General features: G+C 31.7%; 5 protein-coding genes across 10 annotated transcripts; 2 read left to right on the forward strand and 3 right to left on the reverse strand.

Moving 5' to 3' along the window:
* The first annotated feature begins 1,702 nt into the window (after positions 1-1,702).
* On the forward strand, positions 1,703-8,413 carry LOC112758063 (kinesin-like protein KIN-14I). 5 transcript variants are annotated; one of them, XM_025806639.3, is made up of 22 exons: positions 1,703-1,960; positions 2,232-2,398; positions 2,596-2,739; positions 2,828-3,070; positions 3,160-3,234; positions 3,326-3,394; positions 3,484-3,558; positions 3,650-3,727; positions 3,821-3,898; positions 3,988-4,188; positions 4,305-5,051; positions 5,134-5,215; positions 5,317-5,412; positions 5,503-5,676; positions 5,763-5,869; positions 5,943-6,121; positions 6,218-6,379; positions 6,457-6,710; positions 6,798-7,018; positions 7,108-7,284; positions 7,621-8,015; positions 8,100-8,413. In XM_025806639.3, exons 1-22 carry the CDS (start codon positions 1,846-1,848, stop codon positions 8,215-8,217), a joined length of 3,957 nt encoding a protein of 1,318 aa, XP_025662424.1. In that variant the 5' UTR covers positions 1,703-1,845; the 3' UTR covers positions 8,218-8,413. The 5 variants fall into 5 exon arrangements, with proteins under 5 accessions (XP_025662424.1, XP_072076007.1, XP_072076006.1 ...); XM_072219906.1 differs by having other exon boundaries at positions 3,824-3,898; XM_072219905.1 differs by having other exon boundaries at positions 3,653-3,727.
* A 9,462-nt stretch (positions 8,414-17,875) lies between these two features.
* LOC112758065 (probable protein phosphatase 2C 5) lies at positions 17,876-21,362 on the forward strand. 2 transcript variants are annotated; one of them, XM_025806640.3, is made up of 8 exons: positions 17,876-18,302; positions 18,877-19,123; positions 19,437-19,608; positions 19,678-19,895; positions 19,980-20,087; positions 20,181-20,306; positions 20,396-20,628; positions 20,787-21,362. In XM_025806640.3, exons 2-8 carry the CDS (start codon positions 18,905-18,907, stop codon positions 20,995-20,997), a joined length of 1,287 nt encoding a protein of 428 aa, XP_025662425.1. In that variant the 5' UTR covers positions 17,876-18,302; positions 18,877-18,904; the 3' UTR covers positions 20,998-21,362. The 2 variants fall into 2 exon arrangements, with proteins under 2 accessions (XP_025662425.1, XP_072076010.1); XM_072219909.1 differs by lacking the exon at positions 17,876-18,302 and adding an exon at positions 18,528-18,622.
* A 1,600-nt stretch (positions 21,363-22,962) lies between these two features.
* LOC140180013 (wall-associated receptor kinase-like 20) lies at positions 22,963-23,601 on the reverse strand. The gene has a single exon (XM_072220396.1). The coding sequence runs from the start codon at positions 23,599-23,601 to the stop codon at positions 22,963-22,965; it is 639 nt and encodes a 212-aa protein (XP_072076497.1).
* A 10,733-nt stretch (positions 23,602-34,334) lies between these two features.
* LOC112758067 (topless-related protein 3) lies at positions 34,335-42,633 on the reverse strand. Its single transcript, XM_025806642.3, has 25 exons — positions 42,034-42,633; positions 41,180-41,359; positions 40,971-41,084; positions 40,675-40,833; positions 40,214-40,388; positions 39,978-40,107; positions 39,693-39,811; positions 39,426-39,558; positions 39,208-39,317; positions 38,964-39,033; positions 38,816-38,889; positions 38,626-38,721; positions 38,453-38,545; positions 38,045-38,172; positions 37,673-37,907; positions 37,428-37,595; positions 37,256-37,339; positions 36,748-36,900; positions 36,546-36,656; positions 36,261-36,440; positions 36,054-36,182; positions 35,874-35,969; positions 35,323-35,505; positions 35,057-35,232; positions 34,335-34,900 (listed from the first exon to the last, which is right to left on the reverse strand). The coding sequence occupies exons 1-25, from the start codon at positions 42,111-42,113 to the stop codon at positions 34,684-34,686; spliced, it is 3,393 nt and encodes a 1,130-aa protein (XP_025662427.1). The 5' UTR covers positions 42,114-42,633; the 3' UTR covers positions 34,335-34,683.
* Positions 42,634-63,267: 20,634 nt separating this feature from the next.
* LOC140180014 (uncharacterized) lies at positions 63,268-66,393 on the reverse strand. The gene is made up of 4 exons (XM_072220397.1): positions 66,210-66,393; positions 64,919-65,391; positions 64,356-64,696; positions 63,268-63,364 (listed from the first exon to the last, which is right to left on the reverse strand). The coding sequence occupies exons 1-4, from the start codon at positions 66,391-66,393 to the stop codon at positions 63,268-63,270; spliced, it is 1,095 nt and encodes a 364-aa protein (XP_072076498.1).
* Between the last annotated feature and the right edge of the window lie 5,696 nt (positions 66,394-72,089).

Below are 72,089 nucleotides of genomic sequence, written 5' to 3' on the forward strand. Positions count from 1 at the left end.
TTTTTAAGATTTTTTTATTTTATTACTTATTATTTTGTGTCACCAGAATTGATGATAAACGATAAACAACAAATGCATAACGAATAGCAAACAATGTTACCTTCTCGTCTCGTCTCTTTTCTTCTCATCTCAAATAATGATTAGAGTTTTGGAAAAAAAAAAAAAATTACAATATTATCTAATGAAATATGAATTATAATATTAAATTAGATATGTAATCATTACAACATAATATTATCTAACAAATACTTAAAAATAAGAATCGCAAAATAAGTGTAACTATATATCATATTTTAGGTATTGTTAGTTGATTAAAAAAGCTGTCTTTTATATAATAATGGAAAAGTATAGGTAGATAATGAGAATACTAAACAATGTGAACAATAAATATGTCGCATATTCAATTCAATTCAAAAGTTATTGTCTATTTAGTAAAACCCAATAGTATTAGGGTCAACAAATTTTATAATTTATAGTCATTAATTATTCATTATTAATATTTTTAATAGTATAAAATTTTATTTAATAATATAAAATTATTTACTCTTTTTTTACCGATTAAATACTAATCAAATTTTAATAAAAATGATACCGTTACCCGTTTTCTTATCTATTTCCTCCATGTTTATATTATACTCTGTACTCTAATTCTTTGCATCATGAATAAGCACGGCCTTCCATATAAAGTAGGCTAGAAAAAAATTTCAGGAGAACAGTTTTTAATAATTTTGATAATTATTTAATTAATATAAATATTAAATTATATTATTAAATATTTTTATTAATTTATATATATAAATTTTAATAAATATAAATATATATATTTTTTATGTAATAATTAAATACTAATTTAAAATAATAATATTTATTGGTCATATAGTATTATTAATATAATATAAAATAAACAAATATTCAAATTGTATGATAAAGGCGTATTAACAGTGAATTGAAAATTTTAACCTCTAAGTATAAATATAAAGGAAAACAGACTAAAGCAAATATCAAAACACAAATTCCGTCAGAAGTTTTAAAAAAGGTACGGTATTATCTATTGTTCTATACATAATCTTTTTTTTTTTTTTTTGGTGACTTGTTCTATACATAATCTAGTTTCAATGTAACTTAATAATAAGAAATAAAAATTTAAAAACATCATTTAATTTAAATTAATTTAATTTTGCTTCAATTTAGAAGCATCGTCCTTAAAAGAGAGAAAATAAATACCAAATAATTTATTATTACAGAGAGAAGAGAAACAGGGTGGGACTAAGAAAAATAAGAAAAAAGTAAAATAAAAAAGGAGAGTATAGAGTGTTGCTTTTACTTTTACCCACCCGTTAAATATAAAACATGCATTAAGGGACAAAGCGATAGGCTCGGAACCAGGTTCGGTTTTGGCTTTTCAACGTGAACAATATTATTAGGCAGCAAACTAAAAGGGACAGAGAAGAGAATAGAATAAAATAGAACAAACAAGAAAGCGAGAGAAAGGACCAACAATCAATAATCCAAACCCCATTTTCCTTTTTCTCGCTTTCTTAAATTCTTTCTCATTCCCCTCTCTGCAATACATATTCATTATTCTTTCATTCTTTCATTTATTTATTCATTCATTCATTAATTAATTATTAGTTGTTTCTTTTTGTTTTGTTTTTTCATTCCTAACTCTCTGAATTTTGCTATTTTTCTCCGAAAAGCTCAAGCTTGTTTTCCTCTTACATTGTCTTTTGTCTTTGTTTTGATCCACGTACATTATTTTTGAATTCATTGCTGGCTCTCCCAGCGGTTTTTGGATTCTTTTTTTCATTTTTCCTGTTTGAGTTTATACTCCGAGGCATAGTTATTATGACGACGGAGGAAGCTGTGCCATTCAATACTGTATCCGTTGTGGAAGACATTCTTCAGCAGCGCGGCGGCCACTTCGACGGCAAGTTGGCGTCACGGCGAGACGAAGAAGCATGTATATATCATAATATCCCCTGCCTCTCATTTCCTTTTTCTTTTTAAGATGAAAACACGTGCATGCATGTGAGATTTGTTTATTTGCTGATGTGTATGTATGTTTCTGGATGAAAATTCACGTGTAATTGTCTTTATACGAGATTGATAGTTGAGAATCATATAGATGATAATTTTGTCGAACCTGCTAAATCATCTAATGATTTTCAATTATCAATTTCACATAAAGACAACCGCACGCGAATCTCCATCATAATTCTAATTCTGAACAGCGGTGAGAAGAAATGAAGCTACTGAATGGATGCGTAAAACACTTGGAGTAGTCGCAGGGAGAGACTTGCCAGCAGAGCCTTCTGAGGAAGATTTCAGGGTTGCCTTGCGAACCGGTATTATCCTCTGCAATGTTCTCAACAAAGTTGTACCCGGTTCAATTCCTAAGGTACCCGGTTCAATTTCCAATGGAGATTTATATGTAGTTTTCTTTATGTAAAATTAATAGTTAAGAATCATTAAATATTAAATCATCTAAAAATTTTCAACTAACAACTTTACGGAAAAACAACAGCATGTTCACCCTTTTCCATTCACATCTTATGAGATTAATTCAACTACTCACATCTTGAATTCTAATAACAGATAATTCAAGCCCCCAAGGATTCTGTTCTAGTGACTGATGGAGGAGCACCGATTGTGTTTCAGTATGTTGAAAATGTGAAGAGTTTTATTGAAGCTGTGGGAGAAATGGGGATTCCCACCTTTGAAGCTTCCGATATGGAAAAGGTGCTTGCTTACTAGTTACTATATTCAACTAAATCAAATGGCATAACCACAATGTTGTTATTTAACTTTACTAGTAATTTGTTTGTAGGGTGGAAATTTATCAAGGGTGGTGAGTTGTTTGTTAGAGCTCAAATCCTATGCGGAATGGGTACAGGGAGGGAAAATTGGGTCATGGAAATTGGCTGGCCTTCCAAATTCAAAACCACCCTTGATGAAAACCCTTCTAAGAAGAAACTCTGAACCATCCATGATGAAATCCATGGGGAACACATTAGGGGAGAAAGATTCTTCTGCTACTGACAATGATCCCAAGTCTAACCTCATCCAGATGGTTAGAGGAGATTCTATTCTATTCTATTCATATTTACAATTTTTAAAGATATATCAAATTTAATTAACTCGTTGGATTGATATTTGTAGAATTCAACCTATCCTTCTTTAATTTCATTAGTTCGTGAGCATTTGTCAAATAAGAGGACAGAAGAAATTCCTTTTGTAAGTGTTATTGTTCCTATCAACTTAGGTTTCAACCACCTTGATTTTACGCCTCCTTATCCAAACTCATAGTACCTATTTGCTATAATAGGTAGTTGAATCCCTGCTCAGTCAAGTCATGAATGAGTTTGAACATCGATTGCTTGAACAACATGAAAGGGTATGCATGTTTCTATTTTTAACTATGTTCACCAATGTATAGTTGATTGACTTTGTGAATCAAGCTGAATATGACATTTTAAATGACAGATTAGAACAATTCAACAAGAAAAAGTATCATCATGTAAACCAGATGAAGATCGATTGCCTGAACGACAAGAAACGGTGCGCATTCTCTATTTTCAACTGCATGTTCACCATTGTATGTATATAATAGACTCTGAATCAAACTGAATATGTGATTTTAAATGAATAGCAGGTTAAAACAATCCAACAAGAAAAAGTATCATCATCTAAACCAGATGAAGAAAGATTGCCTGAACGACAAGAAACGGTGTGCATTCTCTATTTTCAACTGCATGTTCACCATTGTATGTATATAATAGACTCTGTGAATCAAACTGAATATGTGATTTTAAATGAATAGCAGGTTAGAGAAATTCAACAAGAAACAGCATCACCATTCAACCCAGATAAACAGCGACTCATTGAACAACAAGAAGCGGTACATGTCTCTATTTTCAACTGCATGCTCACCATTGCATATATAGCATACTTTATGAGTCAAACTAAATATAAGATTTTAATAAACAGAAGCTTAGAGAAATTCAAGAGCAGCTTAGAGCAGCTCAACAAGAGCAGCTTAGAGCAGCTCAACAAGAGCAGCTTAGAGCAGCTCAACAAGAGCAGCTTAAAGCAATTCAACAAGAACAGCTTAGAGCAATTCAACAAGATAAAGTATCATCATCTAAACCAGAACCTTTGGTTTCAAAAGCTGCTCCTATTGACGAAGAGGTAAAATTTCTTATTCTTGAGGTATTTGTCTTACAACAGCAAAAGAAAAATGTTTACATTTGTCATTGTCGTGATCTGGAATGTTTGATTTTTTATTTGTTTCGAGGATTGTAAAGATGGAAGAAAAGGAAGAGAAGATAGATACAAAAGAAGAAACAATGGAAGAAATGATGGAAGAAACACAGGCCGAAGAGGTTGAGATGGAAGAAGAGGAGGAAGAAATAGATGAGATGGAAGAAAAGGGAGAAGAAACAAAAGATCTAGATCTTCCTCGGGACAATGGACCAAGCCTCGAGTTCTTAAGACAACAAGAGAATATCCGAAAAGAAGAGTTACTCCGACAAGAAGAGATAATCCGACAAGAGAGAGCTCGACATGAAGAGATAATCCGAGAAGGGGAGAGACTCCGACAAGAAGAGTTACTCCGACAAGAAGAGATAATCCGACAAGGGGAGAGAGCTCGACAAGAAGAGATAATTCGACAAGGGGAGAAAGTCCGACAAGAAGAGTTAATCCGACACGAAGAGATAATCCGAGAAGGGGAGAGAGTCCGACAAGAACTAATCCGAGAAGGGGAGAGAGTCCGACAAGAAGAGTTAATCCGACAAGAAGAGATAATCCGACAAGCGGAGAGAGCTCGACAAGAAGAGATAATCCGACAAGGGGAGAAACTCCGAGAAGAAGAGAGAGCTCGACACGAAGAGATAATCCGGCAACACGAGAGAACCCTGCAACAAGAGAGAGCTCGGCAAGAAGAGATGATCCGGCAACAAGAGATAGTCCGACAACAAGAAAGATCCCGACAACAAGCGATAGTCCAACGACAACAAGCGATAGTCCAACGACAAAACAAGAGTCTCCAGGTAATTTTGTAACATACACTGATGTGTCACCATTCAAATATTGTTGATGGTAAATAGAGATTTTATTCTTGGCATTCTTTAGGATTTGAAAACTATAGTCCATCAAACAAAATCAGGAGTACAGGCTATGCACCAGAAGTACCAGGAAGATTTCCTCGTACTATGTAAGTATAATGACGATAATACTAATAGCAATTTAAGGAGAAGAAAGATTATGAATAACAGTTATCTATGTAATTACTAACTAGCTTCCTATAATAAATAGGCAAGCATGTGCGTAGCTTAGTTTCTGCTGCTGCAGGATATCAGAAAGTTCTTGAGGAGAACCGTAAGTTATATAATCAAGTGCAGGATCTGAAAGGTAAATTCTAATGGTTAAAGAATTAAGATTGATAACATTGGCCACTGGTTTTTCTATGTTCTAATTGACTTATTTATTGTATGTTGGTAGGGAATATTAGGGTGTACTGCAGAGTTAGACCCTTCTTGGGCGCTCCATCGCCCAATCAGAGTGTCGGTAGTATTGATGACGGAAGTATCTCAATCTTAACACCTTCAAATTATGGGAAAGAGGGGAAGAAGACATTCAATTTTAACAAATGTTTTGGTCCTAGTGCAACACAATGTTGGTCTTTCTTTGTGTTCTTTAACTATATTTTTATTTATTTATATTTGTATGCTTACTCACTGTCATTGTTTGCTTGCTTTCAGCACAAGTTTTCGCCGACACACAACCTCTGATTCGGTCAGTGTTGGATGGATACAATGTCTGCATATTTGCCTATGGCCAAACAGGATCAGGAAAAACATTCACTATGGTAAAAAAAAATGCTTAGATTACAAATGTTGATTCTCTTAGAGCAATGATAACTCTATGAATGTTGAATGCAGTCTGGGCCAGACGATCTTACCGAGGAAACCATGGGTGTCAACTACCGTGCCCTGAATGATCTTTTCCTACTTCAGGATCAGAGGAAGGACACCATTATCTATGAGATTGGTGTTCAGATGCTTGAGATTTACAATGAGCAAGTCAGAGATCTACTATGCACAGATGGAGCTACCAAAAAATATCCTTCATTTGTGATATACAATACTATACTTTATTTATTTGTAGATGAAATGATTTTATTGAACATGTGATATGATCCTTAACCCCTTCTCACATTAGAAATTCGCAACCGTTCCCAGAACGGACTCAATGTGCCTGATGCCAACCTTGTTCCTGTTGCAACAACTGCTGATGTCATAAACTTGATGAACTTGGGAAACAAGAATCGAGCTGTTGGTTCTACTGCCATGAACTCTCGTAGTAGCCGTTCTCACAGGTAAGCAAAACTTGTGTTGTGCTGTGTTAAAAACATTACATTTCTCTATTTGGTACTAAACCTGATTGTTATTGCAGTTGCCTAACAGTTCATGTTCAAGGAAAATACCTGACATCGCCGAAAACCATTCATGCTAGCTTGCATCTGGTTGATCTAGCAGGAAGCGAAAGGGCTGATAAAACTGAAGCTACTGGAGATAGGCTCAAGGAAGCTCAGTATATCAACAAGTCACTTTCTGCCTTGGGAGATGTTATCTCTTCCCTTGCTGCAAAGAGTTCCCATGTTCCCTACAGGAACAGCAAACTCACCCAACTGCTTCAAGATTCTCTTGGTATGCATTTCATTTTCAATTTTTATCCACTCCTTGCTACATTTGTCACCTTTCAATATAAGAAGCTAAGTAAGTTGTATGTATCAGGTGGGCAAGCAAAGACACTAATGTTTGTTCATATTAGTCCTGAGCCTGATGCAGTTGGAGAAACACTTAGTACACTTAAGTTTGCAGAACGTGTTGCCACTGTTGAACTTGGTGCTGCTAAAGCTAACAATGCTGGTGATAATAAAGCTGGTGGTAATAACACTAATACTAGTGGTGGTAGCAGTAAAGATGGTGCTGATGTCAAAGATCTCAAAGACCAGGTTCTTATTAATTATTATGAAAAACATTTTGTTATATCATAGTGTGTACTACTTTGTATGAAGAGTTTTGTAATGTGTTGTTTGTGTAGATTGCTAGCTTGAAGGCAGCCTTAGCAAGGAAGGATGCAGAACTAGAACAATATCAAGGCATGAACCTTGATGGAGCAAAGTTGAATAAATCTCATGGATCCACTCCTTCACTACGTAATTTGGGTTCTACTGGAGGTGCTAGGAAGCTGCCAAGAGATGATTCTGCTAACTCAGAGGTAAGGTAACAATGTTATTAAGTCTAACCATAAATTGAAAAAAAAAAGGTTAACTTATTTGGCTTACAATATTTTGTTTAGTTTGAGTTTTCATTTACAGTGTTTTTTGTTTTTAGAATTTTATCAAAAAAACATGAAGCAAAAACTGAAAACATAATAATCTTATAATTTCTACTGTTTTCTTTTTTTCCTTCACAGAATCTTGAAAACATAATAAAACACAAAAATAAAAACGCGAACAAAACACCTAGTATTCTCTACTCACTGGTCATGTTGATAATAAACCTGTGAGTCCAAAACTGATATTTAATTTGGTGTGTATGTATGGTTTGAAAGGGCCAAAACCAGGACGAATCGAAGCTGAAAAGAAGAAGCTTAGATTACGAGGACATGGAAACTGGGTATGAAAATTCTGGGGACTGGATGAACAACCATAATAATAAGATGGCAATGGCGATGGCAATGAAGAGGAATGATAGCTTAACTAGTAATGATAGCCTAGTGGCACAATGGGAAGCAGATAACAAACCATCATCTCCATCTTCTAGTCCAACTTCATATGATTATGATGATGATATGGCAACCAATGATAATTCATCTGAGGCATCAGACATGAACTGGCAACCAACACCTAAATCAACCTCCTCCACTCCTTCAAACGCCTCATCAAGCCTTAAACCAAAGAAAACAACAACTACTACTCCTCTTAAACCAACAAAGACCGTGGACAGGTATTTTATTTCTTACAACTAAACTACTTCTTTGTTGAATATTTTTGTTTTACTTTTATATAACACTGGATGGAAAATATATAGGAGTCCTGCATCATCAGCTCCCGCACCAGCAGCAAGGAAACCAGCAGCAGCAGTAGGTAGTCAAGTAAAAAAGGTTGCAGCGACTGATGTAAAGAAAAGAATTGGGGGTGCCAAGTGAAAAAGTTGTTACAATTATTAATGCCAATTCATGTTTTCTTGCTCCACTACTGCATGTATTTAAAATTTTTGTGAAGGGAAGAGAGAGTGGTTTTTGTATGTCTATGTATGTATATTATTCTTTGCAGCGTTACAATGCGTAAGTTGGTGCCAAAATTATATGAAAAGATATGGTGTGAAAAAGATTCAAAACAAAAGTGGTTAGTACTTAGTAGTGTGAAAAACTGAAAATGTTAATAAAATGACAAGTACACAACAAATGATGTATATGTGCAGCTATTTAAATAAATTAACAAATAAAAAAAATGAGTAATTATTTCTTTTAATATTTAAATTAATATTAGTTCATTCTCAATTTTTTTTACACTGATTCCTATCTTTTTCAAATAAATAACTAGTTTTTGAAGCGTCCACAATAATAGGAAAATCTTTTTATTAAATTTCAAGGATAATTTACTAAATTAAACTAGTTGAAGATGGATACTACCAGATTGTTCTAAAACTGAAATGATTACAATTTTGCTCTCCCAATATTTATATAAATCATGGATTACCCACAAATTTGTACAAAAATATAAAACCTAGTGAAAAACTACATTTATGCCTGGAAAAATAAAATAAATCGTTAGCCTTTTTTGGTTTTATGCTCTTCATGTACCAGAGGAAAACCCAGCATGCAATCACAATTTAGGGCTAGAATCACATGCAAGTATAGAACCTATGTTGTAACACTTATATATTTCGTAAGTTAAACTAAAATAAATTATTTTCAATAAGTACAAGAAACAAAAATTTTGTTTGATAAAACATTTTTTAAAATTTAAGAGATCTACTTGTACGTATTTGAGAAATAAATGTAGATCTCTTAAATTTTAGAGTTTTTTTTTTAATTAAAATAAGTGCACTCTTAATACACATGAACCAAGAACTAGGGGTGTAAATTTTAATTAACTCTGATCTATTTAACATCTAGCGCTCTAATACTATGACATGATACCACTCATCTCAAAAGCTTCAGCTGATGGGAAAAAGTAACACTAATGATTATATCTCTAATACTCTATAAACCTCCATTGTACACATTGTATAAATATTCCATTGGCTCTCGTATTTTTCTTTTTTTTTTTTGGTGTTGGAAAGAAAAAAAAAAGGAAAGGGATGACAAGAAAGAAAAAACAAAAGATGCCTAAGCTATGTCCTGCTGCAGGAGAGGCAGCCAATCATCCAAAGGTTGGAGAGCCATGTGAACTGATCACTATTACAAAAGATGTCAAATCTAGCCATGCAGTCTGCAGTGAATTAGTGCAGAGCTGAATGAGGCTCGACTACACATCTTTAGATCAATTTTTTTTTTTGAAAAAGATCATATTCTGTATGTTGTACCGGCATATTCTATTGATTTACTAGAAAATAAACCTAAGCAGAATCAGTTTCGCATTGAATAATGGAGAAGCACCATGCTCTAAATTTATCTATAGCCCAATCCAAGTAGTCCGTTGTTCACAACGAAGAACACTAGTACCCAGAATCGTACTGCCGACTAGCCAATTCCCCTCATGATCACGTAAAACACAGTCGTACTCAACTTTATCACAATTCAAAAAACCACTCTCATCACAGTTGAGCTTCGATCGATCTAAATTATTTATTATATACATAGGTTCTGCGCAACGCTATAAAAAGAATTGGAACTGATGAACATAAATCGTGAAAAAATATTTAGTATTATACTTGCATGTGATTCTGACCATAAATCAATCAGTGGTTGCATGCTGGATTTTCCCTACTATCGTACATGAAGAGCATAAAATCAAGAAAAGGCCGACGATTTACTCTTTTTTCTAGGCATGAATTGTGATCTTTCATTAGGTTTTATATTTTTTGTTAAAACTTGTGGGTGACTCGCGATTTATATAAATGTAGGGAGGACAAAATTGTACTCATTTCAGTTTTATAATTCGTAAATTATTCAAATTCTAATTATATAAAGAAGAATGTTAGAAAACTATCCGAATTTATTAATTTTTTATTATTAATTAGTTATTAATATTTAAAAGGATTCATAAATTCATTCCCCTCAAGTATTATTCTTAAGTGAAATCAAGAATAATGTCTCGAGGTAAGATTCTAAAATCTTTCAATCATACCCATATATGTCTTATCCCTAAAATTCCACATGCTACATCTATGAAAAAAATCAGACTGATAAGCTTTAGCAGTATATTTTATAAGATCATTTTAAAAATTCTGGTGCATTGACTACACTATGTTATGAACAAAGTCATCAATAACAATCAGAGTGCTTTTATCAAAGGGCAACTGATTAGTGATAATGTCTTGATAGCATATCAATTTACGCATTTTTTAAGGAATAAGAGTTATGGAGAGTTTGACTTAGTATTAAAACTCGATATGAGTAAAGCGTATGATAGGGTAGAATGGAATTTTATTTGGGATATCATGAAACGACTCGGATTCTGTGATAAATGGATGAACTAGATTAAGAAGTTAGTGACAACATATTCTTACTCTATTACTGTAGATGGACAACCTCATGAATTTACGCACTTTTTAAGGAATAAGATTTATTGAGAGTTTGACTTAGTATTGAAACTCGATATGAGTAAAGCGTATGATAGAGTGGAATGGAGTTTTATTTGGGATATCATGAAACGACTCGGATTCTGTGATAAATGGATGAACTAGATTAAGGAGTTAGTGACAACAATTTCTTGCTCTATTACTGTAGATGGACAACCTCATAGTTTCTTTAAACCATGTAGAAGGTTGCGACAAGGAGACCATTTATTCCCTAATTTTTTTTTATTTTGTGCAGAAGGACTCTCCCACCTGCACCACAAAAAGAACAGAGATAAGATATTTCTGGACTAAAGCTTAATCATTGATGTTCGAAAGTCAATAATTTTTTCTTTGCAGACGACTCAATACTTTTTACTGGAGTTACAGAAGAAGAGTGAGACCACCTAATTGAGATCCTACAAGTCTATGAGGAGATTAGTTGACAAATGGTCAACCTAGATAAATTCTCGGTTTTTTCAGCAAAAACACCCCTATCCAGGTGTGTGATCAGCTAATTAGTACGTTACGGATTCCCCACGTAGGCAATCAAAATAAATACTTGGGATTGTCGGCAGTTGTGCAAAGATCTAAAAAGGATACTTTTAACTATATTAAGGATAAAATCTCTCAAAAATTACAACACTGAAAAAGAAAACTTCTTTCTTCAAGTGATAGGGAGTTGTTAATCAAGGCAGTGGTAGCAGCAGTTTTTATTTATACCCTCAATTTTTTCAAACTTCTAGAGACATTGATTGATGATATTCAGCAAGCAATGATGCAATTTTGGTGAGGGCTGAAAAATACAGAGAGAATGATACAGTGGATTAGCTGAAAAGTTTCATGAAGACCGAGACCTTAAGGGGTTTAAACTTAAAAAATTTGAAGGCATTCAATCTCGCTATGCTAGCTAAACAGGGATGGAGAATTCTGACTAAATCTCATTCCCTAATACATAAAATCTATAAAAGTAAATATTATAGATTTTCTAACTTTTTGAGAGGTGAAGTTGGAAATAATCCATCTTGGAGATGGAAGAGTGTGTTGGAGGGAAGAAATGTGTTGGAGAAAGGTTTACTTTGAAATTTGGCAGAGGCATTTCAGTGAGTATTAAAAAGAATTCATGAGTTCATGAGTTTACTGCTATAATCCCTATTCCTAATGCCAATACAAGACACCACTAGAATGGTTTCAGAGTTAATTCAGCTAAATAGAAAATAGAATCAGACAATGATAACCAGCATTTTTAGTACAGAAGTAGCAACAGCCATACTCAAAACAGTCATCCAAAAAGGAGAAGACACACTGACTTGGATGAAGACGAAAAAGGGAGTTACTCGGTGGCTTCAGAGTACAAGGTTGCTTTCCAATTCTTTCACCCTTCCATCGAAGTTTTACCTGAACAATGTCAATAAAGCTCACTATGGTCCTCAATTTGAAAGCTAAAGTATCCACCGAAAATTAAAAATTCTTTGTGGAAGGTGATGCACGAGGCCTTACTAGTTAAGAAGAAAGTAAACTCAAGAATTGCTGCAATGAACTCAGACTATCCAAGATGTGGATTGGAGGAAGAGTCTGTTTTTCATTGCCTCTGGTCATGTCTCGACTCCATTGAAGCTTGGAGTAACAACCAACTACCCATTCCTCTCTGAGTTGAAAATTCTTGGCGATGGTGGATGCAATTGACCAAATCCCTTCAAAAGAGTGGAGATTATCAACGATTGAAAGCTTTGGCAGCTTATACAACATGGGAGAATTGGAGAGTATGGAATGAAGTGATCTTCATTGGCTCCCGGAAAACCCCCTTTAGTGACAAAAGCCGCACGAAGAGCTGTTGGATAAACTCATTTCTCTTTTACGTTAATGGTTATTGCATATTGTTTTAGTTGCAACTTTTCGTTTTTCCCTTTTGATTGTAATTCAATGTGGACCATTTCTTTTTCTTCTTCTTCTTCTTTCGTTATCGTCATCACCACCACCACCTCCATCTCCTCCTCCTCTTTCTTTTTTTCATTTGAATTTTTTCGATCTCCTCCTTATTCCTTTTTCTCCTCCTCCTCCTCATCAGAATGCATTGAATTTTTTCAATGATGACGACATACAAATAAACCCAGTTTAAAACAAGTTTAGACTAAAAGTGCACCTTATTTAAATTTATAATGCACCGAAATTAAATTTAGAATACACCAAAATTACTCAATGATGACAAACACAAATAAACTCAATTCAAAATAAGTTCAGACGAAAAGTGCATTTATTTAAATCCAGAATGCACTAAAATTACTTAATGATGACGATACACAAACAAACTCAGTTCAAAATAAGCACAGACCAAGTGCAAGTTATTTAAATCCGGAATGTACCAAAATTATTTAATGATAACTCAAAATTCTTCCTCCTCCTTCTTCTTCATTATCATCATCATCTTCTTCTTATTCTTTTCTTATTCATCTTCTCGTTCTTGTTTTATCTTCTCATTATTTTTCTTATCTTACTCTCTTAACAATAATAAAAACAAGAAAAAATCAAATAAAGAAGAAGAAAAAATGCATAATGATACAAAATTAATAGAAAGAGGAGGAATCTACATCATTCAACTAAATAAGATTGCAATACATACATATATGTTCATTCAAGTCTAATATGAGAAGTAATACTACTAAAAGAAGAAATAAGTGCAACAGAAAGAAGAAAAAAAAAAGAAAGAAGAATAAAAAAAATATAACATTAAAGAAGATACTTTTGTGCTTTTATAGCAAAATTTCGATGTCAAAACTAAAAAATTTATGTGTTATTATTATTAAGAAATTTTAGTGTTTTTTTTCTTATAAATTCTCCATAATTCAAAACTCTTCCTCCTCCTCTTCCTCCTCCTCTTCTTCTTCTTTCATTTTCTCATTATTTTTTTTATTTTACTCTTTTAAGAGGAATAAAATAAAAAAAATCAAATAAAGAAGAATAAATAACTGTAATATCACATGAGAAAAAAGAAGAAAAGAAAAAAAATAAACACAACAATAATTGCACCAATAGAAGAAGAAGAAAAAAGAGGATATGCACGAAGAAACACAAAGAAGAAAAATAGCATAAATTTTTTGTGTGAGTAGATTTTGTTTAATTTGGGCCAATTTAATTGAACTTAATTACTAACAAAATTTAGATGCGTAGAGAAACTCTTTCCATTGCTAATGACAACTTCTTATAAAGAGAAAAAAATAAACATTACTTACAATATTAGCAATTATGTTGCAGGTGATAATATAAATATTATCGAAAAGATTATAGAATTGTTAAGTAAAAATTGAGAGGTGTAATTCACTTAGATTAAAAGAGACGCTACTGTTGTTACTGATTATCTGGCTAAAATAAAGACTAAGAGTATTTATTTTTAATCGAGGTGGATTCAACTAAGTGATGATCTCAAATAAATTTTGTTAAAGGATTTTGCTATATAATTTTTCAATGTTGTGTTTCTGTTTGTTTTAGTTTTTGTTACAGCCACCAAAAAACTAATGACAAAAAATAAATTTTCTCAATTTTTTTTATGTAAAGTGGATCTCTTATTATTTAGTATTTTTTTCACATATTTTTTCTTAATCTCACTTAAAAATACATAATAAAAATCATATTAAAAAAAAAATTGAGAGGATCATTTTTTTATTACGATATATTACACTATTCCAACCAAATATTAATATATTAGATTACTAATTTTTGGTTTAGCTAATTTTCCTCCTAATAAACGTAGAAGTGATTTTGGTCTCAAAATCATGTTTACAGGAAGTAACAATTTTTAACTTCTAAGTTGCACTAACTGGCTTTTAGCCATTAACATTTAACATTTATTTTTTTTTTACCAACTTTATCTTTTATACGTATTATTGTATTATTTATAGAATTTTTATTATTTCTCTTTATATGAGCTCTTTTTTTATTATTTATTATTTATATTTTTTTATTTTTTATTTGACATTATATATTTTTATAATGATAATTTTTGTGTATTATATTTATTATTATATTTTTATAATATAATTTATTGATTCTATTAAGTAAAATAAATTAAACAAAAAATTAACCATAAATAATAATAATAGTAAAAAATTATAGTATGTTAAAAAAGAGTACTAAAAGTACTAAAAATATATTATATAAAAAAATATAAAAAAAATACAAAAAAATTAAAATGTATAAAAAAAAATATTATAATTTAATGTTATGTCTTTTTTAGTAATTATATATCTATCTAAAAGTAATTTTAATTAATATTATTTAAACAATATTTATTTTATTAAAATCAATTTTAATATAAAATTGTTAAACATAAATTATATTAACACAAACTTACTTCTATTTAAAATTAATTTTATAGAATATTTTTATTTAAATTCCAATTTAGTGAATTACAATCCAAACACACCCTACATCTCTCATATTAAAATTAATTTTCAAAAAAAATTTGTAAACCATGTAGGAATCTCTCGTTTTAGGGACTAAAATAGGGAAGGGACCAAAAAATGGAGTTATGTTGTGGGCTACAGTTAGTTATCAATTTGTAGGAAGATGGGTAGTATTTTCCAGCTGGCATAAGCCACCAAATGCGCAGCGGAAGTTGATGGGTCCCACAAGCACATGGCCAAATCAGCACAACATATTTTTTATACATTTTTTATGTGAAAAATTTTCCCTGATTTGAAAATGAAAGAACACTATATATTTATTTACAGCTTCTTCCACGATTAAAAAAATTGCAGTTACTTTTACAGATTTGTCCAATTGTCCACGCTTCATTTCATTTCAGTGTGCTAATAAAGATAATAAATTAAACATTTTAAAATACAGAACATAACCATGATTTCGATTTATTAAAAGGATAACGATGGTTTTAGAGCAAATAAGCATTTCACATGTTGAACCAACAAATAAAAGTATAAAACTGTTAGGCTGTGTTTGGAAACACGTTGGAGAAGATAAAAGTACATTTTAATGTTTTGAATGTTATTTTTTAATGTTTGGCAATTTTTTTTTTCTGAACGTCAACGTGATTCTGCATCCCAAAAACTGGTTTACTAGAAGCAAGAAATTATAGTTTCTGCGTTTACTCAACTTATGTTTAGGTTTGTTGCTAGTTATTATTGGTTTTTTCATAATTTTTTTTAAATAAATACTGAGAATATTAAAATAATTATTCTAATTTTTGTGCACTGTTTAATATTTTAATTTTTTATAATATGTATTATTGTTCCTATTAGAAATGATAAATTAAATAAAAAATTAATTATAAATAATAATAAAAATATAACTTTTAAAAAATTAGAACCTAAAATAATAATAAAAATAAGATTATTAAGAGTACTTAAAAAGAGTACTAAAATATGTTATTTTATATTTTTTTTAATTTAATAAATAAATATTAATTTTTACTATAAAAAAATATTTAAAAAGTTATTAATTTTTATATATTATTTTTAATTTCATAAATAAATATTAATTTTTATTATAATAATTAAAAATTATAATATACTAAATTAGAGTACTATATAAAAAATATTAAAAAATTAAATATACTTAAAAAAAATATTATAATTTAATATTATATTTTTTTAGTAATTAATTAATTATTTATCTAGAAGTGATTTTAACTAATATTATCCAAATAATATTTATTTTATCAAAATCAATTTTAGTAAAAATTGCCAAACATAAATCATGTTGGCAGAAACTCACTTCTACTCAAAATCAATTCTACAAAATTACTTTCATATTTTATTACTCTAAATTTAATTATAAATAATAAAAGATAAATTACTTTTTTTTATTTACAAATTTTATCATATAAAAACTATTTTTCTTGACATAAAACTAATTTTTTATTAATTTATAAATAAATTTATCAATATTTCACTTTTATCACCAGCATACCATCAAATGTTGCGTGACATCTTTATTTTTACTGTAATATTGAGACAATAATTTTCACATAGAAAATTTTAGGATTGGGATCCTATAAATTTTGAATTTCATTTTAAAAGATAAAATATTATCTTTTATTATTTTTGAATTTCATTTTAAAACATAAAATATGATATCTTATCATTTATTTCATAAGTGAGACAAAAAAATATAAAAAAGATAAAAAATCTTACTTTACTTTCTTAAATAAAAATCTAAAATTTAAAAGATTCAAATTTCAAATCACAAATAACCCATTAAAAATAGAAAACATTAGCAAATATTAACCGTTGCTAATGTTATTAACAATAGTTATTAGTGGACATAAAGAATTATATAAAATAATAAATTATTAACCTTTTAGACATGATAAATTAATATATATGATTATCATAAAATAAAAATGAATATTTATTTTCAAAATATTTTTTAATATGATAAATTAAGAAGTTAAAAATCAATTCGTCGTGAATTTGAGTTTAATTTAAAGGCATATTACTAGTCAATAAATTACTGTATATACAAAATTAAATTCAAACTTCAATATTTATTTAAGTGAACAAATAAATTGACTAATCGACTACCTCAAATTAGTTATATAAATGAATAATTTATTTTCATACTTTTATTATCAAAATAAACTGTCTCTTAATATAGAGAAAATATGGATAAACAATGTAAAGATTCAACGTGTAATAAAAAAAATACTATTTATACATCAAATTTATTATCAAACAGTTATTATACTTGTGTTATTTAACTTATTTTTAATATATATTTTATATTTTAATATATATTTTATGAGTTTAATGTTGATATATTTATAATATAAAATATTTTACACAATCATACAACTCAATATAAAAAATGATTATTTTTACTATCATAAATTTATATAATTAAATACACATATAATATAAACAATTTTATATTAATAATATATAAAAAATAAATTCATATTTTATATTAATAATTAATTGTAATAATTAATTTTAATATACATCTACTATATTCAATTAAAAAAAAGGTAAAACTGGCTGAGTAAGTGATGGAGACAAAACAAAACAGTGCAAACTGTAAAAAGATCCTGCGAAGGAAATAAAAATGCAAAATGGTTAACGTGAGCCGCTGTGCACAAAGCACAAAGGGAGCAAAAGGTAGGGGGAGGAGGGAGGGTATTTACGTAATATTCCATTGCGACTGAAAATATAGGTGGAAAGATTAGGACAAAAATGTCAATATGAAGAATCCTTTTTACCTCAAAACCAAAAAGGACCCTCCTCCTTTGTTTTCCGCGTTTTCTCTCTCTCTGGATTTCTCTACCCAACCAATCAAATCACACTCTCTCAGATCATAGCAAGCATCAACGCTCTCTTTCTCGCTCTTTCTGTGTGCTCCCCGCTCTTCTACTTCGCCGGTACTAGGGTTTATCGCCATCTAATTCTTCGGAAAATGCCGGCTCCGCCGCTTCCACAATCAGAGCGCTAGCGCGCGTGCTTTTGCTGATGCTGCATTGCTGAATCCTCCGCCTCCGATCTACCGCATTTTTTCTCATCTGTCAGTTTTGCTTTTCTCCAGAATCTTCTTTCCTTTCCCCCTCCGAGAATTTTGGTTGTCCTTTTTTTCCCTTCTCAACCTTAAAAGGAATCTCGAATTTTACTCGGTTTTTTTACCGAATAATTCAGAAACATGTACTACTTACCCTGTTTTCACTGGAAAGTAAAATAAAATTGAAATGCACTATCCTAATTGATATTTAATTCTTCTTGTTTTGGTTCGTGATGTAATTTCATATATTTTGCTTCGCCAAATATACAGATTAACTTTGATTTTCTCGGATTCTGTGAAGCTCTGGATTAGCTTTGCTTAGTTAAGCTGTAATGCACATTATCGTGCTTCCACGATTTTAGATTTGTTGCTTCTGGGGTGGATCTTAACTTGCAACGTAAATTAATCGTGTGGGAGTTTATGGAGTTTGTTTTTTCTTCTGTGAATGGACTGTGCTGATAAAATTGAGACGTTAAAATTGTAGATCTAGTAGCTGAGACTTGAAAAGCCTTCTACAAAATTTTCTTTATTTTGTTTAATTTTATTCGACTTAATTTTGATGGTTGAGATTTATTCTCTGCAGTTCCAGAGATGTGGAATTCTGAACTAAGATGAGCAAGGGTGAATTATCATCAAGGACAAGGATGAAAGCTCCGCCGGTTGCGTTGGCGACTCTGATTGGCCGTGAGCTTCGAAATGATAAAGTTGAGAAGCCTTTTGTGAAGTACGGGCAAGCTGGCTTGGCCAAGAAAGGAGAAGATTACTACCTAATTAAGACAGATTGCCAGAGGATTCCTGGGGATCAATCGACAGCGTTTTCTGTCTTCGCGGTATTATTTGTTTTCTAGATTGACGTGGATTTTCCAGCGTATTTACGAAAGTTAATTCAAATGGTTATACTAGTCTTTATTATTCAATAATAATGGAATATTTGAATCTTTTGGAAATGGGAATATAGCCTAAGTTAATACTGATGCTGAATTGGTATGGTAATTGGTTCTGCCCAGCGGATAGAACTTTGTTTTTCAGGGTTAATAGAAGAATTGGGGGCGTTGTTATTTATCTATTTACATTTTCTCAGCGATCAAGTGGAGCATGAATTTATTCGCCCACTCCTTATGATAAGGAATTCTTGATTGGCAGATATTCGATGGGCATAATGGTATATCAGCTGCTATTTTTGCAAAGGAAAACTTGCTAAACAATGTTCTGAGTGCAATACCGCAAGACATCAGCAGGGATTCGTGGCTTCAGGCTCTTCCTCGCGCCCTTGTTGTTGGTTTTGTGAAAACTGACATAGAATTTCAGCAAAAGGGTACACACAACTTCTTCCATCCTTTCATGGATCTGGTTTGCATATGCTGACATTTAATTTTATCTGCAGGAGAAACTTCTGGAACAACTGCTACGTTTGTTCTGATTGATGGATGGACTGTCACTGTTGCATCTGTTGGGGATTCCCGCTGCATTCTAGATACTCAGGGAGGTGTAGTTTCTCTCTTGACAGTTGACCACAGACTAGAAGAGAATGAAGAAGAGAGGCAGCGCGTTACTGCCAGTGGTGGTGAAGTAGGAAGACTCAATGTTTTTGGAGGCAATGAGGTATGATGAAATATGTAATCATCTTTCTCCTTTCTAAACAGCGTTGCTTGAGCTCACTGCTTTTGTTTCCCAAATGTATTATAGGTAGGGCCTCTTCGCTGCTGGCCTGGTGGATTGTGCCTATCTAGATCAATAGGTGATACAGATGTTGGAGAATTTATTGTGCCAATACCGCATGTTAAGCAAGTGAAGGTGAGCTGGTTTCATTAGTATGGTCTTCATCTGATAGCCCTTTGACATGAAAGGTTTGGTTCCAATGTTAACATGTATTTCTTGGTTCCCCAGCTGTCAAATGCTGGCGGAAGGCTTATCATAGCTTCTGATGGCATTTGGGATGCTTTATCTTCTGATATGGCTGCCAACTCATGTCGGGGTCTACCTGCAGAGCTTGCAGCAAAGCTAGTGGTTAAGGTGATGATTGATTCTGCTGGCGTTGTATATTCTCTAGGAATGGATATCATTTATTTATCGTATTAAATGCATTTTCCTTTGTTTCCCAGGAAGCTCTAAGGTCCAGAGGCCTGAAGGATGATACAACATGCCTTGTTGTAGATATTATTCCTTCTGACCTTCCTGTATTACCACCAATTCCAAGAAAGAAACATAATATGCTAACTTCGATTCTCTTTGGAAAGAAATCTGAGAATTCCTCGAACAAATCTACTAATAAGCTTTCTGCAGTTGGTGTTGTGGAGGAGTTATTTGAAGAGGGCTCTGCAATGCTTGCTGAAAGGTAACATTTGGGGGTCTCTCAGACTGTAACATAAGTTTATATTTTCTGGCAGTGTCTAGAAGTGTAATAGCTTCTTATAATTCTTTTTTGAGGTGTTATGTTTGGGTGGAGTACATGCATGCACAACTTTTGAAGTATTATGTTTTTTTGAAATGCAGGCTGGGTAAGGATTTCCCGTTGAATAAGAATTCTGGGATTTTTCGCTGTGCTGTTTGCCAGGTGGATCAAACACCTGGTGACAGCTTATCTGTAAACTCCGGCCATTTTTTCACTCCAGCATCTAAACCATGGGAAGGTCCATTCCTCTGCACAAATTGTCGGAAGAAGAAAGATGCTATGGAAGGAAAAAGACCCACAGTGACAGCATAATATTATCTACCTAGTATTCTAGTAACATAGTAAATATTAGTATAATTTTTCCCTGGCAGTGTGAGCATGGTTGATTTTACTCTCTCGTTTCGGTGGATTGTCATTGATGTGTAAGAAATGAGGTTGAGGTAGGTTTAGGTGTTTTGGAGGTTGTTGTACGTTTGTGAATGGCTTGTGCTCAGCTGTTGGAATGACTGACGCAGCAAACATATGTCTAGTAGATAAGTTCTAATGTTATGTGCTAACGGCTTGTATCTGTAAGTAAACTGAAGCTTTCATTGCTCGCTAGCTTCCATATTATACCCCACTTGCATCTCTTTGCTTCCAACATCTTATACACTAAGGATGAAAACCATTTGAATGTTCATGGTCTTTTATGCCTATTTTTTATTTATTTTAGTTTATAATGTTTACGTTTAAATGTTGTATTCAAAATCTAAAATGAAGACTGTTCTATGTAATCCTATTTGTTCCTCGATAGTCCAGAAATGACTTAAAACTCATTTAGGGCATACATTAAGGTTTAAGGTTATCAATTGAAAAAGATTTTATAAACAAAAAATTTAAAAAATTGAAGTTTATAATATATTTATTAAAGAAAAAATTTGAAGTGGTTTTTGGTAATCCAACGGGGCCTAATCCCAAAAAAAGAAAACAAGAGATTAATTGGAGAGGGATTAGCACCCCCTATAAGTGGATTATCTAAAAAAAGAAAACCAAATTGTCTCCTGATGCTGGCTTTAGCAAGGTGGTCTGCAGCGGCAGGGGTGTGTGTGAGTGTGACCTTTAATCTCCCATGGTTTAGCTATTAGGTTCTGAATTTCTCGAACCAAGGAGTTGTGTCTTTGGCTTCCCCCTTCATTGTTTATTTCCTCATACACCTCTATGGATGGATCTGGGAGTAGCGCACTGAGCTCTCTAAAGTTCCGGTCACCATTGCTATCAACATACTCTGAAACAGTATCCTTCTCTTTTTCCCTAGAGATTGGATTCATGGCAGCTCTAATTATGGAATTCTCTTCCTTAACCCATTTATCATACCAGAACAAGGTACTCTTAGCTATCTTTTTTTTTTTTCTTTATGTTCTTGAATGTGTTGTCGATTAGTACCCCAATATAAACAAAAACAAAATTAGGTAATCCCCCAAAAGGCCGAAAGTAGGGAATAACATTACTATATGTTTTTGCCCTTTGGGACTCAAGAATAATGAATAGTTTATTATTTTGGTACTAGGAATAATAAGGGGTTTTTTCTTTTGGACTGTGGAATAATAAGGGGCTAAACCTATCTTTTCCCCTGATGGGCCTGGCCATTCTCTGTGCAATGAATTCCCTGGAAATTACTTACCTAAAACAAAAAGAGACGTATATGCACAATTTGGTATGATGTTTGATAATATATGCGAAATTATTGTTATTGATTAAATTTATCACTGAGATACTGAAATATTTAACTAAATTAACACATAATTTACTCTCTTTTTTTTCACATACAGATACGCATATAATGAAAGTCTCTAATAATTGATGCATAATTTCACAAATATATACTAAACGGATCCTCTTTAATGTTTCAGCTTTCAGGTCAAAATGCTTAGCTTATTGTTTACCGAGTTTTCTGATTATTATAGTTTGTGTAAACAAGAAACATGATCATCAAATGAATAGTTATTGATACTATATATACTTTATGACCAAGTTTATAAATCCTTATTCAAACAAGAAATGGAACAAAGCAAAACAAACAATAATTTGGCTTATTATTATTATTCTAAGCCGAAAACCAAAACTAAGCAACAGCATAACATCACAAACTTCAAAAAGCTAGGACCTCTACTACTATACTTGCACCTTGATATCGATCAATTTCATCATCATGAAAAAGCAAACATAAAAAGATCCCACACAAGAAAAGGGTTTTGCAGGAATATGCATGCATGCATGGCATGCATGGATCCAATAAAATCAAATAAGTGCAGGCAACCATTGAAGCTCAATCCCATAATTCCAAGAGTCAGGAGGAGAATCAGGATTCCAATCAACCAAGGAAGTGTAAGCTGTGCACCCTCCAACCCTCACTCTTATCTTATGAGAATTCATCGCTGAATCTTTCAAGTAATGGCAGCAAAGTTTACCAAAACACCCTTTTCCCTCTTCAACCTTATCCTCAAACACCCTACATATACTGTTTGAGGAACAGTTGAGAGGGGAAAGAAGGATGTTCTCAGAGCAATTCAACAACATGACAGTGTTGTGTGTAGAAATATTGAAGGGCAAGTCTTGTTCCAAGAGAAACCCTCCATCAACAACATCAGAAGAATAACAAGTTTCTTTGAGTATGAGGGGTGGTTGAAGAACAAGCTTGTTATTACAAGGGTCAACTTTAAGGATCTTATAGTAATTTCCTGTGGCTGACAAGAATTCTAACTTGTTATTGTTGCAGTAAACTTTGTATCTGGAGTCGCCACAATTATCGTTGGTGCTGAGTGGATATGGAACTGCAAGGTCACCGCAATTTGGACATGGTGGCTTACTGAATGACCATGCTTTGATCATAATAACTGGACAAAGAGCAATTAGTAGAAACAACACAAGGCTTACCATATTATCTTTATGGAATCTACTTAATTAGCTATAAGCTAATAATGATTAATTAAAGGGAGATTAATGTGTTAGGACTACACATGTTTGTTGCCTATTTATAACACTTGATCATCACTTCACATATCCATCACATGGTGTAAGCAACTTGCATTTTCAATTCAAGGACAGACAAACACCATTCCTATTTAAAGAAATAATAAAGATTAGGTTTTACATTGAGCACATTCATACACATTCATCTTTTATATATAACATTATGTACAACCAACTTACTTGGTTGAATAGTCAATTTACTTGTCCACTTAAGTAAGTGTCGAAAATTTACATCACATTTTGTGCATACATCAATCCATTGGTTAGCAATAAACCCTTAAGTGGAGCTCAAATTCACGACGAATTAATTCGAATTAGTTTTTGACTTGTTAAGTTAAAGATACCATGAAAAAAAATTTAACATTATCTATGAAATTTGATTTAGGTAAATGTGGCTGAAACTAAGGATTACAGTGTCTTTTACATTCTAAATTCAAAATTTTTAATCTTAAATTCTGAATTTTAAATTTTAAATTCTAAATTATAAAAGATAATAAAGAGTTAAAATTTATTTAATTAGCAAAGAATATAACATTTAAAGATGAGTCCTTTATTATTTTTTATAGTTTTACGAAAAATTTTATTAGATTTACGAGTTCAAAGTTTGTAATTAATTAAATTTTTATATAAGATAAAATATTGTAATCGTTAAATAATATTTACTAATTGTTATTTTTAAAATAAATACAATAATTGTAGAATATTTTTTTTAAAATATTTCATAATTTATTTTACATTAAATACAGATATGAATAATCTAAAAGAATTATATATTTCTTTAAATTAGAAATGACTTAATTAAAAAATTTATTTAATATAAAAAACAATTATAAATTTTTAAGTACAGTTTATACAACTGACTAGTCTAAGGAACATTTAAAAAATTATCTGTAATAAAGTTGTGTAAGGATATACAAGTGTCTATATAGTGAGTGCTACTTTAATTTTGCACCGTACCATTAATTAAACAAGAGGCTTTTTGCCGAAGTCCTTGACTCCTTGTATATCATCATAATATAAATACATCTAGCTTTCTATGATTAGCTACTTGAAAACTTATATCAAACATTCTATATTGGTTATATGAACTTTACAACTATTACTCAAAATATACATGAGATATAATGTAAGTAGTGCGCACACTTACATGGCACAACCCCAAAAAGATAGAGGCTTTATAATTCAGTGTGTCTCCATTTAAAAATAATTATCAGCTTCAATAATAAAGTAATATTTTTATATAGACACAAATATCAATATATCTAAATAGTAAATACCTTAACTTATTCATGTACAATTTTGTCTAAATTAATGATTATTTTGGAATAAAAAGATGTTATCAAATAATAGTTTGACACAAACATAATATTATACTTCTAAACATTTACATTGTATCAAGTGGAACAATATATGAAATATTATTAGGGATATTGAGTTTAACTGAAAGCAATGACCAGTTTTGATGTTTCATATCTTCCCTATAATGGGGTTTCACTAAATACAGTTGGCTTTGGCAGATGGTTTTTGGTTATATAGCATGGCCATCAATCCGGTTATGATTGCTAGTATTGAAAATTATAATCCGTATATTATAGTGATTTTAATTTTACCTTTCAAGGACAGTTGTCAAACAAGTCGTGGGTATAAGTATAACATTCACAACTTAAATAAATGCTCACTTTCTCAGTTGAAACAAGTGATATAAAATATTAAGTAAATTATAACACTTCATAACTTAATTAAATAAAGAGTTTAATTTCGATATACTAACAATATAAAATATTTTATATATTTGTATAATTATATGTATTTTTTTAGATAATTATTTATACAGTTAATAAAAATAATAATAATTTTTAATGATGTGATATTACGTAATTAAATATACATATAAAATTATTTTATACTAACAGTATCAACATTAAATTTTCAAATGAATGCTTAAAGTGTAATCACTTGCTCTATTGAAATGTTTAACTTTGCATAATAAAATATTAGGTGAATTATGAGTATTTTGAGTAAGAAAGGCATAAAATACTAGACCCACTATGGGATTCCACTCTCCCGTTTGAGGTGCTCCCATTTCCAGAAGTGGGTGTGATTATGATAGAAAGTACGGACAAACTACATTAGGTTTCTAAAATGATCATTTGGCTTTTAAGGGTTTCTTCCTCTAGTTAGGAATTAATTATTGGTTCTAATTTTTTATTTTCTCACAATATTTTCTAGTTCCGTAGGGATGTGATTAATTCGTTGTAAATTTGAATTTTATTTAAAAGTTTATTATCAAATTCAAATTCTTAATACTTATTTAATCAAACGAGTAAATTGACCACTCGTCAAATTTGGTTTATCTGTTGGTTCTAATTGAAATTGATACCCGAAGATTTACACCTAATAACAACAAATTATAAAGATATATTATTTACACTAGTTCTATTTTATTTATATATCAATTATTTATATATAAAAATCACATGCATTCCTTCACATATCAAATCTATCTCATATAAAATATATCTTTTTTTTAATCTAATTTTAATGTTTGTGAACAGGAAAATAAATAAACAAATACTAGGTTACTAACTTACTACCATTAATAATACTATTTAAACAATACACTATCTATTTGATAAATAAAATCTTGACTCAAATAGCATTTGTCCACTACTCATGAAAAACTTTATTATTATGGGATAATTAAGTAATTAACAAATATCAAGCATCAACCATTGTCTCCTATATATACTTTATTCTATTCAAAGTTTATGGTCCCACGACCTAACAGCTGTCACTCTGTAATCCACTCAAGGATTTATTTATCTTATGGTATTTATTATAATGTCTGAAAATTTGATGTATAAATGTATAATTATTAAAAAATATTAGTCTGATTATTACAGCCTTATTAAGAAAACAAATAAAGGATCACTGAAAATCTTAACAGTGTAATTGTAAAATATGAAATGCATTTATTAAGTCAAGGTTCAGATCCCGCATCGTCTTCATCAACTTTAATTTGTCTTAATAATACTTTTGTCTCCTATCGGTTGAAGATTAATTAGTATCTCTTATTCTACGTCACTTGTGACGCACTTACATCTTACTAAATCATTATTAGTTAGGCACGATTGCTCGAACACAAAAACAAAAATATGGTAATTAAGTAGTAGAAACATTTTCAATTATTTTTAAAATACTAGTGTTTTAATAATTTTATGGGTTGATTTTAATTAATATATTATATATATTTTTTATAATAGAGGCGAATGACTAAAATTGTTAGAACATTAATATTGCAAGAATTTTAAAATTCTCCCTTAAATAGTGTTATAGGTAAACTATTAAAAAGTTTTAGAAAAGTATATCATTCACAAAAATAATTTTAAAAATATGATAAAAATAATAAAATATCTTTTTTTTTTCTTTTATAAGCAATAAATAAATTTTATATTTGACAAATATTTTGTATTTTATTCGAATTTTGTTAGAAACGTTTTGATAAGTATTTAAAAAGTTCATGCAAAAGATAATAAAAAAAAATTCAATCATTAGATTTTTTTTAAAAAAACTTTTCAATTATTCACAAAAATAATTCATTAGATACAAAACCAACAAATTTTTTAGGTATAAAAATATCTCATTTTTTAATTATATTTAAAAACATCTCATCAAAATATTTATTATTTTTTTGTTATATTTAAATATTTTAAAGATTTATTTGTTGCTCATATTTTTTGAAATCATGTTTATCAGCAATATAATTTTTTTAGTACAATTTGCATAGTTCCATAATGTCATATATATCGTATACATGGATCTATTTTTCAAACCAAACATATAATGTGATGACATTGGAAAGGTAAAAGATTATTTGTTTTTTTTTTTTATTTAATTTCTCCACTCATATCTAACAAATAATTAAAAAAGGTCTGCTACACATACGGGCCTTTTAATGCATTATATAACAGTTTTCTGTTTTTAAAGCGCTACACTCACCATGTATTATGAACGACTCTTCTTCTTCTTCCTCTTCCTCTTCCTCTTCTTCCTCTTCTTCTTCTTCTTCGTTTTTTTTCGATTTTCATGATTTCTGAAATCAAGCTTTGAAATCGTTTTGAAGATAATGGAACTTCAGAAATACACCAAAACGATTACAGAAATACACCCAAACGATTATAGGAATTCACCCAAATGATTATAGAAATACACCCAAAGGATTTAAGAAATACACCCAAAATTTGTTTAAGTACACCTTATGCATAATTCAGAACTCTTTCTCTTTCTCCTCCTCATCTTCTGCTGCTTCTTCTTCTTCAAAAACGATTTCAGAGGTTGATGTCAAAAAACAATGAAAATCGAGAATAACGAAGAAAAAAAAAACAGAGAGAAAAACACGTAAATGAAGAAGAAGAAGAGGAAGACGAGGAAGAAGAACGTGCAGTAAGAAGAAGAACACTACCAGAAATACGGTAGTTTACCACGGGAAAATACTTACGAACAAGAAGTAGTGGCAAATTTTCATGATCGTCGTAATCACTTGCAACGTTTTGCTTTTCCGTGGTTAAATTGTGCGAAAGTTTCCCACGTTTTTGTTTGTCTGTGGCCAATTTGAATTGGACTCTCTCAATTACCACAGATCCAATGTTCACCGTGACGAAATCAAACGATGTCTACTTTTAAATTAGCTTCTAGTGTTTTCTTCCATCTCTTTCAAAAATTTTATATGTAGTTTCTACTTTTTCCAAATTTAAACCTTAATAATAAATTTCAATTTTTAAGGGTGCAGACTTATTTAGTTTGTCGATGATTTTTTCTCTCTCCTTTCCGGCCATTTTCAATTGATAAGATATGCTTTAGTTGGAATAATATAAAAAGAGTACATACTTATAACTCTAATTAATTGAGAATGAATGATAAAAATATAAAATTCATAATAAAAAAAGTATATTTTTTTTTTGTCCCTAATTCACAATATGTATTAATTTTCCTAAATTTTATTTTTTTATTTTTTATTTTTTTATTAATTTAATAAAAAAATATCCGACATAAGTTAACGTAGATTTATTTTTGAAATAGTTACAAAATTTTAATATTTTTTTCTTTGGCAATCTTTTTTTATTTTTTAAAATCCGAGTCAAAATCCATAATCCTAATTAGTATGTATTGTCTTTGAAATATGATATATAATAATAATTTTATATTTTTTTATTATAGTTAACTATTAATTTAAATTAAAAATCTCAATTACTTGACTGAAATAAATTCAAATGAACGTTTACAATACACAAGTAAAATTTTGGGCGGAAAAAAATAATTTTCATTTAGCACCAAAGTAAAGCCCACTCACTAAAAAATTGGAAGAACTCTCTCATATGTTCAGACTATTGTTCAGTCTTTTCGTATCCTTAATAAATTCAGCATTGAGTAACCGAAGATGCATTAATTTTTTTGGTGACTAAAAGATGCATTAGTTGAAATAGTATAAAAAGAGTATATACTTATTGCTTTAATTAATTGAGAATGAATGTTAAAAGCATATATAAAATTCATGATAAAAAAGAGTATATTTTTTTTGTCTCTAATTTACAATATGCATTAGTTTTTCTAAATTTTATTTTTTTATTTTTTTTATTATCTTTTTATTAATTTAGTAAAAAAAATATCCAACATAAATTAACGTAAGTTTATTTTTGAAACAGTAATTAGTATGTACCGTCTTTGAAATATGGTATATATTATAATTTATATATTTTTTATAGTTAACTACTAATTTAAATTAAAAATCTCAATTACTTTACTGAAATAAATTTAAATGAACTTTTATAATAATACAAGTGAAATTTTGGGCAGAAAACTTAAAAGTAATTTTCACTCAACACCAAAGTAAAGCCCACTCACTAGAAAATTAGAAGAACTCCCTCACAGGTTCACACTATTGTTCAGTTTCTCTGTATCCTTAATAAATTTCAGCCTTAAGTCACCAAAGAAGGTCCCAAAATAGCGGAAATCAAGATTTTGCAGGCAATCCTGAATTACAACGAAGAATGGAAGGAATCCTAAGCAGTCCTTTTTTATGTTTATCTAATATTCTCTTTGATCTTTACTTTTTTTTTGTATTTAAAAGACTTTTTTTTGACCATTCACTAATTCTTTGATCTGCGTGTATCAATGCTGCAACTTTGGCTCTTGTCGATGCTGGGATCTCCATGCAAGTTTGTGTTTTCTTTTAAATTGTTCAACTTTTAATTTAGCTTTGTAGCTTTGTAATTATTGAAACTTATATGAATATGGATAAATTTGAACTAAGTAGAAGACAATGTTAAAGGTCCTGATACCAACGTTGAATAAAGTTGCACTTCTTTAAGTTATTATCTGTGCTCTCACAACTCCCGAGTACATAGTATCTAATTATCTATTTCTTTGTATTATCAATAGTATTTTTGCTTTAGTGTTTGTTTCAATATTTAAGCTGCTAATGGATGAATATGCGAATAATGGTAACTTAGAGTAATGGATGCATGTTGCCATGGAATAAGGGACACTTACATGGGAGGTCCGCATGAAAGTTTTATTCGATAGTTACCTGATAAGCTCAACTTTCTACTTTAAAATATTGACCTTAGTAATTTCTAACACATTTTTATTTTTACTTTAAGTTCTTTTTCTCTAAATGGTTTTGATTGCAATCCAATATTTCGCTAATAGTATTCGTTTGTCTCGTTAAATAATACTATAGTTAAATTTTAATATGAGAAAATATCATTAATATCACTCTCTATTTTACCTTTATTCTTGACAGGCTTGCTTATTTACTTACATGAAGCAATTGAATTGAAAGTTGTTCACCAGGATATCAAGTCTAGCAATATATATATTGATTGATGACGAGTTCAATAAGATATTTTATGTTGTGAAAATGAAAACTCAGCATTATTGGGTATGCATTCTTACCTTTTTTTTTTTAACTACATTAAAATATTATTTTAAATAATATCTTGGAACTTTTTTTTTCATGAATTGAGATAACACAATCTTATTTGAATATTTTTGCAGGTATTCTAATGAAGACGTTAGAGATCTAATAATGATACATTCTAATACTTGATTTTATAATAGTTTAAACTCATTTAGTTCATGATATTTGCTTTTCAACACTGTTACTTAAATTTCATATTTTTATTACTAAAAATATTACTTATATGGATATGGCTAATCTTTTTAATTTTGTATAAAATAATTTTGTTCTAAGTAGCATCTTTATTTTATATATATATATATATATATATATATATATATATATATTAATTTATCTTTTATGATTAGCCACGAAAAAACCGTGGCTAAATAACCTAACAATGTTTAGTCACAGAAAAAATGTGGGAAAAAAGCCCAGCTTACCAATATTAGCCACGGAAAAATTGTGGCAAAGCTATACTTGTTGGTTACACTGTTGTCATTTAGCCACGGTTTAGAGTGTGGCCAATAACATAAAAACCGTGGCTATTCAAATGTCTCCACGCATCATAAAACTGTGGCTAACCGGACGAAAACCGTGGCTAACTGAAAAGGCGTCGCCCTTGTTAGCCACGGAAATGTATTCGTTCTAAAGCTTAATCGCTACGGAATTTCTTGATTTTAGCCACGATTTTTTCCGTGGCTAATCACCATATTTTTGGTAGTGGAAGAAGGAGAAAGAGAAGGCAAGAAACGAAAGAAAAGAAGTAGAAGAGAAGGAAGAGGAAGAAGAACGTGTAGTAAGAAGAAGAAGAAAAAGGAGAAAGAGAAGACAAGAAATAAAAGAAAAGAAGAAGAAGAAGACGAAGAAGAAGAAGAACGGTTCAAAGCGCGTTTTAAGCGTTAGTTTTAATTGGACTTGTAAAGCTTACAAGCCTTAATCGCTTGTATGCGAAGAATTTTTGTAGTTAAAAATAAGAAAGACCTATAAAACACATCCAAGTTGTTCCTTCGTGAAATTCTTTAAGTAGAGTGGATTAAAAATATCCTAAAATGGTTAGATATGTCGTCTAAAGTACACTTATAGTTGACAAATGATAATGTAGTTTGAATGAATGATCTTATACATATTACTTAAACATTTCACTAGTCCTATTACAGAGAATAAAATATAGAGTAAATATATTATCAACAGAAAGAGAGAAACAAAAATGTCTTACTATTATTATGAAAAAGAATAATTATTTCAAGACAGTACGAAGCATATAGATTGAATCAAAACTTAAAACTCAGTTTCGGTATCCATGATCATCCCTTTCTCTTGAATTGATAATACCTTTAGAGTAAGTAGTCTCTAACTCCACAAAAATTCACTTACAAAAATGAGGTAACCTTTTTGTATGTTTATAGTCCTAGCTAACATAAACTCGATTGTTCGGATCAAATTTGATCAATCCTTTGACTTGTAGTTAGGAGATAAAGTTGGATATAAATAGCAAAATATACTAGTGCAATAGTTTTCAAGAATTCCTCTTTATTTTTTTAAGGGGGTGGTTGGGAAAAAGTTCCTACACATAAAAATTTGAATCAAATATGAAGCCTACATAGAGCATGGTTCCTAAGGTTACATGGTAAAAAATTCGATGGTCCTAAAATGTTTGGATCATTAAATAATTTTATAATAAAATATATTTTTTTAATTTTTTTAATAATAGTTAAATACTCTTTATTTAACTTTAATTATAAATTAATTCTTTATATATTATTTAATTATAAAATTTATTTTTTATTTTATAAATTATTATTTTATTATTCATCTATCATGTTTATTAATAATAAAAAACTAAAACAATAACAAATTAGATCTTCCATTAATAGTAATAAATATTTTGCAATCTTAATCGATCATAATTTTATCATTGATTCAGTTACATAAGTATTGGGTTGGAAAAATCGTGTTTGTTAAAATTTCAATCGATTGGATGCACAAACTAATCGATTGAAATTCAAGTTTTCCAAACTTCAATCGATTGGAATTGATACACAATCTATTGAATTTTGCAAGACATGTGGGGTTTTGCTTATTCAATGGATTGGTCATATTACCCAATCGAGGTCATATTACCCAATTAATTTTTCTTTAAATAAAATAAAAAAATTATTATTTTTCAAAACTCCATTTTCAATTTTAATTTCCCAAATACGAGTTTTTTTATGCAGAGTTCTTCATTTCAAATTCTAAAAATAATGGCTAACTCAAATTCTTAAACTTCACAATAGACTGACAACCATTATAGTCTCCTAAAAATACACAAGAGTACACAGAAATAAGTATTATTTTTATTGAAAAAATAATAGTTTTTTTTTTAATTTATAATGAGAAAAAATTCTGGTTAAATATGACTTATTTCCGTATATAGAAGTATGAATGGGACGATAAATACCTCTAAGAATGTTGATTGGTTATTTTTATGTGTAACAGAACCAATCGATTGAATTAACTAAACCCAAATTGCTTTGATGATTTCAATTGATTGAATAAGAAAAACTCCACAAGCCTTGCAAAATTCAATCGATTGTGTATCAATTCCAATCGATTAAATTTCTAACAAATCCGATTTTTTTAACCCAATACGTATGTAACTGGATCAATGATAAAATTATGATCGATTAAAATTATAAAATATTTATTATGATTAATGAAAGATCTAATTTGTTATTGTTTTAGTTTTTTATTATCAATAAACATGATAGATAAATGATAAAATAAAAATAAATTTTTAAATTAAATAATATATAAAAAATTAATTTGTAATTAAAATTAAATAAAGACTATTTAACCGTTATTAAAAAATTTAAAAAACATGTTTTGTTATGGGACCATTTAATGGTCCAAATATCTTGGGACCATCGAATCTGGTGCCAGGTTACATTTAGTTCTGAAAATAGGACAATACAAGATATTAAAAATGAGACACAGTAAATATAGACACAAAAATTAATATTTTTATATTTTATTTGATGATAAACTAAAATAAATTATAAAATTTAATTTACACTTTTTTTATACAAAAAAAATTAGACAAAAAATGATAAAAAAAAAATACAATTATAAAAAATTAATAAGAATAATAAAAAAGTATATATCTTTTGTTACTATCTCTATATTTTTTCTGTCGAAAATGTCTTAACACAGCTTCGTCTCAAACCAAAACCCACTAAAGTACTGAATAAAAAAGCGAGATTATTATGTCAACGGCAATATTCATCTCTACTTTATGTCAAAGTTCAAAGTTCAAACTATACAACTACCGAATACCAACTATAGTTGTTTCGATTAGTATTGCCTTGGCTTCTAAAGAACAATCCACACTTCTGAAGATGAAGTCCATTAATTATCTCAATTGTTGATTTAAATTTTAAAAAATAGTCAATGACAGAAATGAGCAGAGTTATATTTTATAAAATTATAAATCATTGCTATGTAAGTTATTGTTAAATAAAATAAGTTACATGAACGATTTACTTCTTGTATATTCAATAATCAATAGGTATACCTGTTCCGACTGAATTTGCAACGCTCTTAACAAAATTCATAACGAAATCATTAAAAGAGTGTTGTAATTCATAACAAAATTATACGAAGTGTAAGCCTTAAAAAACTTTTCCTCACTATACATGTCTTGAGCAACAAAAATAAATAATCATACATATATACTTTTACTAGAATTACATAACCAACTCATAAGTGCAGCAGAACTGTGTGCTCTGATGTAATGTAAGAATGAACATATTCGCAATGTTGATAACAGGAACACTACAATGAAATACCAATAATGTAATCATAGTTGGCTAGTAACAAATTTAGGTATACAGGAGCTAACATCTAAACATGTACCGTTTTATGTTCAAGCTGACCCAGACCATACCTTGAAGGACATGGGAGGTGGAAAATAAAAATCTAAAAATCCATGTTGATAAAATTACAGATTAAAAGAATAAAAATGCTAATTATGATACAATGAATCTTGTTTATCGTTGTGCCTGCTCGGGTGTGTGGTTGCTTGTTGTAGAAGAAGATGCTGCTCTACCGTTCAATATTCCATTATCAATGGGTGGACTAGTTCCCCATTTACCCTCTGATTCACTGGGCTCTATTACTTTCACAGACCCATCTGTCAATCCAACCGCGAATTGGTTCGCCTCTATTGGATGCGCGGCGACAACAACAGGATACAGAGATTGGCTTCTGCAATATACAAACAACACAGATCGAGTCCAGAACACTATGATGCAGAAACATTTTTATTGCATCGAAATGAAAGAAACATATCACAATAAATAAATCAAAACCAAATTTGATATTTAAAAAATATGAATAGTCCAACCAGTACTCTTAACTTACCCACTTAAAGTTGCTGATTGCACATATGTTGATAGTGCAATACGACATCGTAGTCTCAAGCTATCCGCATCAAAAACTCCAGTATTGCCATCACAGAATGTAGCGTAAATTAACTGACTGTTGCAGGAATAAGCTGCATATGATATAGGAGCAGGAAGAACATCTTGTGGAACCCACTGCAGACAATCAATTTATAAGCATATCTCAGTTTATTTTTCTTGTTAAAAACCAGCAGTTCTATCAATACCACAGGAGACATTCCATACCTGCCGAATGCGTTCCATCTTAGAGGCGTCATATATTGCCAATTGAGTCTCATGGGCTACCAATAAGCGTAGTTGGTCAGAATGAAACTGCACTCTAGTGTCACCAGTGGGCGCCTTTCCAGCAGGTAGCTGTATTGGAACCGATTTTCTTTTCTCCCATGTATCAATGCTCCACACGCTAAGCTGTACAAAATAATTCAATAGATTAAACTGTAATGAAAAGGAAAATTATAAGCTTATGGAAACTATACATAAAATAGTATTAAACAGCAACGACATATTGCATATGGTACAATTCCTATCGGACTCGCTAATTATAATGAAGTAAAAATATTTATTAATTTCAGAAAGATCACCGATATCAAACAAGGCTATTCTATTATTTTTTACACCGAAGCAATCCAAATATCATGGGATAATCTCTAGTGAAAAGATGGAAAACTAACAACGGATCACCACCAAAGAATCATAAATTATTAGGCACTTGATTTGCACAATTGATTTCCCATGACTTTAATCTTGAATGAAAGGAGAACAGTTAAAGGACATACATGAGCATCAGCAGCTGATGAAACAAGGATGTTGAGATTTGTTGAGAAGGCTAAACCAGTAATACGTTTCTGGTGTCCCTTCAATTTTGATTTCACCTATAATATGAACCAAAAGAAAATGAGATTGTTTGAAAATATTATTATAAAAATTAAAAACAAGAAATCAGAGATTGTGCCCACCTCATCAACTCTGACATTATAAATATGAATGGTAGAATCCTCCATTCCGATGGCAATTATGTTGTTATCCTGAGGATGGAAAGCCAGAAAAGTAGAGGCAGGAGGTGGTGGCATGAATGTTGTCATTACCTGGAACACACTGAACCATAAGTAACTAGAAAAATTAGCAACTAAGAATTACCAGGGTTAGTTTATTTGAATGCATACCTTGAACGTCATCATGTTGAATAATGAAACCTTCCCACCACAGGCAGACATAACATATGAATCATTCTTTGAGAGTGCAATGCAAGGAACTGCTTCTTCAAGATTGACACCTGAGATATCGTTGGTCATAAGAAGACCACTGTTGGGTTGCCAATGTTGTGGAACAACACTGGCAGTTGCCTGCAATCATGCGTGTAAGAAGTCTGTTCGCTATGAAAAGGGTGAAAGAAACACACAACATACACAAGAAAGGATTTGAGCGGTTATATATTCTGCTAAGATTACCTTCCCAGTGGGATTCTGTTCGCCGCGTGTCCATTTCCACAGCTTCTGAACACCATTTGAACCAAGTGCCAAGAGACCAGCACCAGAGTTTGTATATAGAAGTCGAACAACCTATGCACAAGAGAGTTAAATAAGTTCACAGAAAAAACTTGACAGATGAAAATCGCAATCCCACTTTCATACAATCAAACAGTAAACAAACCTTGCTGGAAGAATCTGTGCTGTCAGGCATGGTTACTAACCGACACTGGACTGGATCCAGAATTTCAGACAGCTGCCATGGTTTAGTTCTATCAATTGCATCTTCCACAATTCTTGGTTTCTCAACATTTCGACCTGCGGGATCAACTCCATTCTTTGTTGAAAATGGAGAATTTGATCAACTTTGGTATACAAGTAATAAGATGCATATGATTCATGCAAAATAAGTGACTTAATAAAGAGTAAGATACAAAAAAACTTAGCCAGCTCATTCCACTTCAGACATCAAACAATAATATCCAAAAGATTGCCATCGATTGCATGCAAGGTTATAGCATAATATAATTACTATTACCAGAAGCTTGTACTACATGATCGTGCATGTTTGTACAGATCAAACGAAATGCATCATCATATTACCTAAAATACTCCCTAAATGTTATGACTAGTCAGTATGTAAACATTGTAATCATGCATATTGTATTGAGTTCACAGGGATAGTTTTATACAAGAATTGGAGAAGGCCTGACAGGGGAGCTCCTTTCCACTTTACAGTTGACAGGACTAACGTTAACAGCAGCAGAGCCGGATGCCTAATTAACATAACTCAAGTGCACATTGTAAGAATTTTGATCCAAATATAACAAAGAACTAAGCAGAAATGAGGAACTGTTTCCCAACCTTGATTGCTGCAGATTCAATGGGTGATCTCAATGCTTCAAAAGCTGGAGTTTCAATCGTTCTTAAAGATCTAAGACCACTAGCATTGGCAAGAATTTTGAATCCATTGTCTGCAGTAGTAACAGCAAGAAGATTTCCTTCCTTGTTGAATCTCAGGCGTGGAAGGCCCTAAACAGGGTACAAACACATGAGGGGATATCTTCATAAAGAGTCGCACTCAGATGAACTAAGATGTTAAAACGTACCTGAAGTCCACCATCAGCATCAGTGCTAGTAATAACATTAATATTGTCCATGTCCCAAAACTTGATTTGACCTTCTTCTCCAGCAGCTAAGAATCGATTTTGAGTTGTGTCAAACTGCACAACACCAGCAGATTTCTTTCTGAAACCATTGTATGTTCTCTTGATGGCTCCTTCGCTTTCATTCCACTCAACAAGGTATGACTCTCCATCTTTACTTGTCCCACAAGAAAACAGTCTTTTGTGTTTTTGTTTTTTTTTTTTGGGGGGGGAGGGGGAGGGGGAGGGGAAGGGGAAGGAATCAGTTTCATTCAACATGTCAAATATTCAATATCCAAACTTAACACGAAATATCCACACACAAATCCACCTTACCTACTCCCATCAGCACTATAAAGCATTGTAGTACACCAGTGACCAGGGGCATCATAGTCAACCCTGGAACCCATGTTATCATATAGCCAGGCTTTTATTTTGCCATCGATGGCAGTTGAAAATATGAACTGCAGAGTTACAATAACAAAATTTAATACCAATGAACACAGTATTAAACAGAATAGTGCAACCATATACAATATCCACACATAAATCTTGAAAACAAAACTAACATTCAGGGCTTGTGAGACATGACTCCGATGGACTTCTTAAATCAATTAGTAACAGAGCTATCATCAATCAAAATTTACAAACACCAATCCTTATAAATAAAGTAATGCAGAAAATATGGCATGCAACGCAAGCAAGACATAAACTAATTAAAGAATCTATCATATATTATTGTACCTGTATGTTCTCCTTGTGGTGAGGACAAATGGAATATACAGGTGCATCATGCCCCTCAAAGTTAAATAGTCTTCGCCCAGTTAAATCCCACACCTATTAAGATTTTCTCCTTTAGACAAAACAAATAGTTAATTTTTCTTATCTGAAGATTACAATGAGTAGATTTTATGCACCTTTATCAACTTATCATCCCCACAAGTCACAATGCAAAGTTGCTTATTGGGATGAGCAAATGCCAAGTCGTTCACACCACCAATGTGGGCATCAACCTGAACCAACAAGAAAATGTACCTCACACTGTAAATCATAAGTTTCCAGTTGATTTTTCTAAGAACAATTTCACTTTGTTGAAAATAATCTCACCTCTATGCGCTGAGTTAGCTCATTTGAACCAGTGTAGGCATACAAGTGAATCAAATGTTTAGTAAATGCGACACCTATATGGAAAAAACCAACCAATTAGATGATGCAAACATCAGACAACATAAAATGGTTTTTGAACATCACATACCCACAAAACTTCCATCAGGGCTCCATGTAACACGGCTGACAGAAATAGGGGCATCTTTGACCGCAGCAGCCTGCAAAAAATATCAATTATGAGATTCCAAAAGGTTTTGAAATCTCAAGCACCACTCCCAGATTAAATAGTGGTGGTCTGTTGGTGGTCCGAATGCAATTAATGGTAATGTAGGAAAAGAAACACTCCTTGGTATGCATAGTAGATTAAAATAATTTAAAAAAATAATTAAAACCTGAAATGGTAATGAACATGCTGAGATATCCCATATCTTGAATGGCTTTGTAACCAATCTATCTCGCAAAGTAAGTTCCCAGAGGGCAATTTCACCATTGTTAGATCCAACTGCCATCAGAAATATATGAAGTTATTATTATTATTATTATTATTATTATTATTGGGTGGGGCATTATCATAGTGAACAAATGTTATATCCACAACAATTGAATATACCAAGAAGTAAGGTTTGGTGAGAAGGATGAAAGTCCATGCTTGTCACAGAGGAGCCTTGATGTAAAGTCATAGCCACTGTTCTTGGTAGATCTTCCAGTGACCAAGAAGCTTGTCGGGCTGTCGGATAGGAAACCTAAATTTCAAGAAATGAAACCAGAATGATGTGGTTAATTAACCATTACAAAGTCTGAAGCCCTATGCAGCTAAGGAGCAAATACCCAAAGCACATCTATGCTAAACAGGAAGTCTGAAAATTATCAGAACTACCTCCTCTAGAGAAGGAGCAGGCCGAAGTCTTTTCATTAGCTGGTCATGATCGGCAGCATTCTGATAATCAACCATGCCAGGAGCTGTTGGAGGTGTCCTCGGCCTCTTCAAGATAGACACTAATTTTGGAAAATGGCAATAGTAATTAATTCATGAGAAACACTTGCACTGTGAAACTACAGAATATGTATGTCCTCATCCGGACACAATCAAAGTTGTCAAAGTCCCCCCCCCCCCCCCCTTTTCCCTCTTGATCCAAAAAGAAAGTAACTATATCTTTATAACCTTGATTCTGTGGGAGTGGCATGCTTGATGCCGTCACAACAGCTGCTTGGACAGATGATGAAGCTGACGCATTAGCCATCCAACCAGCCAAAGCATTTGCATTAGCAGTTGCTGCAGCAGGCGGAAATGGCTACACAAAATAAATGAAAGCAAATATTCATTAATCAACATGATTAACTAGCTTCATAATCAATAAAACATGTGACAAAACAATTTTCTAAGATAAGGTTTCATACACCATGTGCTCCAAGTGAAGTATAGGCAGCAGGCTTTGCAACAGCAGCAACTGGAAGATTGACAGGTGCAGGTGCTAGAGGACCATTAGGAGGAGTACATGTGTGATCAGTGAATAGTGTCTTTATATCTGGGTTTGGCCTGGGGTTTTTGCAAAGCTGGTGCTGCCAATTCAGACTGCATTGATAAGGAACAAAGAAAAGATTAGGAAAAATAAGGAACACGACACATAAGTTGTTAAAAGTAGTGTGTAAAACTAAAAGATATAATGTTTGGGTGCGGCATGAAGGAAAAATCCACACATTTCACTTATCAATCAGTTCACAAAAGTAATCCAACAAACAATGAACTGGGGTTAAAAAAAATAAAATAAAATAAAAACCACAGCAAGGTCTTCTGATCAGAGAGAAAATCAGTCAGACTCATGGCTCTGCTAATTTATCTAAAGCTACAGCTTCCATACCTTTGATTAATTAAGGTCCGCAATCTTGATGATTTAAGTGTAGGGAAGATAAGCTTATCACGGAAAAGTGGATTTGCTTCTATCAGCTTTTTAAGCTCAATCAACATGATCCCGCGCGCAGTTTTGGTGTCACCATACTTGGACAGCTGCTCATTCTCCCTGGCATATGCCATGACAAGGAAAATATCATAGCTTAGTAGGTCTATAGGTCCAAAAAAATAAAAAATATGAAACAATTTGATAAATATGACTCGGGAATAAAAACGCCATTGCATTACATAGACTACAAATATTACCTGAAATTATTAAGCGTTAACAGCTGCGTAATTTCTTTGTATAGTTCCTCATTGAAGGTGGAGAACACTTTTAAATCACCCACTAATATCTCAACAGCCTTTGCCTTGTCTTGCCTAAAATTTAAAAAGCAAGAGAGAAACAAAAGATGAATATACCAAAATAAGGACAAATACAATCAGATTTCAAGAAGGTACAAAGTAATATATACCTATCAAGGGCTTCAAGATATTTCTGCTTCCTGATTTCAAAGAATATTTTCATGGAGTATCTATTATCATCAACTTTTGTAAACCCTGCCAAATACTTCTCAACTTCTTCCCATTCGCCAGCCTGTACTTTTTCCTCAAAGTATTTCATGTTGAAGAAAAACCCCGACTCTTTCTCAAGCCTGCATCCATGAACAAGTAGCTAGTGTCATCTTCATGTATGAAATGAGAAATGCTCAGCAAATGAAGAGGAAGAATGATCATTTTATCTTGTCTCAACTCTAATTAGGCAGGCAATTCTTAACCTTCTACTAGGTGAAATAACAGCCAACAAAGTAAAACATCTTTGTCTAAAGTACAATATATATTTATAAACCACCTGTATCTTCATTATAAACTATACACAGATCAACATTTAGATAGTTTATAATCACACAGCTCCGTGATTAAGTTATCCACATCCAAATTACAAAGCTTTCAAACTCACAAGAAAATCAGCATTAGTACAAAATTTCAAAAGCGTTTTCCCACCTCATTTCTTTATTATTCGGCTAATTTTCAATAATATTGACCATCACAAAAGACGTAAAGATGAAAGCCTTTCAAAGTTCAGACAAATAGATTTCCTAACGGCCCTTTCAACAAGCAATCATATATAAATAACATAACATAATTTTAACATAAACACTTTCCCTCTGTTCTGTTGCGTGAATTATGAATTGCTTCCTGCCTATTGATAATTATCTTAAACCACAACAAAATAGATTGCAGGAAAAGAAGCAGACAAATTAAACTAAAACCAAAAAAGGGGGGTAACAAATTTTTTTTTAAAAAAAATAGAGAAAGGGGTGTTTACTTGTGCACCGACTCTTTGAACTTTTCCTCCTCCAGAAATTGGAGTATGAGAAACACCAATTCTCTGCTCAGAGAAGTCATAGCAGCTCCTAAATCTGAAACCCTACCAATAATTTCAATCTTCGAGAACCGATCTTCAAACGGGAAAAACCCGAACCCAAAACCTTGAGACCCGAAAAGAAAAATAGCCGGGAACTTCAATTTCGCGAAACGGAGAGAAATCAGAACCAATCCACACAAACTCGACTCCAAATCTGAAGTCACATACACTCCGCAACCCCAAAATCCTTAAGAATTAAGAGGTTGTTGAGCGATATATGAGCTCCAAGTTCGAGAATTTCTAGGGTTTGAAAGGCTGCGGATAAGGGAGGAGAGAGAGAGGTAGAGAGAGAGGGAGAACTTTGAGAGACTTGGTCTCGCTATCTTCGATGCGTTTGTACAGGGTCTTTCTTTTTCTACTGACCTATCAGAGATAAGTAGAACTGCATATATGATAAGTGAGTTGAATTTATGATAGCTTATCATTTCGTGACTGATAAGGCAACTACAAGAGTGTCGCGGATTCGAAACTAGTTATTCAAATCTAGTGAATATTCGCAACACACGTCCACTCGAACCCCATCTTTTTTATTCGTACTGTCGCTTTCGCTTTGAACCGATAATCTCAATTTATTAACTCTTCAATGTCAAGTCTCATCCTGTTTTTCGCCATTTTATCGTGAGAACTTTTCCGAGGATGTGAAAAACACGCGCGGGCAGCATTCATCCCCGGGGCCACTTCCCCTTTGTCGTTTTCTATTTTTTTCTAATTTGTTTTTAGATTTTTGTTTTTTCCTCTTTTGTTCTCCATTCTTGTCTGGAACACTGTCAAGAACCATCCTTGTTTGTCTGGTCGATTTACTACGGATAAATTTAATTAATACGTGTCTTTAAAATATAAATTGAAATTATTAATTATAATCATTTTTCAAAAGACAAATAAAATTTAAATTTTTAATATATTTATTATATATCAAATAAAATAAAATTTTAAAATTTATATTAATAATAATTTTAACTTATATTCTTGATTAATTTTTTTTAAATAGTTTATCTTTTTTCTACCAGAGAATCAAGTGTCAAATTTTAGCTCATATGCATTGGCTTTTTCTTTTATCTGATTTTAAATTAAAAAATAAAATTATTATCTCTTTTTTAATAAATTAAACAATTATACAATATATATACTAAAAATATGCTGTCAACTTAGTTATTTATATAAAAATATATTAAAATATAATATATACATTAAAAGTTAATTAAATAATATATATTTATATAAAAATATATAATAAATAAATATTTTTGGGTACATAGTATTTTTATAAATTAAAATAGAAAAAAATCATAACAAAATTATTTGAATTATCGTTCTCATTTTCACAATAATAGTGAATCTAAGTAATCTGTAATTCCAATTCACCTATGTATGAATATGTTTGGCAGGTGTAGTCCGCATGGATTAATTATATGAGTCGTGCATGAAGCATCCCAAGATCTAAAAAGGAGCACTTTGAGAGCTGGAGGATGATGTCCTTGAGAAAAGACGCACAAAAAACATGGTCAGTGGAGTTCTTTTCCGTTATATGGAATATTTGACTGTGTAGAAATGAGTTCATTTTTTAGAATAAGTCAAAAGATGTGGTGGACTGTGTTACTAGGTCGTTTTGTTGCTCTAAGAAATTGTATCAAAGTAAACTATGTTATCAATAGCTATGCTGAAGATGACATATGTGTTACTAAAGTTCATGTTATAGCTCTTGTACGCTCTACTTAGTGTGTTGAGTTTATTTCCTTTCAAAAAAAATTCCAATTCACCTATTTTTGGAGTATTTATGGATATAAATAATCTAATTACTTGATTGAAATGACCAGACCCAATTTAATTAATTCTGATACCCATTAGATAATTACGTCTTATTAAATATATTGTTAATTTGTTCAGATACTAAATTCATGCTCGCAAAACCTAAATTGACCAACTATCCAACTAGTTTTATATTATATATATTACCATCGTCGTCACCTTAACTCTAATTTCTTTAGCAATCACTTGCTATCCGTTTTTTTCTCTCTTTAACTCTAGCAAAGGTAGAATAAGAGCTTACTCACACTGCATTCATGGTGACCAAACCTGAGTATCTCTCTTTCTTTCATTCCCTCCCTCTCACTATGGATGATAAAAATGAGTCAAATCAGCCGGGTCGATCCGCCACATCCGACAAAAAAAGAGGTTAAACTAAGATTTGGAACTCACCAAATCCGCATGTTTTGATGGAGCGGGACGAGTCGGTCCATGAAATCAAAAGTTATTTATTTTTCTTTTTTTTAATAAAAGATTGATTAGTGCTACAAAATTAACAATTATATCATTTTTAAACACATTTTTTCTTTTTTTTTTATTCTTCATTTTGTTATTAACTTTATTTATTTTATTTTACACTTTCATATACATACTCAAATTATATGAATTATTTCTTAAAATAAAGATGATTCTATTGACGGATATTATTTTGAACAATTTTATTAAAGTTAAAAATTTGAAAAAAAGATAGTAAAAATATTGTATAGTAATTTGACTTTTTTATTTGCATTTAATTTTTTTAATTACCAATTTTTTATATTAATTTTATTTATTTTTTAAAAAATTAAGTGAGTTAGCCCACTGGCTCGCCAATCCCACCATAAAGTGAGGAGAGCTAGCATTTTGAGTTCGTTGTACTTGGCAGGACAAGTTGGTCGATCCCCTTTTTAGGGCGGGCGAGGCAAACTACCCGCTTTGCCACCCCTACCCCAAATTATCTTTTCAACTTACGGCATTACACCCTATTTCACAGCAGTTTATCATTCGAGTCTCCCACTATCCTACTTTACCATCAAATTCCCCACCATCTTCTCTGGCCAACACCGTTGCTTTTCACGGTACCTTGTCAATGCTACACATCATCTTCTCTGTTGACTCGCTGCTCTGGTCTGCTCCAGTGCTTCAATGTGTGGTTCTATTATGGTCTTAGTGGTCAGATTTTACCTCACTGCTTTACTAATGCTGTTATAGTATAATGGTATGCTTTTACTTTATTCTCTTCCAATTTGTTCTGTTTTATGCCTTTTAGCATTTTTAATTCTTGTATTCTATGTCTTTTTTATGTTTTGAGTGTTCTCTTTCATATTATGTTATTTTTTATTGTTTGTTATTTCTATTTCTATCACATATTTACATATTTTCCATATTTTTTAATTTTTTTTAATTTAAATTTCAATCGGCACCCAATTACTCAAACCGAATCTACTCAAATTTGATCAGTTTGGATTGGTTCGAGTCCACTTTTTAAAAAATTACCTGATTCAGGTTGAATCGATTAAATTTTTATTGGTTTAGTTCTCTTTCTCTCTGATAAATCTAAACCAACCCGACCCAACTCTTGAACGTGCCTACTTTCTCTTCTCTACACAAGTACCTGTGTTGTCCATAATTTTATGTTTTTTGTATAATTTTTAAAATGTTTGATATAATTTTGATGTTTAACAATTACATATTTTTAGTTTGGTCTTTTGTGATTTTAGGTCATTTTGGATGGAAAATTTCTCATTTTTAGATGTGATATGACTTTTAAATGTACTTAATTAGTGTTTGGGTGTTAGCTAGGGATGACAATTTTTTCTGGTGGAGTGGGTATTCACAAAGATTTACCCATCGGGGGAAAATATAGGGACATTGTCTCCGTGCGAGGATAGGAAATGGGTATCCGTTTAATAATAGGGTAGGGCGGGGTAAATTAGGACAATAGGTACTTGTATAACTAATATTCATTAGTATGAAATTACTAACATATCCCTTATATATTATTTGAGAAATCCTAATTTCTTCTCTTAAGTCTTTTCCTCACTCACCCTCACTTAATAGTTGCCACACTCGCAGCCTTACTCATCCTCATAGTCACCACGCTCACTCGCTCTCACTTGCGAGCTCATCGCCTTTACTAGCAGATTCGTCGCCGCTTTCAGCAATCTTGTTCTCGCCACTTCTAACAGCCTTACTCTCCCTCATTGCCTCTACCAACAACCTCGTTGTTGCTAAATTTTTGTCATTGATTTGCTACTCTGATTTACCTCCGTCTTAAGGATGTAAGTTACCGAACCAAACTGAAAATTATCGCAAAATCGAACCAGACCAAAAATTACGACAACCGATTTGAAAACTGAAAAAATAGGTATTTTTTTGTTTTTTTTCCAACAAAATTAATCAATTTGGTTTGGTTTTCGATTGGTTCGATGAAAACTGAATCGAATAAAACCGAATCGAAGATATACATAGAGTGTCAATATTTTTATTGCTTTACCCTTTAACATAACAACAAAAACCCCTAAACCCCCAAGTCACTCAACGCCTCCCCTAACCCTAACCTCTCATTTTTTGCTTCTGAGTTCTGAGTGAGTAGTGACTAAGTCTCCATTCTCCGTTCCACTTATCCATCCATACCGCCTCGCTACCTCCCTCTAACAGTCCAACCTTCCCTCATCCATAGCATCGTTCCCCCTCCCTTGCATCCTTCTCACGCAATCCAAGAAGTCGTTCCCTTGCATTGTTCTTCGTCGTGCCGTCATGAGGCCCAACCGCAACGATCTTCTCCGTCGCGGCAGTAGCAAAGACCAGAGGGCGCCACGAACCGTCATAGTCACCAAGTCCGAGAAGCCCTTTCCGTCACCAAGTCTCCATCGCAACAGGCTATCTTCGCCGAGAAATAGCAGAAGTGGAAGCCTTATCCTGCAACTCAACAATGTCTTCTTCAAAGGTTAGTACATTCACCACTTTAAGTTTTGGAGTCAAATTTGTGGTTATTGCTGGTTCTGTTGTTGATGGTCACAGCCCTAATTTTTAAAGTTGCTGGTCTAATTTATTGTTTAGTAAAATTTGTTGTAATTCTTGTTGTTTGATAATAAATTATGTGTATAATAATTTGTTGTATGTTGTTTATATGTTATCTTTATATATATGCAGCTAGCAAGTAATGAACAGCCCAGTAAACCCACATCTGAAGCTGAAGGTGCAAATGTTAAGTCTATGGTGCGTTCGTCAACAGACAGTGGCTTGGATTCAGATCAATCATGGGGTTGATTTCGTTGTTATTTAGTTCTAAAGTGTTTGTTGGTTTGTTTGATTTTAAGATGGTACTTGTCATACATTTTCAAGTATGTTTGTTTTATGTTTATTTATGTGTGTTTGTTTTATATTTAGTTATTCGGATTGAAAATGTATTGAATTTGGATGTGATATACTCTTGTTATTTCAGTTTATTGACTATTTTAAACATCTGTTTATTGTGATTCATATTCTGCTCGCTAATCAAAAATTAAAAACTGAAAAAACCGACCAAACCAAATTGCTATTGGTTCAGTTTGATTCGATTCGGTTGTTGTAAAAACAGCAAACCAAACGGTTGTGTATTTATAGGAACCAAACATATCGCTATATGTTGGTCTACTACTCTAAATCAAACTGAACCGATAACACCCCTACTCCATTTTGTCTCGTCATTGCCATTGGTCTACTACTACTCTACTCCGCCGATTGCTCTTTTTCATCGCTGGCTACTTTTTTTGTTGGTATGAAATTAAATTAAATTGGTGTTTTTGTTGCTGTGAAATTAAGAAGTTTTTTGTTGCTGTGAAATAAATTAAATTGGTATTTTTTGTGGTTTGCTACGTTCTTGTAAATTATAATTAGTTCATCTTCTATTTTGATGTATAATCCTAGTAAAATAGTAATAGAGGTAATAAACTGCTTGTTACCTACATTATATTTAGGGTTAAGTACGATTTTGGTCTCTAACATAAAGGTCGAAAATTTATTAAGTCCCCAGCCTTTTTTTCGCTATAAAATGGTCCTGAAGGTTTCAGTTTGTTTTAAAATCGTCCTTCAGACGAAAATACCCTTCCCCCTTCTTCCCCAAAATCAACCAAAAGCATAAGCTAAACCAGAAGCTGAAGCAGAACAGAAGCAAAAGCAGAACAGAAGCATAACAGAAGCAACATCAATGAACTCAGAACTCAGAAAATCATCATCTGAACTCAAAAGAACAACAATAACAAAAGCAGAACAACAACAACAACAAAAGAAAAACAAGAACCCGTAACTCAGAAAATCATCATCATCATCAAAACTCAGAACCCAGAACTCAGAAAAAACAATGGATAATGGAATCAGAAGAACAAAAAAAAAATAGAAACCAGAAGAATTGATAATCAGAAGCAGAAGCAGCAGAACTAGAAGAAACCAGAAACCAGCGAGGAGCAGCAATGACCGGCGACCGAGCAAGGAGGAGGAGAAGAAATGGCGAGCGGCGCGCAACGTCCACCCTCGCGGATCTGCTGGCGTCGATGTCGAGCCAGATAGAAAAGTAGCGGCGAGATTTGGAGGTGAGATCCAGCGGAGACGACAAGGACCGAACGACGAGGAGCAGCGGCAACGAGGACCCTTCCCCTTCCCTTCCGCCTCTTCTTCCCGAAACCCCCATCCCCTTCTCCCTTCGCGTTTTCCCTTCCCTTTTTCCCCTTTACGCGTTTTCTTTCTCTTTTTTTATTAGGGTTTTTTTTATTAGAGGTAATTTAGTAATAAAAATTAAAAATTCAGTAAAAATGACGATTTTAAAACAAACTGAAACCTTTGGGACTATTTTGCAGTAAAAAAAAGGTCGGAGACGAAATAAATTTTCGGCCTCTATGTTAGAGACCAAAATCATACTTAACCCTTATATTTAATTTTAATTGTATTGTGAAGTTTAATCTTATATATGTATTTATGGTTTATGAACATGTTTGTTTGTTGCTATTTAAGTATTTAAAGGCTTTTAAGATTTTGTCTAATATCATGGATTGTATTTGTATTAGGTTTTTTTTTTCGATTTCTTTAACTTTTTCTTTCTTTTTTTTAAGAAAATCAGTGAATATTTGCGGGGGATCCAATATTTAGTGGATATCGAATATTCATTAGCCGTCACAAATACAAAACAAAAACATGAAAATTTTTTGAACAATGGAACGGGATAGAATAATTCTGTCTCCATAGTAACCAATTGCCATATTGTTAACTAAAAAAATACACATACTGTAATTAAAATAAACTGATAGCATCATACAATAATTGATTCATTATGCAATTATATTTGAATTATGAATTATAATAGCTGAAATAATAGTTGATAAAATAATGGATAAAATGCACACTTAAATCAAATAGAGCTTAAAATTACACAATTTACCCAAATAAAAAAACGTTACATGGATCTCCCATTAGCACCTTTTTACATAAATCGAATGAGTCTCATTCGATTTGCCAACTCTCACACTAATTCGAATCAGGCTAAGTCGAATCACTGTGATAATATGCAAATCGAAAATAGCTAACTCGATTTATGCATGCATGAAACCTAGTGTTAGTCGAAAATAATTTATTTCGACAACAAGGTAAATTCGAAGGTCAGTAAGCACGTGTCTTCGAAGAATAACTTACATTGAGAAAGAGAATCTATGACAAAGAATATTGACAAGAGTTAGAACTGCCACGTCTTGGTCAAAGGCTAATCGATGTGTAGAAATCGAAGAGTACAGATTTCGAAGGTTATTTCTAACAGTTATGTTTGACGAGTAGAAGAGACGGGAACGGTTACTGATAGATTAATGTACATGGAGGTTACAAGTCAATTTGATTGGTTGAATATTTTTATAAATAGAAGAAAACTCGAAGGCATAAGGGTTGAAACTTTGCTTCAGAAAATACTCAAGCACACTTATATCCCAGTGAATTACTGAGTCTGCGTTCAAGTTTCTTTTCTGTAGGGTTTCTTCCACTGTTTTTACTTTTTTATTTACATTTTCTGCGAACTTTACTTTTCTTGCAAATTTACTTTTCAAGCATCATTTACTTTTCTTGTTCTCTTTAAGATTTAGTATTTTGTCTTTTCAAATTCAAAGTCCTTTGATCTTGTCGAAGGCGATTTATTGCTTTATTTAAATTCAATGCAAATCATTTCAAATTCAGTCAATTTATTTTCAAAGTCTTTATTTATTGTTTTCAGATTTCCTTAAGTTTTTGTCCGATCGAAAGGTCTTTGATGCACTTTAATAGAACTGGTACTCACAAAGAGGAGTAGGTTTTGCACCAAGACCACTAGGTATCGAACCATCATCGATTTGTTAAAAATCGACAAAATACCTAGCCTAGTAAATCGAATGACATTGATTCGAATTAAGCATGCAATTCACGTCCTAGTAATTCGAAACAAACCGGTTCGATTTACCCCTTGCGTTGTCTTTATATAATTCGAACGGGGTTGATTCAAATTACCATGAAGTAATAAATCGAATTAGGAAAATTCGATTTACTGTGAGGCCAACGTATATAAATATGATATGAACGTGAATCGAATTTATATACGTTGCCCTCACAGTAAATCAAATTTGCCTAGTTCGATTTATTACTTCATGGTAATTCGAATTAGCCCCATTCGAATTATATAAAGACAACACAAGGAGTAAATCGAACCAGTTTGTTTCGAATTACTAGGACATGGATTGCATGCTTAATTTGAATTAATGTGATTCGATTTACTAGACTAGGTTTCATGCATGTATAAATCTAGTTAGTTAACTTCGATTTGCATATTATCATAGTAATTCGACTTAGCCATTCGAATTAGCGTGAGAGTTGGCAAATCAAATGAGACTCCTTCGATTTATATAAAAAGGTGCTAATGGAAGATCTATGTAACATTTTTTTATTTAAAAAAATTATATAATTTTGAGTTCTATTTAGTTTAATCGTGCGTTTTACTATATTTTTTAATATGTGTCTTAAAAATATATTTTAAAAATTCCATAAAAAATGTTTGACTACAGGTTTTACATTTTTTATATATTGCCAGATTTTATTATTATACTCTTAAAGTATATTCTTGAGACATATTTTAATTAAATTTTTTAAAAAAATATATTATTCACAATGGATATATCTTGTGAATATATATATATATATATATATATATATTAATAAAGAGAGAGGGTTTAATTCCATTCTTAATATTTAAATTATTCTAATTTTGTTTCAAATATTTTATTTTATTTTAATTTTATTGTCAAAATTATTTATCTTTTTTCTCAAAATATTTATTTTATCTATTATCATTTTCTTCTAAATAGCCACTAATTATAATTGTGGCAAATATGGTAGTAGTAGGAGTGATTTAATAGTAAAAGCGATAGAAGAATAAGAAAAATAATAATAATAAAAGAAAAATAAAATTAAAAAATGTAACTAAAGAACAAAAATATAATTAAATAAAATATTTGTGCCTAAAATATGACTTTCTTACACGATAGATATAAAATAAAAAATTTATTCTAACATTAAATATGAAAATAATAATTTACCCTCCCCTCTCTGAATATAAAAGTTATGATAGATAAAATGTTGCGTAAAGTTATTAATTCAACTTAATAACGAACCACCAATTATAGTCCAAATAGAAGATATAGTTAGGAAAAAGTATGGAGAGACAATAGTTTTAGGTTTAATTTAGTAAAATTTTTATTTTTTAAAAATAGTTTATAAAAATTAATTTTTAAAAGATGACTTTTTAAAAGTTGTAATATTTATGTTTGATAAATTAAATTAAAAATAATTTTCAATAAATACAAGCAACAATAATTACGTTTGGTAAAATAGTTTTTAAAATTTAAAAATACTATAATAGATATAAATATAAGTATTAAATTTGAAAATTAGTTAATATATGAGGTTATATTATTAGACTTTTAAATTTTGAAAAGTACAAGCTAACTTTGAAAAGCTCTATCTTAGGTGCTTTCAAAAGTACCCCAATCTTTTAAAAGCTATAAGTACAAGCACATAATCTTTTGATTTACCAAACACAAAATGAAGAGTCTGAACTTTTAAAAAGCACAAGCACCTCTTTTAAAAGTTTTACCAAACCAAACCTTAGTGTACAATGTGTACAATAGATTAAAATAGGAAAGTAAAATTAAAATTAAAAATTAAATCATTAATTAATTATTTAATTTTAAATTTTTAAATTTAAAAAATTAGGATTAGCATTTGAACTCATTCACACTGCGTACGGTTATTCTTAAATTCATCATAACCTCCCATACACGTCCAAAACTCGTCGTCATCTTCTGCGATCCTCACCTCGCGCCGTTGCACTCCTAGCCGGCCATATCGATGCCGTCGCAGCCTCCCGCGGACACCGCCTCCACCTTCGTCGATCAGCCCAAAGCCACCATCTCATCCAAACTCCTCCAATAATCATCGCAATATCTGAGAAGTATCCGCCTATCCACAATTCCCGATTGAGGGGACAGCACCAGTGCCGACTAGAAGAGGGAGAAAATACCCCAGAACCACCAAGATCAAAGCGTAAAAGAGAGCATTAGGAAGAGTTTTCTTTGGATTTTTCACTTCTCCGGCAAGAGTACTTATGGTGTCCCAATAATTAAGGTTCCAGAATAGAGTATTCAGATACAAATTCCAATCAATATCATCCACATTTGTCGCATACCATCTCGAGGGTTTCAAGTCAGGAATGGCTAGTAATCCCATAAAAACGAATGGAAGGAGTGAGAAAATCCCCAAAAATGGTCAGGTTAGGATGGCCATTTTAATAGATGTGCAGATGATTATTTTAATTGTTATGTGAATGATTATTTTGATTGGATTGGGTTTAATTATATATAATTAAAATATGTTGGATGTTCAATTTATTAGGTATGCGAATGATTATTTTTATTCTTAAGTGGATGCTTATTTTCATTATGGGTAAGCGACGCCGGTGGCGGCATGTGACAAGCCAAGCAGTGACGGTAAGGTGAGATGATTATTGATGAAGGTAGGGGTGGCAGTTGGTTGGGAAAGAATAGGGTATTGGAGTAAAGTGTTTTGATAAATTAGAGTTTGGGATGATTATTTTTTTTAATAACTAAGTAGGTTTTTTTATTTAAGTTGATGGCCAGTGAGGGAGCTTCTAAGACCAGAGAGGTGGGATGATTGATGAGAATGGGTGAAAAGGGGGGAGGAAAGAGGGTGTTTAGGTAAATTCCTTTGATAAATTAGGGTTGAGATGGTTAATATTTTGAAATAATTGTTTGAATTTTTTTTTGTATTGAACCAAATTCAAAATCCATTGTACACATTATCAAGATTTTTCATTGTCTCTCTAACGGAGTTCATTAATTAATAACAAGCCATAATACTAATTCAAAGTGTACCTCCGGTCTCAGCACAACAAATACACTTTTTTTATCACATCATTTTCTTTTCTTATCTTCACATGTTACATATTTAGTCACATATTTTTGTTTTTTAAATTAAAAAATAGTATGTTAAGTCACTTAGATATAACATTTCTTTTGAAGTACCGAGGCTGTTACTAAAAAATTGAAACTTAGTATTATATCTGTTGGACTAAGAATAAAACTAAAATTTCAATTTTTAAATACAAAACTTCAATTCCTTCCATCTTTGAAACTTTTAAAGACAGAAAATGAAATTTAAATAATAATTTCTACCCAAAATACTCTCATTCTAAATTAATATTTCCAAAGTTATCCTATCTACTCATCTTCTTAGACGCACAAATGTTTGTTAACCCCTCACCTGTAGTTGTCGCTAGGACTATCACCTTCTCATTGCCATCATAGTCACTGTGACCTAGGTGAGTTGCCGTTGCACCTTCATCTTTGTAGCACCATCGTCAAGGACCTCGTCAATGCCAAAAGCGTGAATGAGATCTCTATCGTTGACAACACCACCACCGCCATCGTCCTCCAGTACACCGCTTGGTCCTTCTACGAAGGAACCTTTCAGAAGGGAGACGTTATCCTCATGCTCCGTTACGCTTATGGCGCCGTCAAAAAGTCCATGGAGGCCTATGTTACCCGCCCTGGAGGCCACGTCATCGAGGTACGCCTCCTTTTTTTTTGCCGCTTCCAACGAAAAAAAGGTTACATAATTTAGAAAAGTATTAGAGAGAAGAAAGAGTGAAGGAAAGAAAATTAGAATCACGTTACTTCGATGCCGTGTGTGATGATTCCGGTGAAGGAATTGGTTCAGATTTGTGGTGGAGGAAGAGGTTGAAAAGGTTTTTGTTGATGCTGCTCATTCAATTGGGTGTGTTGACATTGAGAGTACTTGGATTGAGAGTAGGGGTATTTTAATAATTTTAAATATTTTAATCTCTACTTTTATTTCAAATCAAACAGGATATTGAGACATAATTCAGTCTTGTACACTTTACACCAAATACAATACTGAGACTTATTTCAGTCTCTATCTCTCTGTCTTAATCTCTCTTCCAAACGCTACCTTATAGAATATAATATATTCATTAGATTTGATTCCTTTTTAGCCTATAAAAGGTCTGTATAGATTTAGTGAATTCTATTACCAAAATAAACATGGTCATTAGTTGACTAAATCCTAACAATAAAGCTCTACAATCAAGTAAAATACTTAACCAAGTTCAACCAAATGTTTTAAATTTACCCATGCACGTTCTTCACCCCTGTCGCGCACGTTCTCCTCCTCCGATCCTCCTTCTTTGTCATCTTTCTCTTTTGTTATCGTTGTCATCACCACCACCAGCTCCTCCTTCTCCTTACCTTCCTCCTTCTTTTCTCATTTGAATTCCTCCTCCTCCTCCTCCACTACCACCACCACCACCACCATCATCGTTGTTATTATCGTTTATCATTATCGCATGTTTTTTCTCATCGTCGTTCTTTTATTGCTGCTATAGTTCTTTTATTATTGCTGCATTTTTTCTTTTCCTCCTCTTCCTAATGATTTTGCAGCATTATGTATTTTTTCTTCTTCTTTATTTGATTTTTTCTTATTTTTATTCTTGTTAAGAGAATAAAATAAGAAGAATAATGAGAAGGTAAAATAAGAAGGAGAAGATGAATAAGAAAAGAAGAAGATGATAATGATGAAGAAGAAGAAGGAGGAGGAGGAGGAATTTGCTTGTGCATCGTCATTATTAAGTAATTTCGGTGCATTTTGGATTTAAATAAGGTGCATTCTAAGTTTAATTTCAGTGCATTCTAGTCTAAGCTTGTAACTGAGTTTATTTGTATCTCGACATCATTAAAGAATTTCGGTGCATTCTGGATTTAAATAAGGTGCACATAATTCAAAACTCTTCTTCCTCCCATTTCTCATCTTCTACTTCTACTTCGTCTTCTTTTTCTTTTTCATCTTTTTTTCTTCATCTTCTCCTTCTTATTTCATTTTCTCATAATTATTCTTGTTTTACTTTCTTGAAAGAAATAAAACTAAGTAAAAAAAAAAGAAGAATAAATTTCAGTCCATTTCTGCTAAGAATTCAAACCAATAAGTGTGAACTTACATTCATTCAATTAAATAAGATTACAATACAGTACAAGCATATTCATCTAAGTCTAATATGAGAAGCAATGCTACTAAAAAAAGAAGTAAGAGCAATAGAAAAAAAAAAGAAAGAAGGAAGAATAAAAAGAAGAAAAAAATGCACCATTAAAAAAGATATTTTTGTACTTTTATAGTAAAATTTCGGTGTAAAAACTACGATATTTATGTGTTATTGCTAAGAAATTCTGGTGTTATCTTTTCTGATAAATTTTGTACAATTTAAAACTCTTCTTCTTTCTCCTTATTTTTTGTTTCGTTTTTTTATCTTTTCTTTTTTATTTTATTTTCTCATAATTCTTCTTGTTTTACTCTTTTTGAGAGAAATAAAACAAAAATAAAAAAGAAAAAAATAAGGGACTACAATAACATAAAAAAGAAGAGAAGCAGAAATAAAAACATAACACAGCAACGTAACAGAAGTACCAATAGAAAAAAGAGGAAGAGACAGACGAAGATAGGAATTATTTGTGTTAGTGAAACACGCGTGCATACACATTACATATAATAAGAGAGATTTTTATTAGATTTGAGTCAACTTAGTTGAACTTGATTGTCAACAAAATTTGGAAGATAATGGGAGTGAAATCCTAAACATAATTCTTAAGCTTAATACTTCGAAAAAAAATATTTTAAATCTTAAATTTATTATTTTAATTATTTCCTCAATTTTTAAAATTTGGTCAACGAATTAAAAGAGATATCAACAAATAAATGTAGGGAATAGATCCTCTTAATTGTTAATAAAAATTGAAAATATAAAGTATAATTTCTAACCATTTATTACTCTCTTTCTTATATTTATTTTTAGTCTCACTTATAAAATTAATGATAAAAGATTACACTTTATTTTTTTATTAAAAAAATGAAGAAAATTCATTATTCAAATGTATGTAGAAACAACTACTAGTGGATATTGAATTTTTATATTTTAAATATTCTCATAAAATAATATATTTAAAGTTTTTCTTATTTAAATATTAAAAATACAATTAAAAATATTAATCATTACTTTTTTAATGTTGTTTCTAAAAGCATGTATTAATAATAATGAACTTTCCGAAGCTAGAAACAAATATATGGGGGTATGACGGGCCCCACAATGGTGTGGTAGCTCTTGTCTTATGCCACATGTGCTACATTCTCCTTTCACAAATCTTCGTCACGCCTTCACGCTCCTTGGAACAGCGCGTATACACAGAATGGTTAGCGTGTGGTGCGCACGATGTACGTCAGAAAGCCCAACTGCCAAACGATAAAGCCATAGAGATTAGAGAGTACTCGCACTCACAGCTTTTATTATCGCGAAATCTCGTTCTCTTTTCCGTTTTTCTCAAGAGAGGCTAAATCGCGAAATATCGCGCTTTGCTACCAATGAGTTTTGTTGCCTGCCTGGCCTCTCACTTGCTTTTCTGTCACCAGTAACCACTCATCAGTACTTACCACCGAATTCATTTTCTATTCTTTTAATTTTTTTAATAATTAAATAGGTCTAATTTTGCATTAAATGACACTTTCTATTTCTAACCATTTTTTAAGAAATGAAGTCAAACTACATGAGTTTTGAGTTGCATATTTGTTTATTTAGATGATGACTTGTATATAATTATTTTTATATAAATTTCATAATTAAAAATTATTAAATTTAATATATTTAATGAAATTTTTATTTAATATTTTTAATTATTAATTTTATATAAAAAATAGTTACATTGTAAATTTTTATCTATTTAGAATTTTAGATACTTATGTAGTTATGCTTATATATATCAGTTTTGCTAAAAAATATTTTCATAATTTTATTAAAAATAAATTTATATTTATTTAAATTTTATAAATTATTTTAATAATTTTTATTTTTGTATTCTTAATATAATATATATATATATATATATATATATATATATATATTATTTGAACATTTTTTATCTATTAAAGGAGATTTAAATTTAATTTTATATTCATCAAATACCTTTTGAGGAACTCAATTAGACCTTACCCGTAGTGGCAAGCTTAAAGAGAATTCTTAGTTATAAAAAATTTTAATGGAAAGTTCATGATGGACTTTTAATTTGTGTGGTTTACATAAAAATTTCCGTTAAACCTTTTGAAAGAAAATCATATCAACATGGGCTGTTTATAGGGAAACAAAGTCTTATAAAGAAATACAATTATGTTAAATATACTAAAATCAGTCATATAAATAAATTATCAGTATAAAAATATATAAAATTTCGTATAATATCAAAAGATTAAACAAAAAAAATAAATAGGTCTTTGATTTTTTTATCTGTGAATATTTAAATTTTTAAGGATTTAAAAATACATTAAAATTTTCGATCTTTTTAAAATTTAGACATATCAATTTTTTATATTCACTTGGGTCTATCAGACCCAACAGAAAAATTAAACGTGATTCACGTTATACTGATCTGATTGATACGAATACACAAATAAAAAAATTTTTAAAATAAAATAAATTAGATCCAGAATTAATATGTCCAAATTTTAAAGAAATAAAAAATTTAAATATATTTTTAAATTTTTAAAAACTTAAATATCCACAAACAAAAAAAAGTCAATTATCAATTTGTCATTTTCTCAAAATAAAAAAATCATCCAGTAAAATATAAACTTTTACACACATTTAAACCAATCCCCAAACTAATAACCAAGACACAACATTCTTCTCTCATCCCGCTCGAACACGAGCCACTTTCTCTCCTCCTTCTCGATCACCATTATTGCTTCGTCTTTTCCATCTTTTTCTGTTTTTGTATATTGATGAAGTCTCTTCTGATTGTTTGATTTTGTATACTCCTTTTTTTGTTGTATTATTGATTTTCACATGTTATCTTTCGTATTATTTAATTTTCGTTGCTTTTTCTTCTTATATTTTTTATTTTTGCTTTTACTTCTCATTCATTCTCATTGAATTTTTAAATCTAAATTTAGAGTTTTGGAATTCGATTATCACTACAAATATGTTTGATTATAATACAAGTTTAAATTTTGATTTAGATCTTTGTGTTTGACTATAGTTAAATTTTTTTTATTCTTTGTTCTTTGTGATTTTTACATCTCAGGTTCATTGTGTGAGTGAGCTTCTTCTTCTCCTTTTTTTTGTTGGACCTAAATTTGATTTGGATCTTGGAATTTGATTATTATTTTGAGTGTGTCTAATTGTAATTTATTTTAAAGTTTGTTTTGAATAATCGAATTTGATTGGAATATCAAGTATGTTAATTAATTTGGATTAATTATATAATCAATTTATTTGTCCACTTAAACAACTGATAGAATTAGATATACATACATTAATTTATTGATTAATAACAAATTTTTAAATAGAATTCTAATTTGCGATAAATTAATTATTTACCTACCATATTAAAAATACTGTGAGACAACAAAAAAAACATCAAATATATTTGATTATAATCTTATTTAAAAGTTTGATTTGAAACACAAAAATAAGTTATTGAATAACGAATTTGTATTATATTTATATACATATAAAGATATACAAATAAATACATACCGATTGATTTAAAAACTATTTTTTATATAAATATTTTAAAAATTATATTATCCAACTAAGCTAATTATATAGAATTAAAAATTACAAATATATTTATAAAAAATTTGAAAAGTCATAACCCTCTATCATTTGTGATTCAATACAAATTATTATTAGATTAATGATAATTTCACTTAATATATAATCTTTTTTATATTATATGTTGCATAAATTTTGTAAAAAACGGAATAATATTATCAAAATTAAAGTGACAACAATCTTACTAGATAATCAACTACGATACTAACTAACTTTTTAAATTTTTTAAAAAACGCATGCCGTTCTCTTCCAAAAAAAAAACATCCCAAAATACAGGAAAAAAATATCAAGTAATTCACGTAAAAAAGTCATCTATTTACTTAGAAAGAAACATCTGATGTCTTATAAAAGAAGCATCCATTTAATAAAAAAAAATTCGAAAAAACAGTTAAAGTAAAAAAAAAAAACAAACACAACATGAACACGCCCTCAAAGAGAAACATCTCGAAACCTAGCAAAAAAAAATCCAGTAACCCACATAAAAAAATAATGGAAAGAAACATATGAAAAAATGTTAAAGAAAAAAAATTAAAAAACAATAGGAACGCACTCCAAAAAAAATCCTAAAACCTATAAAACAAACATCCAGTAACCCGCATAAAAAATCATAGAAAGAAACATATGAAATTCTGTAAAAGAAACATCTATTTACTCGTAAGAAAATACAAACAAATAGTTAAAGAAAAAATATAAAAAGGAATGCATTGCGATAGGGCACTGCGGTGGTCGACGACACTGGGTTCACGAGGGGGAGGGCGTACGATGGTTGGCGGTGTGAATCACGAGGGGGAGGGTGATGAGGTGGTCCTAGACCCGACGAATTGCGAGGTGGAAGGCGTAGCCGCGGTAGTGGCGCTGCGAATTGGTGGGGATGCTCGACGTAAGGAGGGAGCTGCGATGGCTGCGACGCGAGGGAGGGAGCTGTAGTGGTCGAAGGCGTTGCACGTTAAGACGGAGTGAGTTACAGCATTCAGCTGGATTACGTGATGTGAGGAGGGAGCCGCGGTGGTCAGAGGCCCTGCGCGTCGTATGTAGGGGAGCTACGGTTACCAGAGGTACTATTCGTCATGACGGAGGGCGGTTGGTGGCACTGTGAATCGCAATAGAGGGCGCTATGGTGAGAGATGAACACAAAAACAGCATGAGTCGGGGTGAACATGGATCGGATAAAGATCCATCGATCCGCGGTATTTATCTACATCCGATATGCAAATTGCGAATATTATTCGACCCACAAGATATCCGGATCCAATTCGATCCGCACTCCAATGGGATCGGATCACAGATATCACATGTATCCGCGGATCTGATTCACAGATCCGCACCCCATAATTAAAAATACATTAATAATATATATACTATCATAGTAGTAACCCTAATTTTCTAAACACCCCTCTTTTAGTTGTTGATGATGCTTCTCTCTCCCCTCCCCCAGTTCCTTTCTTCACTTCTCAGAGAGTCAAAATCATTCCACCGGAGCCAGACCCCTCAGCTCTAGAACTCCTCCTCTTGTGAACCTCGTCATTCGACTTCTCTTTATCGCCGTTTCACTTCTCTTCTGCGGCGTTCGTCAACAGCACTTCGCATCGTGGCTCGTTGCCTCTCGCCGACTCCTTCATCATCGCACCGTCGCTTCCTTCGTCGTCGCCTCGCCGCCGCTTTGCCTCACCATCCCTGTTCTATCTTCTTATCTTGTCTTTTGATATGTCCCCTGTTCATCGTAGTTCGTTTGTTCTTGTCGTCGGATGTCCCCTTTCTTGTCTCTATTCTATCCCCTTATCTTGCCGGAGCATTCATTAATAATCAGCTTATTTTTCCATCTAGGGCATGTGACAAAAAGATTTCAAAGTTCAATATTTCAGTTAAAGAACTGATTCACCACCCAGAGCTACAAGACCTACATCACAAGCTGCTCTTCATCATTTTTTTTAAAATAAGATTAGTGATTTTTATTTTTTACGTGTTGAGTTGCTGCTAGAGTTGATTTGATTTTAGGATTTTCTGGAATGTCTAGAAATTTAGATTAATAACTATTGGTTATATATGTTTTATTATTATTTTTACTGTGATAGCTTGTTTAATAATATTTTAGGATTAATGAAAAAAGGTTTTTTTTTTTAGCAATAAGTTTTTTAATATATTTGATATATGATCCGAGTAGAAAAAGTGTGGATATTGGATCCGATCCGAAGAGTTTAGTGCAGATCGGATTGAATTTTGTCCATATCCAATCCGATCCGATCCGTGTGCAGCACTAGGCATGAGTGGGGGGGGGGGGGGGAAGGAAGGATGTGTGGTTGTTTTTTTCAATTTTATGGTTAGGTTTAGAAGTGTTTTTTTTATGTTGAAAAAATAACTATTTGTATCCATAAATTTTACGAATGTTGACAAAAATACCCATCAACAAAGAAAACTAACATTGTACCCATAAAAGACAAGTTCTTTGTGACAAAAGTACCCAAACCTAATTTTTTTGTTGACTTTTTAATAAAATTTTTAAATTATTTCCACCCTTTATATTCAACCTTAGCTCCACTACCAAAATAATAGGGGCGAACACAAATACAATGGCGACGGCTCCAGAGACCTCCGCCTTCGCCTCCACTGCAGACAACAAGGAACACTACCGCTCCTTTGCAATTTCATCTGGTTTTTGGTCAGAAAATCTCGGGTGGCAGAAGCATCAGTTTGGTTTGTTTCCTTACTATTTTCGGATCATTTAACTTATTGGCATGTAGTATAGTGGATAGGGCATCTTGCCTGTGTGCAATTTTAATTTTTTGCAATGTCCTGTTTTTTTAACTGTGCTTCAACATCAATCTTTCTTTTACCCTCAAGTTCTTCTATGGTAGTAGGGAATTAGGGCTGTTCTACGAATCTGTCTTCATCAGCAACGTCAAAAAATTCAAGAGGAGGCCTTTTCTCCAAAGGGATTTCTACGTTATAGTCAATGCCTTTCCTTTTTCTCCTTTGCTACCTGACATCAATCCCTGCAGCCTTCAGTTCTCTCTTCTTCTATAAAAAAGCAAGTCTTCTGGCTTTCTCAAGCTGCTTCTCCCTCTCTTTTCTTTTCGCCTTCTTTCCTTTAGTGTTGGCTAACTGAGCTCGTGCTTCGAAAATCATCTCATTTTCATCTTTGTCCATATCAACAAGATCTGGGCGTGCGGGTTTTGGTTCTGGATTCGGATCAATCTCCCAATGTTGCAACTTCCAAGGATTATCGCTGGGTTCATAGTTCTCATCCTTTACACAGGCTACGTCAAGAAACTTCTCGTTCATGAGATGGAGAGAATTGATTTGAAGGGAGCGGTGGTGTTCTTCATCGTTTGCGGTGGAGGGCTCTGGCACCGTCGCCATTACATTTGGGTTCGTCCTTGTTATTTTGGTGGTGGAGTTGAGGTTGAAGATAAAGGAGTGGAGATAATTTAAAAATTTTATTAAAAAGTTAACAAAAAATTAGGGTTTGGATACTTTTGTCACATAAAACCCATCTTTTATGAGTACAATGTTATTTTACTTAGTTGATAAATACTTTTGTTACCGTTTATAAACTTCATGAGTATAAATAATTATTTTTTCTTTTATGTTATTGAGCCTTTTTGTTGCTCCAATATAATTGAATGGAGTTAACTGGTACCCTACTAGTTAGTTCCTAAACTTTTCCAAGTAACAATATCTACTACTACTATTATTATCTCCCCATTTAAAATTGTGATGTAAAATGCTAAAATTAAGATTTAAATCGATGCACATTTATTTTTTATTAAAATTAATTATAATAGGCTATTCACGTAAAATTGTACACTCATAGGATAATATGCATTTGGTCTACAAGTATCTCTAGATACATATCATTCATTTAATTCAAATCTAACCAGTATCAAAATTCTAATTATATTTATATACATAATAAATTTACGAAATATTTATCATCATCTAAATACAGATTTTTTTACTTAAATAAAATTTATAAATTACAATATTATGCGATTGTCTTAAAAATTACAATATTTCATTTTAGAAATTAGAACATTCGTGTAATATTATAACTTTTAAATTTTAGCTAAATAATAGACATGAACAATAATGCTTTGTTTTTCATAACTCTTTTCCCTTTTGTTTTACTCTGCATTGTCCAAGTAAAATGTTAGAATGGATAAGAGATGAAAGTAAATCCAATCAAGCCGAAACAGACGCGAAACGTCAATGTCTGCCTGCCTGTTTCAACTTTCACGTGCGAATTTCATCATCACGACAAATACTATGAGTTAGTATAGGAAACATTTCAAGTGCCCAGTTGTTTTAACTGTTGATTTCAATTAATATATATTATATATATTTTTTATAATTCAAATCAACGATTAGAATAATTGGTGCACCGAAACTCTTCGGTGCACTTGAAATGTTTCCGTTAGTATATACACAGCCAAAGATTTACCAAATCACAAATGCTTGTTTAAGATTGAATGTTTGGATACCGAAAACAACTTCTTTTTGGATAAAAAATTTATATAGGTTACTATCTTTGCCCCCTCTAAACTGAATTAAATTATGTTCTTAGTTGCATATAAAGAAAAGTTTCAGATCCACATACTGGAATAAAAAGGTCAATCCGCACAAGAAGAATTTAATCAAAAGTAATAAGAGATTGATAAACGTAGCCTTAGACCATTTTCAAGGGAACTTATCCTAATTCTTATTTATGGTCCATCTTTTATAAAAAGTAACTCTACATTAGCTTTTGCGTTATAAATAATAAATAGGAACTCAAAGCATCTCTCTCTTCTCCATTAGGAGGAACTAACTTTAGTCCCTATTGTAGTCCCACTTAATTAATTAATTAAAATACTTGAAATTAATGTAATTAATTTTTTTCAATAATGTAATTTAAATATTTAAATTTAAAAATAATTCACTATTAAAAGATATTAATATTAAATAAATTCATATATAACAATAATACATAATATATAATTCGGGGTTACACTAATTTGTAAAATTACTTAATACAAAGAAAAACATAATTAAACTCTATAGTTGACGACAAGCATTGTGAAATTGCCATATGTGTTCAATCAAGTCCTTTTTCAATTGTCTATGCTGCTGCCTATTTCGAAGTTGGGCATTTCTTAGGAGAAATTGATGGTATGGTGCAAAATCTTCTCCTCCTAGCTGAGGTTGTGATAAGCCATTTTCAACATCATCATACTCTAAGCCTTGAGCAAAATTTCCTGCATAAGTGTCTCTTTCATCCTCAACAATCATATTATGCAATATAATACAAGCTCTCATTATGTTGGCAAGCTTCTTCTTTTTCCAAAAACGAGCTGGACCACGTATAATTACAAAGCGTGCTTGCAGCACTCCGAATGCTCGTTCCACATCTTTTCTTTGCCCTTCTTGGTATTGTGCAAATAACTTGTGTTTATCCCCTTGTGGCTTTGAGATTGATTTGACAAATGTGGCCCATTCAGGATAAATACCATCTGATAAATAGTATCCCATTGTATAATTATTATCATTAATAGTATAATTGACTTCCGGAACACAGTCATTTAGAATATCATCAAACACTGGAGAACGATCTAACACTTTGATATCGTTATTTGAACCAGAAACTCCAAATAACGCATGCCATATCCAAAGATCTGAAGATGCTACAACGTCAAGTACTATGGTTGCAACCCCACGATAACCACTCATGTACATATCTTTCCACGTCTTTGGACAATTTTTCCATTGCCAATGCATGCAGTCAATGCTACCCAACATGCCAGGAAAGCCACGACCCTCCGCCATTTGTAGCAGGCGTTGTACGTCATTTGGATTGGGTTTTCGCAAGTATTCATCCTCGAACACTGAAATGACACCTTCAACAAATTTTTCCAAGCATTCAATTGTAGCGCTCTCGCCTATGCGCACATAATCATCAATAGCATCAGCTGCTACGCCATATGCTAACATCCGTATCGCAGCGGTACATTTCTTGAGTGGCGACAAGCCTCTTCTTCCAGTTGCATCAACCCTCTGTTGGAAATACAGATAGACGTTTGAGAGAGCGTCTACTATCCGAAGGAACACATGTCTTCTCATTCGAAATCTCCGTCGGAAAATGTCAGCATTATACACCGGTTCATCTGCAAAGTAATCTTGGAAAAGGCGATCATGTCCTGCTTCTCGATCTCTGTTGATCCATCTACGAGTAATTGGGATAGAGCTTCTATCGATATCTTCTTCTTCTGAATCTTCGAGTAAATACTTATCGATCCAATTATCTATGAGTGTATTATTTTGCCGTCTTCTTTTGCCGTACAAAGCCTCATTAAACATATCATCAAAATTTCTAGCCATATCTAGAAATATAATTTTTAGTTCTCTTTCGAGGTGAGAAACAAGAGTTGAAGTGGAGTTGCAGAGTCATTGATAGTTGATATTTATAAGTGTGTCTACAACGGCTACTTAACGGCTAGTTTTGCAACGGTCACTTTCATGAACAATAACGGCACAATAATATTGACTAATTTAAAAACTTACATCAGAAATAAATAAAACAAACTACATCACATGCCAGTAATATGAAATAAAAATAGGAACATACTACATAACTCTACGAATACAAAGAACCATTAAGGAAACCACTTGGCGATTATTTTCTCACATGCAATCTCATGAAGAGCTCGTCGTTTTTCAGTCATTGTAGACGTGTCAGCATTAAGTATTTGCATATCCATATCTCTTTTCCTTTCCTTGGCCATCCTTTCCATTTCCCTTTCTTTTGCTTTTATCTCCATTTCTTTAATATACCTCTGAGTTTGTAATTCTTGTTCTTTCATTGCCGCTTGAGCTTGTAATTCTTGTTCTTTCATTGCCGCTTGAATTTGTAACTCCTTCTCTTTGATAGCCATAATCTTTGCTCTATGTTCCTTCTCCTCTTCTCTTTCTTTTTCCCTATCCATTAGTTCCTTTTCTCAAACATTCTTAATATCTTCCATGAGAGATAATTTTTTAACAACCGATGACTTTCTTTCGCTAAAATCTTCAGACACTTGTGCTTTTCCCTTACCTTTTCGCTTGCTCTTCTTTGATCCTTGTGGGCGAACGGGATAGTCCACACCGGGCTCGTCAGCCAACGGTGTTTCTGGGTTTGATGAGGATGAGTATGCTCCAGTTGCACTAACCTTGGTTCTCTTTGAGCCGCCACTCTGTGTAGGTAGTTGGCTTCTCCATTTTTGCTCCAACCGAAGCATGTTCCAATGCCTCTCAAAAGTGAATTTTTGACCATAATTTGTGGAATAAAGTTTATAAGCCAACTCCTTTATATCATCAGCGTTCGAACCACTCCTTATGTTTCGACTAGCTTGATCGTATCAACAAGCAAATTGTGCAACAGCCTTGTTGATCTTATACCATCATTCCTTACATGCAACTACCCCCCTTGTCATGTCAGAGCAAAATTCTACACAGTAACTATGAATTCGACTCCAAAATATTTCCCTTTTTTGATCGGTACCAACTACAGGGTCAGTTGAAACATTTAACCATGCACTGATCAGCATCTCATCCTCTTTCCAATGCCAGTGTTGAATACTATCTTGCCTCCGATCTCTAATATCATCATCATTAAGGTCGATAGCATCTAATCCACGAGGGTTGGCAAAATCTGAATATTGCGAATTTGGACTAGATTGTATAGGAGTCTGAGAGAATGGGTTAGAAGAGCCACCAACACCAGATGAGTTATGTCTTGATGCGCTGAATTGAGTTGAAAACGGCAAGAAAGTTGGAGTAACAATTCCGATAGAGGGGTTAAATATGGATGAAAATGGAAAATGGGGTGTTTGTGAATTTTGATTTTGCGGTTAGAAAATAGAAAATTGATTATTATAAGGAGCTTGAAAATTGAAATTAGAAAGATTTTGTGGATTTGGATTTTGAAATGTATTTGGTAGTGTGAAGTTTTGATTTGGAACTTGAGAGTTTGAGGCATAGTTGTAAGAACGGGACCGGACCAGCCAGTTCGACCGGAAAACCGGTGAACCGGATCCATAACTGGTCCGGTTGAGTGATGTAACCGGATAAGGAAGAGAACCGTTTCAAACCGGGTTGAACCGGCTGATTTTGATGAAAACCGAAAAGCCGGCAATTTCTGGTTAACCGATAGGTTCGGAAATGTTTTTTTTTTTAATCCTTTTCCAAAACGACGTCGTTTTGGTTAATTTTTTTTTTCTAAAAAAAAGAAAAGCCTGGTACTACCCCCAGCCCCAAACCCCACCCCCACTTTCCACTTTCCAATTTTCTCCTCAACCCTAACGGCGCCTAACCCTCTCCGCCTCACCTCACTCTGCCACAGTGTCACTCACCTAGCCGCCAGCCGCCAGCCGCTCGCTGTCATCCTCTTCGTCTCACCGCCGGTCTGAACTCTGAAGTCTGAACTCTGAAGGAACTAAGGAAGTAGGAACAGGATAGACCCGCGGCTATCTCTCATCGCCATCGCCGTTGCCGCGCCATCGTCCTCGCCATTGCCTCACTCTTCTGCTCTGTCAAACAGGTTAGCTCCAGTTCTCCTCTGTAGTCTGCTCTGTTCTGCACTTCTTGCTGTTACAGTGTTATGAGTATGCTTGTTGAATATGCTTGTTGAAATTTCTGGGATGAATATGCTTGTTGAAAGCTTGAATCTATGAAATATGAATTATGTTGTTTTGTTGATTTGTTCTGTGTTTTACATGCTTGTTAAAAACTTGAAAATTTGTTGTTTTGTTGATTTGTTCTGGAAATATGAAATATGAATTATATGCTTGAATCTATGAAATATGAATATGCTTGTCTTGCTGAAATATGAATATGAATATGCTTGTCTTGCTGAATTTATGTAAAACCGGATTTACCGATTTAACCAGCGGTTTATCGGTTGAACCAATAAACTAATGAACCAGTAATCTGATCGGTTCGATCATCGGTTCGGTTCTTACAACTATGGTTTGAGGTTTGAGATTGTTGGGTATTTGGAATTTGAGGAAAATTTTGTAAGTAATTGAAGAAAGAGTTGAGTTGGTTTGGATCCATTTTTTCAAACAAAAAATAATAGTAGCAGAACTTTGATTTCGTAAACTTGGAAGAAGATGAAGAAGAGTAGTAGAGAGTGTGAGAATAGAAGTTTATCTAAGTGGTATATATAGAGTAACAAAAATATTAATTTATTAATAATAACGGTAACATAGTAACGGCTAGTTTCTAACGGCTAATTTTACAACGGCTAGTTTTGCAACGGCTAATTTAATATAATAATATAAATATAAATAATATTTAATATTAATTATGATATAAATAATTAATATAAATTATTAATTAAATAAAAATTTAATTATTTAATCTAATTAATTATTATAATTATTAATAAATTAATTATAATTTAATTACTTAATTAATTAATTATTATTTAAATAATTAATATAAATTATTAATTAAATAAAAATATAATTATTTATTATAATTTAATATAATTATTTATTTAAAAGATAATTTGCCATGTGACAAGTTACCATTGGCTGTCCATGAGTCCTTCTGAAAAGGAACTCCTCTCCCTTGAATTACGTGAGAAAACTCATTTTACTGTTTCCCAATAGGTGGAATCAGAATTTGTCAAAAAAAGTAAATTGAAACTCATCCGTTAGAGTTGGTCTTAAATTAAGAGTAAATATCTTTTTTTATTTTTGACTATTTATTTAAAAGATAAAACGATCTTTTACAATTTAAAATTCTTTAACCAATATCCAATTATTAAAGTAATTGATAAACGTTGACCTAACATGTCAGAAATCATTTAAATAAATTACTTGATTAATTGAAATTCGATAGTATTATAAGTTGTAAATAAAAGGTTCTTCTATTGAATGACCTAGTTTTTATTATTAAATTTTCATTCGGGGTCGAGTCTCATTAATATGTATATTATCCTTTTTTTTTTGCAATTCTATTACACATACAAAGTTTTTTATTAAAATAAGTCCAATTAAATTGGTCAAAATCTAACAAAAATCAACTTTAGATCAGAGTGTGTATAAACATGCGCTTCCCCCAACTATTGAATAACGTGAACGTCATTATGAAAAATGGTTCTTCTCCCAGGATCAAAACCACAACGCTCAAAATTCAAACTAGACTTAAAATAATCTCTCAAAATTATCGCGAAAAGTCAAGGAAATTTCAAAGCTAAATTCAAAATCATCACCAATAAATACAGAAAGAAAACACGAAAGATTATTGAAGGTACTGTTCACTAATTGTCCAATTTTCTCATTTTTATCTTTCTCATTTCGATCGCAAAATAATACATAGTCATAATTCTGTTTATTTAGTACAATCATTTCGTGTTTTTGCCTTGAAGTACGTATTACTGTTCTCATTATACGCTTCATTTGGTGATAGCTGTGTTAGATTGGTGTAAAAATATTACGTAGTGTTTGTCGTACAGTTTAACCTGTATTTACATGTGTTTGAGGGATTTGAATTTGTTTTTGTGTATGTTTGAGTATTTGCATATTTCAAACTGCGTTTGTCTCTAGTATTCATTGACAACTTTTGGTGTATTTCATGTGAATTGAGGTATACTTGGTGATGTTGTCCTCTTTATATTGTAAGTAGACAACAGAATATTGTTATTGTACTTCTGATGTTATTTTGTACATATTTGAGTGATTTGCAACTGTTTTTGTCCATTTATCAGAAATTTTGTTCATCAATTTGTTGTAACAAATCATAAAATTTTGTTCTAGTGCTTCTGGTATCATTTTATGCATGTTTCATTGAGTTGCATGTATTTTTGAACTCACATTGTATGATATAATCAAAAAATAATAGCGGTGTATTTTGGTTTGTGTTTTGGTGTATTTTGTTTGTCTTTTGGTGTATTACGTGAGAATTGAAGTGTACTTGTTGCTGTTATCCTCTTTATGCTGTAACTAGACAACATAATATTGCTATTATCTTTCTGATGTTATTTTGTACATATTTGAGTGATTAGCAATTATTTTTGTCCATTTATCTAGAATTTTGTTCATCGATTTATTGTAACAACTCAGAATTTTGTTCTAGTGTTTTTGGTATCATTTTATGCATGTCTTTTTGAAATCATATTGTATAATGTAATCAAAAAATAATAGCGGTATATTTTGGTTTGTGTTTCAGTGTATTTTGTTTGCCTTTCGGTGTAGTTCGTGTAAATTGAGGTGCACCCAGTGTCTTGTTACCTATTAACCTTTTTTTTATTTCTTATAAAAAAAATGGTAAAAAAAGAAGCACCAAAATATAATGTAAACATATATATGTTCGAACAACTCAATTTATTTTGTATAAATATAGTTTATTTACATGATTCTGATCTATTTACAGAAAAATTATGATTTAGGATGCTCCACAAGATCCATTCATGATAATTTCTACAACATGATCAATGACAAAAAAGCTATTGTTCAAGAACTAGAATTTGGTTATTTAATACATATCCCTACCATGAATGTGCCACATAAGCTCTTGAAAGAATTGGTATATTCATTTTATCTCTCCTGTTACAGACTAGACATACGGGATGGTAGAATCAACATCACCCCAGAAAATATAGCAGTTGCTCTTGGCTTGAGTGCATCTAATAAAAATTTATTTTGTAATATATTGTGAAAATTAAATTTTAGTGTATTATCAAATTATTTCCGTGTTATTGAAATATTTTTTGCTGCTTTTGCAAGGTCACGCTATCTAGCCAAAATTAAATTTCAAGAACTTAGTGAGGAGAATAAGAAAGTTGTTAGAAGCTTCCAAGGCAAGACTTTGTCGCAATTATCAACCTCTATGATGGAGATGAGTGTTGATAGGGAGAAAAATTGGCTAAAATTCAAGAAGACATTCATCCTCTACATTCAGATGTCCTTCTTGTTGCTGACAACGGTAAACAAACTTTCCTTGGTTCACATGCTGCCCATTCTTCACGTGGACACAATAGGTGAAGGGAATTGGAGTGGTCATATGCTCAACTTCCTCATATAGGGCATCAGAGAGCACACATTGAAAAAAAATATTCTATTAATGGCTACCTCTTTGCTCTAATGATTGTATATTTTTACGAATCAACACACAAAAATATAATATACAGATGGATGCAATTTCTGGACCACAATGGGTCCAACATTGGACCGGGGAGTTACTGGTTGAAAGAATACAAACTGAGATCAAGGATGATATGGTAACTCAACATAATTTCTTCTTTAATTTCAGTGTATTTGTTATAAATATATTGTGTAAACAAATATTTTTTCTGTTTTAGGAAATCGTGAAACGAGCACAGCTCAAAAAATAACTAAGAAAAAAAAGAAGGTAAAAAGGAAGGAAGAAAAGAAAGAAAAAAAGAAGATGACTATTTCTTCGGAAAGTGAAAGTGTTGCTGAATTCGAGTCTGATTCTAAAGATGACTCGGAGGAGACACCAAAAAGAAGAAAACAACCTAAGAAAAAAGCAAAGAAGTAAGTATTTTTTTTGGGTGTATTTTGACCATTTTATTGTGTTTATTTGTCCGATGGTTGTTTCTTTTTTTAGAATGGAATTCAAGAAAAGAAAGCACGTTACTAAGGATTCATCTTCCAAAAAAGAAAGTGAATCTGATAATGAGTAAGATTCAGAAACTATCATTGAAATACTATATTTTGTTTTTTGCCAAAATTTTATTTATTAATAGAATTTTTTGAATGTATTGTCAGAAGTGAAGAAAGTGAGGAAATAAGAAAAAAAGATTGAAAAAAAATTTACAAGCCTGCAAAGAAGTAAGTATTATTTTTCAGTGTATTTTATCAATTTTATTGTGTTTATTTACCTGATAATTATTTGTTTTTTCAGGATGCAATCCAAAAAAAGGAAACACGTTATTGAAGATTCATCTTCCAAAAAAAAAAAATAA

The sequence above is a fragment of the Arachis hypogaea genome, chromosome 16 (genome assembly GCF_003086295.3).
Source record: "Arachis hypogaea cultivar Tifrunner chromosome 16, arahy.Tifrunner.gnm2.J5K5, whole genome shotgun sequence".
Lineage (NCBI taxonomy): Eukaryota > Viridiplantae > Streptophyta > Magnoliopsida > Fabales > Fabaceae > Arachis > Arachis hypogaea.

Bases quoted from the DNA above. Each gene is read 5' to 3' on its own strand.
- LOC112758063 (XM_025806639.3), top strand. From the start codon at position 1,846: ATGACGACGGAGGAAGCTGTGCCATTCAATACTGTATCCGTTGTGGAA. The intron at 4,189-4,304 runs GTAAAATTTCTT...AGGATTGTAAAG, and splicing joins CTGCTCCTATTGACGAAGAG to ATGGAAGAAAAGGAAGAGAA. The intron at 6,122-6,217 runs ATATCCTTCATT...ACCCCTTCTCAC, and splicing joins ACAGATGGAGCTACCAAAAA to ATTAGAAATTCGCAACCGTT.
- LOC112758065 (XM_025806640.3), top strand. From the start codon at position 18,905: ATGAGCAAGGGTGAATTATCATCAAGGACAAGGATGAAAGCTCCGCCG. The intron at 19,124-19,436 runs GTATTATTTGTT...CTTGATTGGCAG, and splicing joins CAGCGTTTTCTGTCTTCGCG to ATATTCGATGGGCATAATGG. The intron at 20,307-20,395 runs GTGATGATTGAT...TTTGTTTCCCAG, and splicing joins CAGCAAAGCTAGTGGTTAAG to GAAGCTCTAAGGTCCAGAGG.
- LOC140180013 (XM_072220396.1), bottom strand. From the start codon at position 23,601: ATGGTAAGCCTTGTGTTGTTTCTACTAATTGCTCTTTGTCCAGTTATT.
- LOC112758067 (XM_025806642.3), bottom strand. From the start codon at position 42,113: ATGACTTCTCTGAGCAGAGAATTGGTGTTTCTCATACTCCAATTTCTG. The intron at 38,173-38,452 runs GTACAATAATAT...GTAACTCTGCAG, and splicing joins ACCACAAGGAGAACATACAG to TTCATATTTTCAACTGCCAT. The intron at 36,901-37,255 runs GTATAAAACTAT...TTTTCAACAAAG, and splicing joins TCAGGCCTTCTCCAATTCTT to AATGGAGTTGATCCCGCAGG.
- LOC140180014 (XM_072220397.1), bottom strand. From the start codon at position 66,393: ATGCTTCGGTTGGAGCAAAAATGGAGAAGCCAACTACCTACACAGAGT. The intron at 65,392-66,209 runs GTAAGGGAAAAG...ATTTACTCGAAG, and splicing joins AAAGAAGAGCAAGCGAAAAG to ATTCAGAAGAAGAAGATATC. The intron at 63,365-64,355 runs GTATGATGATGT...AAGTTGAAACAG, and splicing joins AATTTTGCTCAAGGCTTAGA to GCAGGCAGACATTGACGTTT.